Source organism: Phoenix dactylifera, chromosome 12 (genome assembly GCF_051530095.1).
Source record: "Phoenix dactylifera cultivar Ajwa chromosome 12, Ajwa_hap1_PhDact_Kaust_v1.1, whole genome shotgun sequence".
Lineage (NCBI taxonomy): Eukaryota > Viridiplantae > Streptophyta > Magnoliopsida > Arecales > Arecaceae > Phoenix > Phoenix dactylifera.
Genome location: NC_143201.1, coordinates 22375889 through 22447977, shown reverse-complemented (window position 1 = coordinate 22447977; position 72089 = coordinate 22375889). Strand labels below are relative to the sequence as shown.

The 72089-nt window shown below is 38.8% G+C and overlaps 5 protein-coding genes across 7 annotated transcripts; 3 read left to right on the top strand and 2 right to left on the bottom strand.

Moving 5' to 3' along the window:
• Positions 1-4127: 4127 nt before the first annotated feature.
• Positions 4128-5610, top strand: LOC103719576 (LOB domain-containing protein 41-like). Its single transcript, XM_008808894.5, has 2 exons — positions 4128-4604; positions 4707-5610. The coding sequence occupies exons 1-2, from the start codon at positions 4256-4258 to the stop codon at positions 5321-5323; spliced, it is 966 nt and encodes a 321-aa protein (XP_008807116.2). The 5' UTR covers positions 4128-4255; the 3' UTR covers positions 5324-5610.
• A 25372-nt stretch (positions 5611-30982) lies between these two features.
• On the bottom strand, positions 30983-35196 carry LOC103719575 (uncharacterized). The gene is made up of 3 exons (XM_008808893.4): positions 34957-35196; positions 31524-31726; positions 30983-31407 (listed from the first exon to the last, which is right to left on the bottom strand). The coding sequence occupies exons 1-3, from the start codon at positions 35056-35058 to the stop codon at positions 31143-31145; spliced, it is 570 nt and encodes a 189-aa protein (XP_008807115.3). The 5' UTR covers positions 35059-35196; the 3' UTR covers positions 30983-31142.
• A 1850-nt stretch (positions 35197-37046) lies between these two features.
• Positions 37047-42386, bottom strand: LOC103719574 (metal tolerance protein 7-like). 2 transcript variants are annotated; one of them, XM_088709124.1, is made up of 7 exons: positions 41869-42386; positions 39690-39802; positions 39146-39391; positions 38635-38715; positions 38230-38323; positions 38093-38148; positions 37047-37763 (listed from the first exon to the last, which is right to left on the bottom strand). In XM_088709124.1, exons 1-7 carry the CDS (start codon positions 42053-42055, stop codon positions 37419-37421), a joined length of 1122 nt encoding a protein of 373 aa, XP_088565250.1. In that variant the 5' UTR covers positions 42056-42386; the 3' UTR covers positions 37047-37418. The 2 variants fall into 2 exon arrangements, with proteins under 2 accessions (XP_088565250.1, XP_008807114.1); XM_008808892.3 differs by having other exon boundaries at positions 38093-38323.
• A 4937-nt stretch (positions 42387-47323) lies between these two features.
• On the top strand, positions 47324-48568 carry LOC103719573 (ribulose bisphosphate carboxylase small subunit, chloroplastic-like). Its single transcript, XM_008808891.6, has 3 exons — positions 47324-47598; positions 47722-47853; positions 48063-48568. Exons 1-3 carry the CDS (start codon positions 47419-47421, stop codon positions 48291-48293), a joined length of 543 nt encoding a protein of 180 aa, XP_008807113.1. The 5' UTR covers positions 47324-47418; the 3' UTR covers positions 48294-48568.
• An 8214-nt stretch (positions 48569-56782) lies between these two features.
• LOC103719572 (uncharacterized) lies at positions 56783-59381 on the top strand. 2 transcript variants are annotated; one of them, XM_008808890.4, is made up of 4 exons: positions 56783-56854; positions 57744-57946; positions 58055-58118; positions 58551-59381. In XM_008808890.4, the coding sequence occupies exons 2-4, from the start codon at positions 57777-57779 to the stop codon at positions 58818-58820; spliced, it is 504 nt and encodes a 167-aa protein (XP_008807112.3). In that variant the 5' UTR covers positions 56783-56854; positions 57744-57776; the 3' UTR covers positions 58821-59381. The 2 variants fall into 2 exon arrangements, with proteins under 2 accessions (XP_008807112.3, XP_008807111.3); XM_008808889.4 differs by having other exon boundaries at positions 56849-57244.
• The last annotated feature ends 12708 nt before the right edge of the window (positions 59382-72089 follow it).

Here is a 72089-nt window from a genome sequence, read left to right as displayed (position 1 = left end):
TTTTTCTATTCCAGCATATTCGGTATATCTCAGCGGCTATATATGCGTGTGGACAGACTCCATATAAGAAAAATAATATAAGATGATATAGGATCATATTAACGGAAAAAAATATTACTCGCTGATATAAGTTGTTATGTGATTTTTAAAATTATTCTGACAAAATTATACTAATAAAAAAGAATAATACCGACAAAGATAGAATCACAATATAAAAAAAAAAAATATTATAGATTAATATAAGTTGTTCCGTGATTCTCAAATTATGCTAAAAAAATTTATTTTGGGCCGGGATTGTCCACAATGCCTTGTCTAATTTAAGCTATAGTATAGCAATTGCACTTTTCTCCAAGGAAAAGAAGTCTCACCCCAAAAGCTCCGTACGTTATTTCCAAGCATTCGACCGAGAAATTTTGAAGGTCACATGTCATCGCATGATTTAACAAATGAAACCTGCAGGTGGATGGTAAAAGTTGGCTTTTTTTTTTTTTTTGGTGGAAGATGGTAAAAGTTTATTATGTTAACATGCCTTCATGCAGCATCAAAGGCTAACAGGCTTGCTCTAATGATCGTATCTCTGCCTGGATGAGAATCTAAATAATGCATTTTAAATATCAAAATCTAGATAATTATGATGAAGGTTGAACTCCATATTAAACCAGGGTTTGGAGTCCCAGGTCCATTAAATAACACTTCGATTGGGCAATTTCAACCATAGAGTCAACAAGGCCTTTTCCCGGAGCCAACCGCTGCAGTCATTTCAACACGCCAAAGCTTTCGCCATCCCCTACGTTCACTGCCGCCCTGGTAAAAATTAGATAACGCGGTCTTTGAGGTCGTACGCCGGGCATCTTGCCCTCGTTTTCGCCAGGTCCGGGGAACCCATTCAGTAGGAAGTCCCAAAGTCCGAAACCATGGGCTATCCGGCTCATGGCTTATCGTAGTACAAGCGAGCGACGCGCGCAGTACAAAATAAAATAATGTACATTATTCTATTTGAAAATGGTTAGCCGGAGAAGTACAATTTTTTGCTAAATGATTAATACACGCACAAGCAGGTCCAATGCGAACAATAAAAAAAAATCGCAATAACCTAGGTACCGTATGGATCCCTATAAACGTGTATTCAGTTATAGATTGATTATTTACCGAATAATTTTGAAGTACTTATATAGAATTAAGCAATCTAAATATATTTTCTAATTAGTATTTTTGAATAAGATTCTGAGTTGCTACAAATAATATTGGAGCGGATCTGATCTGTGATCTACGTGGATAGATTAGAACACTGCAGCACATGTATATTTGAGCTGATCGTGATATTCGTGATTGGATTTGAATCTTAGCATGGCCAGAAAGAACTCGTGTGGGCGTGTGTTTAGTCCTATGACGGTTGTTTCGTTGGGCAGATCTTGAGTACTCATACATAATCCAAATAATATTTTCCGACTAACCTTTTTGGATGAAATTTTGGGTTGTTATTGGTATAATAAATTTTTTTTGTTTGTACAAAACATGCTTAAAAGGAAAACCAAAAGTCATTATAAGCTTAATATTCACCAAGCACGCTTTTGATGCTAGAAAAAATTTAAGTTAAACTTTTACATAATTTAAATTAATAGGACATCCATTAGCTGACGAAGTAGAATGACTAGATTCCTCCCCAACAAATAAACGGGCCAAAATCTCCCAATGACTATGATTATTATCAGACAAGAAGAGGCTCTAACCCAATATGCTACTCATATATAGGTGCCTTGCCTTAGTTCGAAGCTTAAGCTCTGAGGTAGGCCAAGCTTGAGCTCGCAAAATTAGGACTTTGTTTTATTAGGGATCGAAGCGGGAGTCGACGCCACTTGAAATCGAATTTCCATCCTTTTGCCCAAGGGGCAAGGGATAATACCACCGATTAAGCACTTGGTGGTTTAGAAGGTTAGCATGAGTTCGTAGCAATCCTGTAAGCCTACAAAGATTTTTGACCGATGAGCCATCAAAACTTGCAAATGCTTGAGACATATCGTCACTTGCACCTTTGTAGAGTTTGCTCATAATTAAGGGGAACCACATGCCCATCTACTTAGGCAATCAACACTAGCTTTTTGAGATTGTGTGGGGTCTCCTTGTCATGATTGGAGTCCATTCTCAACACTAAGATGATAGCTTCCTTTAATTTGTAATAGGATTCATGTACAATTATCCTAACTATTAGTGGAACTAAGCCATGGGTTGCACCCTTCTCATAATTAAGGGGAACCACATGCCCATCTACTTAGGCAATCAACACTAGCTTTTTGAGATTGTGTGGGGTCTCCTTGTCATGATTGGAGTCCATTCTCAACACTAAGATGATAGCTTCCTTTAATTTGTAATAGGATTCATGTACAATTATCCTAACTATTAGTGGAACTAAGCCATGGGTTGCACCCTTCTGCCACATCTGAAAAGTCATCTTTCAAGAACCAACATCTCCCATCATATTCAAGTGCATATTATGGATCTTAGAATAATGATGTAGGTGATGATAGAAGCACCTATCCAGCATTCATGTCCAATTAAAATTGTTGTATTATATTAATTGCATGTGATAATTTGCATTTTTACTCTCAATCAAGGCGAAAACTAAAAATTCAATATTGGCCTTTTTGTTATCATCAATCTAACATTACAAGGCAGACATCAGAAATTGTATACTTTTTGAATTTTATTATTTTTTATTAATTTCATCAATGTCAATAGCGAGCTATGATGCAACATGGGATGAGATTTGTCTCTACGAAACATAATATACAACAAAACTAATGAGTCTTCTGAGGTGCAATCCTCCCCCGAACGCTTCTACTTCCAAGATATAAATCAAATGTGTAATTAATCAGATAAGAAAGCACAAGCGAAACAAAGGTGAAGCTTAATATCAAAAATCTTTTCAATGACATAAAAAAACCAGAGTGAAATCGTTTTTTGAAAAAATTAAACAACTCAGTTTAATACAAGAATGAGCAAATGTATCTAAAAAATGTAACCATGAGATTGATTCTACATGGTGATGTAGAAGGAAGGAAGACTTCAACGAGGAGACGAGAAGAAAATTGGGATCCTGAATTAGAATAAACAGGTGCAGTGTATATCTATGATGTTAGCGAATTTGCAGTAGTTGTCAACAGGATGGTTGTATTATGATACGAAAATTGTGCTGAAAAAGTATTACATTGGGGAACAAGAGGTATTGCTATAAAATATTTATGCATATGTTTGTTTGTCACAAGATGAGGTTACTAATGATGTAGAAAAGTATTGAGTTACGGGCCATTGCATTTTTTGTTTATTTCTGTTGCTGTTTCTGATGGTTGTTGCAGAAAACTAATCCTTAGGATTACGTGCTAATAATAAATAAATGCTTTGTAGCAAATAAACCTTCACATGCCTTTAGAGACAACACCATTGTTATCCTTTAAATATATAACTATTTTAGACATGCATATTAAAATTATCTTACCAAAGCGAAAACTCAATAAACAAGATAGGAAAAGGCAAGGGCAAAGTTGAGAGACGAGACATGGGGGATGAATATACCCATCCAGATGCGCTAGAAATATACCCCCTCATAGATATCTCGATGCATCAGCTACCGTCCGAGTGGGAGAATGGGACCACTATCTCACGGAATCTCAGGCCTCCGCATGGAAAAATCTATGCAGGAATCTTACATCCCACCGTCCATGATGTTCCCAAAGAAATCTACCCATATCCCGCATAAATGGGCGGTAGCAACCATCCGCACGCAAGTTTGGGCCGTGACGGTAGCGTGTAAGAAACCATTGGCCCATCCCGTCGGGCGCCCACGGACCGGGGCCGAAACCACGTATCCGGAAACCGGCCTACAGGGGGCGGCAGTTCCCTGTACGAGTCCGAGAAAACGGGGAGTTTTGGGGGGGCCTTTTCTTGAGGGCGCCCGCAGCGCTGGGTTCCCCCACCCCGCTCCTGGAGATGTGGCGATTCGGCGGTCCCCTGCCACTTGAGCGTGTGCGCCACGCGCCACCTCTCCATTACTCCGCGCCCCCGGACGCCCCACATTCCTCGCACGACCTCCTCTTTTAAACCATCGCACTGTGATAGATTTCACGATTTTATTAACACTGCTAAGGGTAAATTTGGACTGAAGGGTATCTGGTCCCCAGCTTTCTTTTTGGAAGTATACCGCTTTCCAACCCTTTCTAAACCGCCGGTCACTGAGGAAAACCCACGGCTCCGCCTCCCGATGCCATATAAACTCCCACCTTTGCACCCCACCTCTCGCCCCAGGTCCCATCCCTCCTACCGTTCCATTCTATTCTCGTCTCTTTCGATTCCTCCTGTTCCCATCTCCCCTTCCTACATTAGCTATCCAGAGGGTAGCGCCGCCGTCCGTCCGTCAGCCATGAGGATGAGCTGCAACGGCTGCCGGGTCCTCCGGAAGGGGTGCAGCGACGACTGCACCATCCGGCCCTGCCTCCAGTGGATCAAGACCTCCGAGGCCCAGGCCAATGCCACCGTCTTCCTTGCCAAGTTCTACGGCCGCGCCGGCCTCATGAACCTCATCAACGCCGGCACCGACCAACTCCGCCCTGGTCCGCAGAAAACATCCCCCCCTCTCTTGTTTATTTTGTTGTTTCATAAAATTTTGGATCAGATCTGGACCCAATTTTGCGGTTGTGTTTGGTTTATTTCAGCTATATTCCGCTCGCTGCTGTACGAAGCCTGCGGTCGGATCGTGAACCCGATCTACGGCTCGGTCGGGCTGCTGTGGTCTGGAAACTGGTCGCTTTGCCAGGCCGCCGTGGAGAACGTTCTCTGTGGCGCGCCCATCACCCAGATCTCCTCCGACTCGGCCGCGGCCGCCGTCCCACCCACCAAGGCCTACGACATCCGCCACGTGGCGAAGAACTCGGACTCCGCTGCGGATCTACACAAGGTCGCCAAGCCCCGCCAACGCTTCAAGCGCTCGGGCCATGTCATCAAGCCCAAGGCCATGCCCGGCTTCATCGCCGCCGAGCCGGGCGGGGACGATCCGGCCGTGGTCTGGCCCGGCGGGAGCTGCCCGGTCGAGCCGGCGAATAGAGGGGAGAGCCGGGAGAACGGGAGCGTGTTCTCGGCGGAGTCGGTGGAGGGGTCGCACGTGAGCCAGGCGGAGCCGAACGACAGCGCGCCGGAGGCGGAGGTGGTGGAGCTGGATCTGACCCTGGGACTCCGGATGGCGGTCCGTCCGGTTGAGGGGGCACGGCTCCAGGTGGGCGCCTGTGAAGCTGACGCGTGTCCGGTGGAGCTTGGGCTCGGCCTGATCGCGTGAGCTGGTGCCTGCTCCTGGATGCCGATAGAAACATCCAGTAGCCGATAGTGGCTACAGTAGCGGGGGCGCGGCGATTTTGTCTGTCTCTTTTTTTTCTCCTAATCTTTTATTTTCTATAGAAATCCGTTGTAATAGTCTTTTGTTCTCTTTTATTCTCTCTCCTCTGTCAGCATCTTGGTACTTACTTTATAGCTAGGCTTTCAACTTTAGGTTCCTCCGCCCTTGTATAGAGTGGTATCTCGTTATTTTCATTAAATAGAAGAGTCCAAATATTTCCACCATCGTTATCTCCTGTTCTCTCTGGAAATAATTATTTTTCTTATCATTTACTGTGTTATTGTTATCATTGTTAGCGGTGCGGTGCACCTCGTCCACTTATTCATCGTCATATAAGTATAACGTGCGTTGCCATACTATGCATGAACGGGATGAACGCAATAGGTGAATTCTTCCTTGGCAATTGGTTCATGCCATTTCATCGTCCGTGGGATCTTATATGCGCCTTGGCTTCTGCATGCAAGGTGAAATAGTGGAGATAAAGGAAATATTATTTTAGGATTTGTTTTTATTTGGAGAGGGGTGGCATGCGACGGACGTGGAACTCGGCAGGGGAAGACCAGGATATGAACTTGTATGGAGAGTTTTAACCATTGGCTCTGTTCCTTAATTTTCAGCACAACAGGTGCTTTGGATGGGTTAAGGGGACTCGATTCAAGGGCTTCTTGCGATCCCTAGAATGATGTGCGTGCTTGGTGAGTGGGATGATGAGGTCGAGCGTTCCGGAATCTGAGCAGCCGTCGGTGCCGAGGATGAGGAAAGATTCCCAGCTCCGGAGTAGGGAGCATCTCAACATTTTTCCGTTTCTTTTTCTTTTTTGCTTTTATATCTATATTATTGTGATGGATTGAATTTAATAACCTTAAAAAAAATCCAGTAAAAGTAATGGACAGAGCAAAACCTTGCAGTAAAAAAGGGTGCAAGAAGCTTCCTGACCATAAGGAAATCCAGTAAAAATGAAGATTAATTACTTTAAGTATTAAGAAACTAATTAAAAGGAGGAGGTCCGATGAAATTGGTTTCTTGAGAAACGACTTTTGGCGCTACTAGCCGGTTCCGAGATTAGATAACTAGCTCGTTGCCACAAAACTGTTCCAGTCCAAGTTTTGTCTGTCTTGGTGCTTGTATGATTAAGAAAATTTTATGCACTAACACTATAAAGCAGATATGGAGCATCCCCATCACTCTTTCGCACTCTAACATCGTTTAGGATGTTATTATATGCACAAGCAACATGAAGGTCCTGCGCCAATCGAACTTTTAGCAAGAGAATGTTTCTTTTAGTCGCTAATCCATTTCCAGTTTTAAGTTATCAATGATGGTTGATCTCCATACTTTAATAGTGTAAATTTTTGGAGCGGAAACTCCATCCCTATGTTTAACTCTCCTTTTTCTTCTCCCAACCTTTTCTTGGAAGGCACATGCGTTCTACTTTTGTTATTGTCAAGATTGTCTTATAGAAATTGCAACTAAAATCATGCTTAGCTACTTTTCTTTCCATGCAGACGGCAATACTAGAAAAAATTCTTGTGCTAACAATGGGATCAAATAGAATGAAAGCATACTCATATAACGCAAATATTGCTTCTTAAAAATGTCCTTTTAAAATGGAAAGCAGATTTTCAAAAATAAAATGATCCTAAGATTAAGAATTAGAGTTTGTATTTCATATATGTTTCTTCTTAGCATTTATATTTTTCTATCTTAAAAATCTAAGAATGATAAAAATAACGTCAGATTAACAGATTTTACATTGTAATATAATTGGAGGTAGCATGGCATTTAATTATTTCAAGTTTACAATCTGCTGATGATTATTATTTTGTCAACATTTCTTTTTTAGTTACAAAATTTGTTGGCTTATGTCAGAACATGAACTATTTATTGGTTCAAAAAAGCTGTTTTTCTGTAATAAAATAGATGGTTCTATTTTTTTGAGATGAAAAACAGATGGTTCTATTGATCGCCGACCACAATTAGAAGGCACTAGAACTAGCACATGGCAGGTGAAACCCAATTTGACACGACCTATATGCTATACTTGAAAAAGAAATCAAACATCTACTATAATAAAATTGACAGATAATATTCAATTAGTTTTACGTTTTGATAAAGTTAAACTTTGTTTAAGGAACATATAAGTAACTCTTGCATGTAAACATGTTTTGTTAATTATAAAAAAGAGCACGTACTCAAAAGGGTTTGATTGCCTAATATGTATTAACATAATCCTTTGATTAGATTTATAAACTCTCTTAATTAAACTCTAAGATGTGTAGTTCTCAATAAATTTGATGTATTGAAGACAAAAAAAAATGGATATTTTAATCCGTCAAACTAGAAATCTATCATTGTGACCATGTTTCGTTATGAATTAATTTGTAGCCGATCTTTCTTTTTTTTTCGTACAAATATTTGTAAACCAAACATTAATTTCCAACCATTTCATCTAACCTTGGGATCTTTTGATTATATAAATAGCTTGTTTTAAATTATACACTTTCTCAAGTAAAACTGAAGTACTGTAGTTCTTAATAAATTTGATGTGTTGGATATTAAAAAAAATATGAATCATTATTAGTTCAATATTGATCTATCAAACTAGATAGTCTATCACTGCATCCATATTGCATCAAAAGTAATTTCGTAACCAATCCACTTTTCATTTATATTCATTTGTCTACTTAAATTCAATTTCCAACCTTTCCATCTATTTTGGGACCTAGAGCAATGAGAATACTTATGGTCATCACATTGGGCTGTAATTATTGTTTTTTCTTTTTTTAAAGTTTGCTCACTATATATATGGATTCATCTTGTACATGTCACTGGTGCAAGATTTAACTATTCTACTTTAGCTAGAGATTGTGGACATATCATTGCTTTCTAGACAATGGGCATGAAGAAATCTTAGATTTGTCCTCAAAATATGAGTAATTTCTTATTCAATTATAAGTTCAAGTTGTTATTATTAAATGCCAATTGTCTAGTGTGCGCCATTGTCAATTGTCTACTATGTACTCCCCATGCAAATTGTATTAAATTAATTGGAAAACTTTTCCTTTAGCCTAGTGCATGACACATCAAACTTTTTGTGTAAAAATGGGAGAGATTCCAATCAAGGTGTAAGCATTAAGTATATATATCAATCTAGTATATATTTTACCGTATGGAGTAGTTTGGATGTAACTCATAACCCAACTTGCTTATTAATATCCTTTATTACTAAGTTAATTGGACATATAAATATTAAAAAATGCAGTTTAAGAACGAAGTTTAAAAGATTGTATTTGCATCAAAGGACCATAAATTTTAAGCAAAACTGCATCCAATTCCTCACTCAGTACCAAAGAATTTTTCTTTCCCTTTCTTCTCAATTATTGAAATGATCTTAAATATTTTACATGTCCCCTTATGAACTATGGACTATACATCTCCTACGCTCCTTAAAAAAATTAAGCACTTATATTTCTTAATAATAGTTGATGTACTTTTACTATTATTTATGCATTTTATCATATCGAGAGGCGACATAGGATTTAGGAAGTGGCTAGCATTTTGACTTTGGAATCTCTTGCTCTGAGATAAAAAAAATGTTCTACCTAAGATTTCAAGAGGGCCAACAGTGTATATGTTGATAATTTTGCTAGAGGAATTGTATAAGACCGACTTCTGTCTCTGGCCCTCCCACCACCATCACACATACAAACACATCAACATGATTTAGAAGACATCCGGTCAGTTTTACAATTTTAAATATCCGAGTGTACATCCGTCCGCCTAAGCAATGGCATCAGCAAGTGTTATATTATTCCCTTAGTCCATGGAATCTCCATGAACTGTACGGAGCAACTCTTTCGATGCTCATAATCCACAGCCCCTTGTAGGGTTTCTTTGGAATGGTCATGAAGTCCGCGAGCAACATTGACGCTCGCTCGAAGATATTTCCCTTATTAAAAAGTTAGGCGCGTGGTCGCCACAAGGCACATCCCATGTGGCAAGAGTAGCTAAAGCCTCTTTATTCAAAAGCATTAATTTAAAAGTATGAGTCTCCCATCAATTCTGACCGATGAAGCCATTCCTTGAACATATCAAATCACGCAAACGTGTACTAGATTAGTCGTTCCCGATTAAGAAAATAAATCTACGTACGCACAGTGCATGAAAGCACAGTGCATGCAACCTAAGCATGGCACCAGAGCGCATATGATAAGATTCTCCTGCAACGATATATTTTGAGTATGAGTGCTTAATTGGAACTTGCGCTATGTTAGTCCTGGCTTTCATTGGAGTAGCGGCCACGTCACCTTCATTTGATGTGTCAGTTGCTTTTGTTTTGTATGCTCTTCCCAATGTTCGATTTTATATTATATAAGATATGTGCATATGTTTGCATTTTCTTTTATTCCTTGGCCTGCACTCCTCCTTCTTTGTTCCAGGTGCAATGTTGTAACATTATTATACTTCTCAAATTGTTCTAGAATATTCTAGAGTGGGGCCCGGCAAAGGTAGACGCATCTTTTGGGTATCTGGGTTCGTACTGCAGAAGTGGGGACAACCAGCTGTGAAGCAAGCTGGGGCACGTCAGGGGTGACAATTTAGGAAGGGACACTCCTAGCTTAGCGTCAAGCTAGGCTAGCGGTATTTAGGTCAAATGACTCCAAGGAATAAACAAATCGCTGCCACGTCGTATGAACAACCCAAGATTCCTCCACCGTTTTCTTTTTTTTTTGCTGGAAGATTCCTGCATTCATTGAATGATGAAGCATTTGCAGCTCGCGACGTAAGACTTCGGACACAAGTGCAGTCTTAGTAATTCTCGAATGCGATTCACATCACGGAATTTGATGTCCGTAGATAAATCACATGGCTTCAAAAAGGGAGAAGCTTGTATATCTGTTCAAACATAATATGGTTCATAGGAATCGATGAGGCAAACTAATTTGCTTATATTCTACCCTTGTGGGCCATTTTTCATGGATGCGAGTTAGCAACACCAGCTAGCTGTGTGTGTGTGTATATATAGGGGATTGATAACCTACTCTCTGTTATGGTAGGTTATCAATCTATCCATTTTTCATAAGACAAAAAATATCCTTACTTTTTATAACTTTTAAGGGTACTTTATGTCTTTTTACAATCTCACATTTGCTCACCCTCTTAACCCCTCCAATTAATGCTCTCTCCCTCTCTCTCTCATACATATACATATACATACATACATACACACACATACATACATACACATACATACATACACATACATACATACATACATACACATACAGACACACATACATACATACATACATACACACATATACATACATACACAGACATACATACATACATATACATACATGCATATACATACATGCATACACACACACACACCGGAGAGAGAGAGAGGGAGAGAGCATTAATTGGGGGTTAAGAGGGTGAGTTAATGTGAGATTGTAAAAAGACATAAAGCACCCTTAAAAGTTACAAAAAATAAGGATTTTTTTTGTCTAATAAAAAATGGGTAGATTGATAACCTACCATAACAAAGAGTAGGTTATCAATCCCCATATATATATATATATATATATATATATATATATATATATATATATATATATATATATATATATATATATATATATATGCCTCACACCCATATCATGATGCTTCAAAAATTGTTTTGAGTCACATTTTCCAATTTCATCGGTTTATTCAATGCAATTAGCATTTCCAAGATAAAGCAGGTGGGAGAGCGATGCTGGCAAAACTTTAAAAAAGGACAGATATAGAGAATGACTAATCTAACCTATTTTGTTCCACAAGCATTATATTACTTAGGATTTGTTTAGCTTAAGGAGTAATATGATGTTTTCTAAAAATCATTTATTTTACCATATTTAATTGATAAAAAATTTATTTTGAAAAATGACATCGAAAAAGATTACTATATTTGGTTAGATGAAATCTGATATAGAAATATTGCCTAGTTTTCCATAATATTCTTAAATAAATTGAGATAATAAATTTTTTTCTCTATCTATTTGTTGGTTAATTATGGTCAGCTAATATAAACATTATCAATATTAGCTATTTCAAATATTAAAATATATTTATATGAGTTAATAAATATTTTAAATTAATTATACATATATTATAAAATATATTTCTTATTATAAATAAATTTTAATACATTAAATATATTAATACATTTATAATATATTAATTTAGTATATATTAAAAATATTAATGTAATTAATATAATATAAGTGAGGGTATTTATAATAAATTTTCAGATCACTGTCACTCGGCAAACCTGTATGGAAAAACAAATACTATTCTCTAGCGGTATTTATTTTATCTTCTCTCTTGGAAAAATGGATATGAACTCCATCATTTATTTTACCATCTTCCATCATTTATTTTTCATGCGAGATTATCCGCAACCAAGTGACCCCTTAGAACCATGGATGTCATATTGATAAGAAAAAATAATGCATTGGTTGTTAGTTGTATTCTAAATCCTTTCACCTTTTATTAGTACGATATATCAGATGAGACCCCAAATTGATGTTCCTTCCATTGAAAAGTGGAAGCGACATTGATCGTCCTCTAAATTTATATCTTCTTTTTGGTCTTTCTAGTATTTCTCTAGAAGGCAAAGGTCCTATAATATTTGGCTTTGGGATACCACAATACTTGCTGAGGAAGATATCCCACCTCAGATTACCGATCCACGTTTTGTTCAAAGGAGACAATTGACCACTTCTCTTCAATAGATAAAATACTTCATAAACGGGGAAGTGATAATGCTATGGGATCAACTTGCACTTAATTAGGGGCGGCAAACTTTGTCCAATACATTCATCTGATTGAAGGAATTAGTTATTTCGTCCAGAATAACTTAAAACTGATCAGAAATTTAGGAAATCTATATCATGATAAGGTTATGATTGAGCATGCAACAGGTATTTGGAACCTTTTCCTCCCTTGCAGAAGTAGATAACTGGGCAATGACCATGCTATAATAGTCCACGCTAACATTAACTTGGTCAAAGTGGGTTAGGCCAAAGAGTCATTGATCCGAGGTCCAAGTCTTGTTTGATCTGAAGTTCTAATTGCTGGTCGTTGTCTGATGTAGAACCTGGCTTGGAATTGGCTGGAACCACGTATTCTGCCATACCTACCCTTAAGTAAGAAAAGTTTTGGTCCTCAAGACACCAAATCAGGACTCTCTTTGTGCCTTCCAAGGTTAATTGGCAGACGCAGTCAGAAATATGTGACTCCTTTTTCAGATATCACATGATCCGGTGCTTCCTTCGTTGAGAAAGCCAAATTTTCTCGCTAGTCCTCGGCCTTTGGTATCGAGGATTGTCCGCTTACGTCGATCGAAGACTTTAGGCTGCACTTAGCATGCAGACTCTTAGGAGGTTGCGTTGCAAAGTTGGTGTCTTTGAGATTTCCAGCTGGTTTCCATCACAACAACCACGGCAGACATGAGACCAAAGGGAAAACTATTTTAGAAGAAAAAAGGGGAGTATCGGCCACACTCCATTTGCACATGATATCAGCACAACATTGAGCTCGTTGACTAGGCGAGAAGTCAGTCTTACAGAGGGAAATAGAAGTTTGTCAGAAACTCTCAAAAATAAAATAATTCGACGCAAGCCTCTTAGAATCTAAGAGGAGCTCTTAGAGCTGGTTTAGTCCAAATTATCGAATCAAGAATACTTTATGAACCCACTGCTTGCCACAGAATGCAGATTAGTATAAAACCTCCATCTGATGGTGGACCATACATGCATTATGGGCTTGTTTGGTTCACGGAAAGCATTTTTTCTTCTAGCAATATGATTTCTGGGAAGAAGATTTCTAGGAAGAGAATGCCTGGGAATATACTTTGGCATGTTTCGTTAAACATGAAAAAGTGACAGATTTCCAGAGTGCTTATGTTTGGTTGACCATTCACTGTCCTGAAAAAGTTATGTGTAATTCCTATTATACCCTTAATAAAAATTAGGTCTTTAATGCCTCTTTAATGCTGAAAGCTTGCATTCTATGGTTTGGAAACCATCTCTTTTGATGTAAGTTCGGAAACCGCACCCAATTTTAAATATTATTGGAGCAAAAAGCTGGAAACTGAACGGATATTGATATCTCAGTGCAACATATAATTTTGTTAGACGAGATAGTCTTCTAACAGCCGGTGACTGACCATAGCTCGAAATAACAGCATCAAAAGTGGAAAGCCAACTTCCAGAGTGCTTAGAAACTAATGGTTCTAGTTTAATTCTTAGGTGATGTGCTTTCAAAAATTAGAATTAAAAATATTCATAATAAGGTACCAATTTAAAAAAAGAAAATTCAAGTTGGACTTTTTCGACAAATTTTTATTTTCTCTCGTTGTGTTTGACACTCAGCCTCAAGTTTACGTGAGGCTCCCGATTGCACGGGCCTTCCGTTTGCCCATCGGCACGAGGCTGAACAGACCATCCAGTCCCAGCTTCTGACGAACGGGCCTCCAGGCCCATGCTCGGTGAAATAGGCCCACCACAGAAATAGGCCGAGAGCCCAGAATTTGAGGACCAAGGCCGGCCTACTGTTGGAGAGGTGGCTCGATTCAGCCTCGAATAGCGATCAAAGATAGGTCTCCATGGCCCCTAGGTGTGGGCATATGGGGTCAGCCCATCAATTGTCCGTGGGGACATGCAATAAAGCGAGACTAGATCTTCAACTAATTCGAGTACAGCACATTGATTCAAAAGCCAGGTCTAAGAGAAAACTCCAATTCATCGAACCTGAATTGATACCAAACAGATTGACTGATGTCTAACATTTAAAATATGATATGTCAAGCTGATTTGGGTGGCATCTTGGCAAGTAGTTCGAATCAAACCAATCGGCCTAACCAAAATTACTAACTGAACTTGAGTCATAACCTAGCCAAACTACTCTCAAGTGGGCAGGATGGCGGTCACTCTAGACCTACAACAATCTCTGTTGGGGAGGGCTGTATGAGCGGTCTTTTATATATATATATATATAATGTTGATCATTGAATCGCACCTCTCGAAGCACCGGAAACTCCTTTATTCAGTTCTCGAAATGATGATTGCATGATGATTCAATGGTAGATTTGGATACGGCCCTTGTCCATCTCAGTCACTTGGAACTTTAATAATTGAAGGATAAAAAGACAGCGACAGCTTTTTAGGGCGCATAATATAGCTGGGTATTATATGGGGGTTGGAGAGGTCTCGCAAGCAAGGGAAAAGAGGAAGTGGACGAGCACAAGGTGCCAGAATGTTCCGAGGAGAAGGCCGCAAGGTTCCAACTATCTGACGCCCAGGCTTTGAGATGGCATAAAAGCTGGGGTATGGGCTTTGGAAGGACACGTAGCCTAGGCTTTAAAATCTGGACTCGGGCTCTCTTTCAAGACCTCTTCTCCATGTCCGCCAAATGAGCAGGCTAAAGCGGCCAGAAGACCTCAGCTGGACGGATTCGGTTTGGACGCTGATTTGGTAATATGATTAGGCTTCTTTCCTAGATGAGCTCCTAGAGGCACTCTTAACTCGCTTGAGACCATGCGGCCTTTGCTTACCTTCAAAAAAGTTAAAAGTTTGGCCGCATCCACGTCACCGAGGAGAGGATAATCGAATGTTATTTCTTTGATCCAGTAAACCCAGCAGCAGCCTTTCACGCCATCGGCACATCCACCGCTCCAGACAGAGGCTAAGCACGCCTTCACACAACTGAAAACACACGCTACACAAGAACCCAACTCCACTCGCCACCTAAGACAAGTGAAGGGATGCACAGACAAAGTACCGCTTGGTGGAGTTCGGGAGAGGACAGAGACGATCTACAGCTGCATAGCAGCACATTCATATCTGCCGCCGTTGTACCCAAAAAAAAAAAATGCTAACAAAATTGCGGCATTGGGCAACCGCAAAAAGCCCACAATCTTTCACTATTTTTACCTTGATGGATGTGACTTTGAACCTGACCTCACCCATCTTGTACTTTGAGAAGGTTGGTGACTATGCCCCGAACATGGCTTGAGTTATGTCTGGCACATCTCAATACTTGACGTCAAGGTCTCTCTCTCTCTCACACACACATTCTGGCCAACTGCAAATTGAGTTTCTATAAGCCAGAGAATGAGTTACCATACTCAGGGCTACCCATTTTTAACCTAATTATATGATGTAATGGCGATGGAGGGAGATCAACGATTAAATTGGAAAGAAGATCCATACCTAATGCAACTTGTCTAGAACTGATCCAACTAGAATTCTACTTGAAGGCTACTAACTAACTAAGTAAAATTATCCTGCCCTCACCTCATTTCATCCAGAATTCCACTCGTCCTATTTCTCAAAAAAAAAAAAGGTACTTAGAATCCCAGGATCGCTAAATTGTACTAGAAAGAGCCCTTTCTGACCTATCCTACCTCCAGGAACAAGTTCGCAGGGCTTTCCAGGTTGCCACCGTGTTATATGATGTCCAAACATTGGGATTAAACCAGACTACATGCTGAAGTCTTATGATCACCCCCCAACCATTGGCCATTGAGATGTCTCCTTGCTGGTTTGCAAGACTGCTGGCTCTAGAAAAGGGTAAACCCAGCCAAACCCAGCCTAGGGATCTCTGCGGGGATGACTACAAAAGAGAGAAAAGATTTCTAATTAAAAATCCTATATTAGCATCGTAATGTTATAATTACATGCACAGGAAAAGCAAATTCATCATGATCAAATGCATGCTCGAGGAATGGTGGGCCAAGAAAAGAGTGTGAATCACTCACTTCTCTCCCTGATAGAAAACCTCGAAGAAAAATAGTAGTTAGAGAACTATGAGATGCTAAATGCATGCATGAGAGGATTGCATGAAAGGATGAGCACGGCAAAAAAGGATAAGAGTGAGAGAAAGAGATGAAGTGTCTCCTCCACAGCTTGGGGACATCATTGATCAAGAACAGCTCCTCTAGTCTCCTCACTCCGTGCGCATCAACAAAACTCTACTATATTCTCACTCCACTCAAGTAATCGAATGCTTTGCCAGATGAGTTCTCACTGCGTGTGGCTATACACTACAACAAAAATGATTATTAGCAGGATTTTTAAGTACCATTATAAGCAAAAAAAAATGCCGCAAATATTTTCAAAATAAATATTGATAAAAATCTCTATTTTAGTGCCCTTAAAATTTCATTCCCAGCATTTTATTCAAATATTTAGCGACAATTACATATACAGATTAAAAGTTTTTAAAAATAAACAGTATAACCCAAAATTTGAATTAAAGGAGAATTAGAACCAGTGATTCCTTATATGAATAGCAAGCAGTTAACCACAAAGATACGACTTGTATTATTACTGCATCAAAATTATTTATTTAACTTATTAACATATATTCATATCATTAGTTAATTATTTGATATATATCTTAATATTATATATTTTAATCATTATTTTTAAAAAATCCTTATCTTTTTCATAAAAATAAAAAATGAACTTACTTTATTTTATCCTCTTTGATATTTTCAAATTTTTATTGCTAAAAGTATTTAAAAATTAACTTTTGTGTGCCACTACATTCATAAATATTTTTTAAAACTCACCAAAAATATTTAATTCATGATTATTTTTATTTATGCTATAATAAAAGGTAATAATAAATTTTGATGCAAAAAATATCAATATTCTTGCATTATATTTTATCTTAAGTAGTTTTTGATTCTTAATATTTTAATACAAGTCCGATCAAAGCAGAAACCTAGATATAATAATGCTAAGAAGATATGTTAACTTGTTATAGATATTTTTACCATAAAGGGTTCCAATCATCAGTGATCCAACGACTGCCATACTGTATATGATAATATATTTGTTGGCCTCAGTGTAACGTGACCCAAATTCTGTATAAAAATTAATAATTTAAGGTTTATTGGAAGAGAGCGGTATTTATACTAAGATGTAGCAAAAAATAATTAACGACATATAATAAGGAATGTCATAAGCAATGGAGTGTCCAAAAAAAAGGATCAGGCCGTGAGAGGTCAAATATGAAAAGTTGGTTCAAACTGGACGTGATTCGTTGAAATTAAGGGCGTTCCGATGGCAATTGACTGTCATCCAAGAACTTGGATGATGGAATCTTGCTGTTAAAACACTTTGATAGCCAAAGGCTACGTTTGGGGCAATCGAGATTTGTGGCACAGTTTTGGTGCTGATGAGAAGGATCTCAAATCAGACGACAACAGCTCATCGTGGGGATTATGACTCAACCAAAGACTAGAAGAGCTGCCGATGAGCTAAGCCGGGTCGAGTACGAGGTTGCTAAGGCTCGGCTAAAAACCAAATGAGTTGCTCAAGCTCACTTCAAATGCGAGCCTAATTCTGCATAACTTGTTTGAACTTGGATTGGCCAAGCCCTAAGCCGAGCTTTAGCCGGGCTAAGCTTAACTTTTCCACTAACTTTTTCTCCTACACTGCTCAACACACCGATGGAATTCTCTGGACTCGGAAGTCGGATGTTCCTTAGGCATTGAGTAGTCTACTTTCTCTTGATAGTGCTGGCTATGTTCACGTGAGATTAGTATGAGCAAATGATGTGCCAAAAAAAAAAAAAAAGTTCAATCCCGGCTCATTTATATGCTAAGCTTTGAAATGTATTTGAGTTTGATTTGTTTATTTCCTAGCCGACCTTAGCTCAAATTAGTTCCTAGCGAACTGAGCACGGGCTGCCCATGATTAGCTCGATTCATTTGTAAGAGATTGCTAATTGAATTAAATAATTGTTAAATAGCATGAGGTTTTGAATTTGGGGTTTTGATGGCAAAACTCTGCTGTCAGATGGCTTGGACGGCGAAATCCTGTCGTCAGAATGCCCAAGTAGAGGGAATGCAAATGTGGTGCTGAAATGCATAAGCTTGCTATACTTTTATACTTCAAGAGTGCAGTAGATTCCGAGTTTGGGACATCATATAGGAGGACATCCCTTTGTGTGTGCAGGTTGCCAAAAATAAGGTGTCCACACCACCCAAATTGCATGCCTAGCTGCAAAATACATCAGACTTTATTAGGGTAGGAGAATCTCATCAATTAATAAAATTAAATTACCAGGAGGGTCGGAAAAACTTTCATGGCCCTTTGGATTCATAATATCATGCGTGTTAGGTATTCCCCTAGTTCCACTGTAATAATACCTAACAATATGTAGTGAGATACAAAAAAATTATCTACATTTCAGGACAATACAGATGGGGTTTAAAATCAGGGAACTCGACGCATGCAGATTTTTCAACGATTTGAATAATCCAGTTGGATTAGTGACTACATGCATAAATTAACTCCCTAGTCAATAGAAAATTAATTTATTATAAGTAACATAAAAAGTCTAGAAATTAAAGTATTAAGCTAATAACAAAAGAAAAGTTATAAAAAGTGCATGCACAAAAAAATTATAACGATGATAAAAAAAATTAATATACATGATATGATTGTGACAAGAGTAGGCATGGAAACTTAGCCAAGTTGGATTATTGAATCATACAATAGCTTAAAAAAAGTTTCTTTCGTTGGACCATGGAGCTTCCAAGCTAGATGGCTAACTTGAAGTGACCATAGCCTTTAAACTTGAGTCGGCAAAACACACGTGGAGTCACATGTTAAACAGTGCTCTCTCTGTAGATACAATTATACGCATTCTATGCCTACCCTAATCTACCTTCGCTCGCAAAGAAGCGCATCGTCACCTTGAAATGATGTCAAGATGGACGGACGAGATGTTTCTCATGAGCGAAAGCAACGGCAGAGTCACCGCCCCCATATAAATTTCCGTGCGCTCATTCCTACGTTATTTTTGCAAGCGAACAGCGACGCTCTTGGCTTCTCTCAAATATAACATTACAGACACCGCCCGCCTTCTACGCGTCCGTACCGGCCCGACCCAAAGCGATGGCACGAGCGTTGATTTAATCAAGAGCCAGGGGCAATTGCTTCACCGCCCCCCCTCTCTTAACCAGCCTCCCCCTGAGAGCTGCAGCACTCACCCACCTTTCTTCTTTGCCGCTACGTGGCCGCACCCGAGAAGAAATCCTCTCCTCTCCCTCCGGCGATGCAGCTGGACCCCGGCGAGACGACGAGTTTTCCGGCGATGTCGGCGTCCAGGGGGAGGAGGAGATGGCCCCTCCTTTGTCTGGCGATCCTGTACGGTGTCTGGGTGCTGTGCTTCCACTGCCGGGCGGTGGCAATTCCGATATTTCCTTCCAAATCCAGGGCAAAGTCGCGGGACGAAAAGACCTTCCTCGGCCGCAGGCCCGCCCCCTCCGACTGGGGCTCGCCGGCCGGCGCCGGCGATCGGTTTCACGACAGCAAGCGACATATCCCCAGCTGTCCCGATCCCCTCCACAATCGGTAATAATTATAATGATATATTTTACTATCACTCCTGTTGCTATTTTTTGTCCAGTGCTTTCCCAACGTAGCCCGGATTACCGCTGGGTGAAATGGGTTTGAGACAAAAATATATAGCGGTATTTTGGGCGCAGCAATGTGTACTTTTTTTCCCTCTATTTTCTTTGTGTACAGCTGGAAGAGAGGAAGAGAGGCTCTGTATTGAGGGAATCTCCTGCCTTCATTTTGTTGTTAATAATTTCCAGTAAAACGTGGAGCTATAATTAAGCTGAGATTCTTGGTTAAATGATTAATGATACAGATCTCGATTGCTAGATTTTGTACAAGGAAAAGTTGCACTCTAGTGTGATTTTTCTTTACAATCATAGGTTATAATATTTATGGTGGACATGTTAATAGTTGCATTCTACGCAGAAATTAGACATGTTAATTTCTGCTTGTTTCCAGTTTTTTTTTTTTTTGAAAAAAAAATTATGATATCTAATCTACTGTTGCGGCGTGGGGACGTGGAAGAAGATTCCAAAGTTGGCAACTGCTAAAACGGGTAAAAGAAAGGTAAGAAACTTTGCGCGCTTATCTAACTTTCCATCGATGCCGCTTACATTTCTTTTAAATTGTGGTGTCTCGTCGGAAAATCGAATCAGTCTGTGTCTGAAACATGCATGGGAGGAGGCGCCTGCCAGCTACTGTATTTAAAAGTATATATAAATACAGGAGTAACAAATATAATATACTTTTGTACTCCTCTATAATTTTTATTAAATTTAATATGACTTGGAATATCGACATATCGTTGCTTAATATAGACATGATCAATATGGTATCGGCATTAGTATATCTCTGGAGAGGACCTTTGGATCTTATGGCCTAGAACTGAACTTGACTTGATGGATAAAAATTTGGATTAAATATCAGATCGGATCCCTTTTTACGGGCCTAAGCTGAGTTGGAAGGTATGGCCTTCAACCAACCAGACAACGTTTCGGATATCTTATAAAAACAACAAAGAATACCCATCCATCATGGAACCACATTTGCCTTGAACCCATAAGGAGATCTTAAGGCTGAATTTGGAGTAGAATGGGGTTTTTCTAAATTGCCTAATGTTCTAGCATTGCTCGCATTTACAATGATATATTGTGGTTTATCACTTAGATATATACAATCTTACACTAGGAAATTTCGCCTACATAAGTAATTTTTGCCTTTTATCTATGTGGTTTCACGAAGGTATTTTCAATCTCATCCTAGATATCAGGCAACCGATGATTATCATTTCTTATACCCATGATTTTTCACTCACACCATTGATGTCAAAATGCAAGCTTATGACTCCAATTACTTAGCACTATTTTTACTAAATTTATTGTTTCTTCTTTTATGTGCTCGTCTCAGGTCTTTAGTATTGTGGTTACTTTAAATATACACAAGATAAAGTGCTCAAGCAAAACTATGTATGCTGTTTATGGTTACTTTAAATATACACAAGATAAAGTGCTCAAGCAAAACTATGTATGCTGTTTATATTTTATATCGCTTTGTACGTCAGTGGTTCCAGCCATCAATGTTATGCTGGATGCTATTCAATAATGCACCTACCCCCTTCAAATTAGTACTATCAGTGTAATAGCGCGTAAATGAGTATTTTAATTGCTATTAGTGTAGCACATGTTACGTGATCAAAGTGCACCTCGACTGTTACTTCCTTTTGGCATAAATTTTTGTTTTTGTTGCTACTAAATAAAGAAGAAAAATAGAAGAAACGCATTAATTTGCTATGTAACTTTTTCATTTAAGTATTTTATTTTATTTTTTTATTTTTTAAGATCATTCATTCCCATGGTCCTCCCTAAATTCTCCTAAGGTGGCATTCAAACTCAAAAAAATCTTGGACAATTAACCTTTACAAAGACTTTAATTAGACCCGAGCTTTTTTCTTGGTTCAAGAAAAAGAAATTACCGAGTTACCGGGTCCCATATTTTCGTTCGACATGGGATTTATCGTGCTTTGTTTTCTGTGAAATTTAGTCTGTGCATGGAGTGGTCAGAGACGTGGCTCGAAGCTGCGGCGTAGGAGGGGCCTGAGGGCCGGGGTTGCAGTGTCGCCTAGCGATTCGGACTTGGAATCCCACTAAACTCTCAACCACTCCACTCGCCACCCTCCCACTCGCACTAAATGCTATCATTAATTATCATATCTATAAAAGACTCCTCACGCTGCTCAACGATCATCTCTTTCTTCATCATTCCTTCCTTCCTTCCTTAGGTGGCAGGAGGGTGGTGAAGAGAGTTCGAGTCTCGGCTTTTCTTATCGGGACCTCCAGCTATATGCATTTGAATTTCTAGCACAAAACTTTTCCTTTTCTTTCTGCTATGCTCGAAGAACTTTTCTTTTTCTGCTTTCGCAATAGAATATTGTTTAAGGAGTTTATCCTACGGCCCTGTTTGCGGGAGCTGTTGGCAGTAGAGCTGTTGGAAGTAGAGCTTTTATAAAAAGCTGTTTGCTGTTTGGTAACTACATTTCTAAAGTGCCGTGGCACTTTAACATTTGTTTGGTAAACAAACTGAGAAAGTACTTTTGTATGACAAAATGACCATAAAGGACATCATTAGTATTATACAATAGTACATAATAAAATATAATATATATTAATACATAAATATATGATATAGTATAATATTAATGTAATGTAACATAATATTATTATAATATAGTACTATAACATTGTATACTATAGGATAATAATTTAAAATAATATTAAATTATTTAACATAACATAATATTATATTATATTATATTTATAGTATAATACAATAATAAATGTATAAAATATTATAATTATTAGTATAAATTAATTTTTTACTCTTTTGATGACCATTTATTTCTCTAACAAATTTTCTAACTAGGTGAAAAAATTGGTTAAATAATTACTAATATTTTTATTTATTTATTTATTTATTATTTTATTTCATTGAAATATATTTATTTATTATTTTATTTATTTATTTATTCATTCATTTATATACATATTTATTTATTTATTTATTTTTCTTTATTTTTCTTTATTTTCCTTTTCTTTTTTTTCTTCTCTTTTTTTCTTTCCTTTTCTTCTTTTTTTTTTCTTTTTTTTTTCTTCTCTTCTTCTCCTTCCTTCCTCTCTTTCCTTCTTCTCCTTTCTTCTTCTCCCGCGAAGCCGGCGGCGCCGGAAGGGGGACCGGGCCGCGGGAGGGGGGCCGGGATGGCGGGCCGCGGCGGCCGCGGGAGGAGGGGGGCTCGGGACGGGGCCGGGACAGCGGGCCCCGACGGCCACGGGGGGAGGGGGGCTCGGGAGGCGGCCGGGACGGCGTGCCGCGGCGACCGCGGGGGAGGGGGGCTCGGGAGGGGCCCGGGACGGCGGGCCCCGACGACCGCGGGGGGAGGGGGGCTCGGGAGAGGGCCGGGACGGCGTGCCGCGGCGACCGCGGGGGAGGAGGGGCTCGGAGGGGGCCGGGACGGCGTGCCGCGGCGACCGCGGGGGAGGGAGGGCCTCGGGAGGGGGCCGAGACGGCGGGCCGGCCGGGGAGGCAGCGGCCATGGCGGCCCCTTCCTCCCCTTCCTTTTTTTTTTTTTGGCTGTGTGGTGGGTCGCAGCGGCGGGGGGCTCGGGTGGGGGCTGGGGGGCGCGGCCACGGGTGGCCGGCGTGGTGGCTGCCTCCCAAAAAAAAAAAAAAAAAAGGAGGGCCGACGGCATTGAGGAGAAGGAGATAGAGAGGAAGAGAGAGAGAGGGGGGGGGATGGTGAGAGAGAAAGAGGCGGTGGGATTGAGATTTTTGGAAGGAAAAAGAAACTTTTAAATGGGGGTATTTTGGTCAAAAATACAGCTTCCCGACAAAGCTGAAAACAGCGTTTTCGGAAAGCTCTAAAATTGAGCTTCTGCCAAAAAGCTGTTTTCAGCTTCCCGCAAAAGCTGAAACAGTTTCTTGGAAATTTTACCAAACATACTTTTTTCCCTAAAAGTACTTTTGGAGGGCCAGAAAGTGCTTTTTGGCCCTCCAAAAGCTCCCCCAAATAGGGCCTATGTCACGGCCCATTGTTTATTAGCGTATCTAAAATAGAGTTCTTTAGTAGGATTATCAAATTTAATATAAATTATTTTAGCCATTATGGATAGAGGGCCAAATCAAAAAGCCAAATCTCACGATAAATTTTGGGACATCATAACTTGATTATGCAATACTCAATTGAGATATTTTTTTAAAAAAGATGAATAATTTTTCAAAATCTACAATATGACTTCGTTTCCGAAGAGGAGTCACTTTTCTAGCGATTGAGTTTAAATTTCATCTTTTAGAGTCTGATACGGGTTGATCAAGCCAAAAATAATTTTTTAGCAAATTTTTTGATCGGATGTATCTTCTAATTCAAAAGCAATTCGGAGAAATGATAGAAAATAAAATTGATGTAGAAGTCGAGATCTATCTCTTGTACGATGTTAGCTTTTTCGAGCTTATTTCTACTGGTCATATTTATTTTAGAATATGAGTTCTATTAAAACTAAGGGAAGAATCTGACTCAAATTGTAGAAGGATGAATCTCATCATTATAAATAGACTCTATATATTTCGATTTTATGATCATCAAGTAAAAAAAAAGAAGATATGAATTTTACTTTCGCAATTTTTTTATTTTTTTAAAGATTGGAGCTGTGAAAGATTTTTGTTTTCTCATGATCGGATCATTTTAAGTTATTTCATGAATTCAGTTTTGATGCAATCGTTGACTCAGAAGTCTAAGACATAAAAAGCCTCTTTCACTCTCTTTCTTTCATTTAAAAAAGGGGGAAGGGGAAGTTATCATAACCACTAAATAGCACTTTCTGGCAGCCCAACGAGCCAAAAATAGTTGTTAAATAAAAAAAAAACATATTGACATCACTGGACAATAAAATCCACTTTATTGTCGTAGCATCCACTTGGATTTCTCCATCTAGTTCAACACCATCTCCACTGCAGAATGCACCGCATGGAAGTGTGCCAAAAAGGCCCTTAGCTTTATTCTCTCTCTCATCTCTTAGCATGGATGCGTGGGGCTTAATAGCATGCCAAAATTAGTTGAGGGGTTGGGTTGGGCCTACCGAGGCCATGGGGAACAGTGAGAGTGACTTGGATGTAATACTTACACTTCAGAGAGACGAGAGTGAAATAATCGCTATATACAAATTTGAATTAGTTCCAACAGCGTGAGGGGACTATTTCAAGCATTGGGAAAAAAAGCTTTTTACAAATTGCAAAAAACTTCTATTGTGTTTAGTATGAACTAATCCGGCCACTTCGCGTGCCGTTCAAATTTGACTTGGACATTGTTAACCCGATTAGGTTCTCGTATATTCATGGCCAAAAGGAAGTTGCTCTTTTATTGCATGAGAGGTAGAGAGTATAAACCAGAATAGAAGTATTAGAGATTAGTCCCTCGAAACTTGTGAATTGATGAGTTAGAAAGGATAAATATTATTTATTAGCATATATAAAAAAAAAAGCATCCAATGCACAATCTTACACTTATATGCAGAACGATTATTTCTATATTTGAACATATGATATCTAAGTCATAATGGGGCGATCTAATTATTGTTTGTCCTTATTTATTATTAAAATATAAATAAAAAATAACATAACGATATTATGTAATTGCATAACTCAATCCTTCTTCCTTTTCAATAAACACGTCCTATATCCTCAAATCAATTACGAAAGAAACCATCAAAAAGGCTTTTTTGCTTTTTCTCATTATAGGGTAAAGTTAGGTGCAGCAGCATTATCTAACCTGGTTTCATTAAGAAACTTAAAAGCTGGTTATCAAGAGCACGCACCCACCTCAATTCAAAAGGACTAAAAGCCCGCAGTCTTATTATGCGCTGCTCCTCACAATTGCTATCGAATTCATAGCTCCATCTGCTTGTCTCCAGCTTTGACAGGTCCTATTATTATCCTTGCAATAGATTTGAGGATCATGGGAGTCCTTGATGATAGGTCTAATCGTTCAAGGATTGGATCTCCACCCTTGGATGAGGGTTGTCAGATCACTCTCAGATGACTACATTTAAGATGGCCTGCAGAGTCACAGCTGTCCGTGCTGTTGCCCTTGCTCGCCATGAATCTACCATTGGATGCTCCGCTAGTCTCCAAAGCTGGTACACGAGATCCTTGTCGGCTCCCCTCAATAAAAAGCGAGCACGTGCTGGCGCTTAGTCCAGATAAAAGGACCCATTTGAATTTGTCTCGATCTAACTGAGGTCGGGTGAGGCCCCATCCATCAACCTCCTGCATTGCCCCCTACCTCCGTTGAAACCAATCATCCACAGGAGTCATAGATTATCCAAACACTCGCTAAAGTATCGTTTTTTTGGTTTTTCATGCAAATATTTTGGAAAATATATGGTGGAAATGCCACCATTTAGGTTTTATTTGCTTACCTCCCCTAAATGAAAACAATATCCGCGTCAATTAGTCGGCTCAAGTCATTGTATAAAAATATAAATTACATAAGTAAATCTACTTCATTCTATCAGCTTGAGTTTTTGGGACAAATGGTGATTTTAACATGGTATCAACGCAGAGGCCATGAGTTTTGAATCATATGGAGCCTTTTTTGTAATGCGGGAGTGAGAAGAGAGGTCGTGAAGCTATTATTATTATTTTTATTTTACTTTTAGAGGGAATTTGAGGAAAAGCCGCTTGCGCAATAATTGGCTAGGCTCAGATTTTTATTAATGCACCATTCAAGAATCAAAACTAAAATTTTTACTTACTAAGCAAAGGATGGTGACCGCAGGACAAGCCTCAATTTGCATCTCTTTTTTATTTTGAGAAAATAATGAGACCCAAAATATTGGGCCTGTTAGAAATTTGTTAAGATCATGAAGGAAAGAAGCATTTGAAGTTTCGAAAGACTGAAACTTACCGTCGCAAAACAATATTTATGCATCCCATAAGCAGTAGATTTCCCTGATCAGCAAAATCCCGAGCCTGGACAAATCCATCCATGCATTTTTCCACCAAATGCATGATGTCCGAAGCCATGTTATGTTTCTTCTGGATTATCTTTCTTTCTGCAAACACCCCGAAAAGAAATTTAAAGAAGGTGATCTTCTTCTTATTTAATTTTATCCTTGAAGAATCTCCAGATTTGCAAAGAACATGGGCCTCATAGGAACAAATGTGGAGCAGCTTCCTCCCTGTTATGACAAAGAACATAAGCTGGTGACATGGCCAAGATGTCTTTATATCATCAGCAGTCAAGATTCTTCTCTCAGAAGCCAACCAGACAAAATATTTAGTCTTTTCGAGGACGAGGACATGGCTTTCCATGCATGATTGAAGCCCTTATCCAACTGCCCACCAAAATTTATGAATTGATAATAAGAGTTTACAGTGAAAATATTATGAGATCTCCAGCTCCATTAAAATATTACGAGTTCATTAAGAGAATCACCGGCAAGAGTCCTTCGGAAAGAAATGATCCTAGAGTGAATATTATTGTCGACAGCGAACCAATACGAGACTACAATGGCAATGCGACATAAATTTGGCAAGAGATCAGAGAGAGAAAAATCATCAATTCGCCTATCAAGCCGAAACCCGATTCTTTGACCATCACCCAACAAGAAAGATGCAGCACACAGAGAACCATCTTTAGACCTAATGAACTACAATATTTCTGAAAAACCAGAAATCCAAAGGATTTTCTTCTATAATAATTATCACTTCACATTTCTTTTTTTTTTAAAAAAAAAATTAATGACTGGTTATGCCCGTGCCATTGTTTCGGTAAATGACATGTTTAAAATCCTAACGTCAGTTCTACGTACCACGGCATGGATTAATTCCAATGGGAACAGGGGGAATCACCGCCCACGTCAATCCTCGTGCCATTGTCACAGTCTACGAGTCCCACGTGGCAGTGCAGGATTGGTGCAGTACACGAATAGATGGGTGACCACTGCGTAGGCATCTGTGGTATATATGAGCAGTGATAGAATGGGCGATCTTTTAGAAGACAAAGGATTGCTTGAGAAAAAGGATAAAGGTAAAACCCTGGTCATTAATTTATCTTGAGTTCCATATATAGTGTTTTGAGTTCAACATAAGATTCCCATATTGCGTCCCCCCCAAGATCATTCCCACCTAGGTCCGCGTTCAATCAAAACTCCATAAGTAGCCATGTCCTAGTAAATTCATATGCCACTTTTTTTGCCTTCAACTTACGCTAGGTTGTTTCCTTGACTCCATGAGACATTGGCCCGTGACAAGCCCGCAGACATCGGCGCTCAGAGTGCAGAGCAACTCCGACTAATGGTCATTGGCATCAGAGACAATGAGCTGTGAGAACACTGGTAGCTAGCCAGGTGGCGCAGGGGGAACAACATCTGCTCTCAAGTTCCAATGAGTAGACCAAGACTTTGAATAAGAGCCGAGGCTACCATACCATCTGAGCCGGAACAAGCGGGTCCTTCTGGCTGAAGCGGTTCAGTGTTCAAGAACCTTTGAGCGAATGAAAGGTTAGAGATTTACCTCAGAGAAAAAAGAAAAAGAAGAAGAAGAAGTTATCCTCCACTTGATAGCTAGCTCGTCTGGTAAATGGTAAATCCAATCATAAACAGTAACGTTGCCAGGTCGGTTGCGGCCGAGTAGGGTTTTCAAAGTTCTTTATTGGCCTTGCATGATAAAAAGGAAGTCGTTCTTTATTTGGCCCAACCCATTGGTGAGAACCGCAGCCCCTGCATTCCAGCAAAGAAGCGATAATGGCAGCTATGCTGAGGAAAATGTTGTTGATGGAGAGAAGGGAAAGGAGGAGGAGACATGCAGTAAGATTGGACAAGATTTTGGGGTAGCCTTTGGAATCTTTGGGATGCGTGGCCATGATTGTATTTGTGGGTGAGATGGCTCGCCTATGATTCGGGTTGGAATACTGCAAACAAGCCCCATCCCCAATGATTGTGGGTGAGAAGTCTCACTGAGGCTGTAATTTTGCAACCTCCTTCCAAATCTAGTCACATGTGTCAGGTATGTAAGTCACACGAGTCAGGCACATAACACGATGATATACTGCAGAACTTGCCATGCCATGCCATGCAAGGGCTCAAAACCTGACAATTGATTTATATCAATAGCGAGAGCAGTGTAATTAGATAGTTTTCCAATTAGATAATAGGTTGTGACCAATATAAGAGCAGCCAAAATCATAAAATACATAATTAAATACTTGACCAAGAAAAGTCCAAATACCCATAAGTGCCGTAGACAACATCTGCGTTACGACAATTCCATGTCTTAGAAGAAATAACTATTACTACTCACATGATTATACTAGATAGAATGTCTATGTCAAAACCGAACTAAAAATATAAAATCTAGTCCACACTACAGAACAACCATCTTGACCCTTTGTTACATGCTCAAATCATAATTTCGCCAGCCTTTCCATCTCATTATATCTGGAATGGGGAAAAAAACAAAATATGAGTTAACAAGTTTTCCGCGCACATGTACCCAAAGATATATTTAGAGTCAATTGATATGCATAAGAAAATAATTTTTTCATGAAATACTATGTGAAATATGATTAGATAAAAGAATTTATGCACTTCTAAAGTTCTAAAACCAATACTAAATTCCATCATTTAATAGTACAGATATCAAGTCATATTATAAAAACCATGATGTTGGACTGATAGAGTGTACTGGAGACATGGGTTTTGTCATTAGGGACCATAATGCCAGACTGATAGTGGCTGGGGATCGGTGGATCTTCGATATGTCTATAGTCGGTGCTGAGCTCAAAATTGTATGTGCGAGGTGGGTGCTGGGTGCGGATCACATTCTGCTCGAGGAAGACTCGACCATGGTGATTGAATGGATTCGGGGTCGGAGACTCGAAGTGGACTCTAGCCCGTTGCTACACGATGTTCGTAGACTTTTAGATGAAGATGATCTCTCATGAGCTACACATGTCTATAGGAAGGCGAACAATGCGGCTGATTGAGTGGCCTCATTCGTGGCTCACCATTCTGAAGGCCTCATTTGGGATGACCACATATCGGTGCCTCATCCTCTGTGTTATTTTAATTTTTATAATTTTGTTGCCTGCACTCATGCCCAACGTGTGTGACCAGTCCACGTTTACGCCCTATGACTGTATCCACAGTTCACGCTTTTATGCCAATGCCTTGGTATCCATACTTACACCCCATCACATAGTATCAGCAGTGTCACACTTGCAACTCGTTCATCTTTACGGGTCACTTCCATGCCCTGTGCCTAGGTACCCGTAGATCATACTTACACCTTGTGACTATGTATTACTAGATCATAACTAGATAACAAGATTCAAACCCCAGCCATATACACAATCAAATATTCTCATTCACACTCAAAGACGATCACAACTAGATATCCAATTTACATAAATTGAGTTATAGTTCAGTAAAAATATTAATTTCTTTCAGAATATTCCAAAGTAAATAGTAATTCAAACTGAGAGCTTACTGAATAGTGCAAGCACGGAATAAGTCATTATGGTTTCATCGAGCTGTCGTGCTCTCAATTTAGTAAGTAGTAAATAAAGTTTACTATTATTTTTAATCATTTCTGCTGCTATGATACTATTTATCAATTAGATTTGAAGATGCATTTATTTGCTATATTTACTAGTCATCATCAAGATCTCATTGAGAGTTTATTATACTCTGCACACGAATGAGTCATCCGAAGAAACCTGCACTAACGGGAAAATAATCTAATAGGTTCTTAAGTTGATGAACGTAGCATGCAAGATAAAACATTAATTGGACATTTCAACATATGACTTACCCTCAACAACATAAATATGCAGCCGGATTATGGGCAATTCTTCCTCTCTCTTTCAAAATCTCCTCCATCGTTGCAGCCTCAACAAGAGCATACAGGCTGCAACCTAGTAACCCAAAGGACACTAACTCTGGTGCCAACCGATCGAGGAGATGAACACCAAGAATGCGCATCCAACCCATTTGATCGCATCTGCACCGCAGAATTGCTGATGATGGACGAACTCTCAGTCCCAAATCCATCTGGAGTATGCATCTTGTAGCAAATCATAACAAGCTAGCAACACTTGTGGAATGGAAAACAAACGGAAGCAGGAACAGGAGGATTAGGAGCCAGAGTAGCAACCCAAAGACACTCAAAGCATCTGCAATTACTGGAATCAAACACAGCCTTTTCAAACTCAGTTGCAGGTAACGAGTCAAATATAACACGATATAAGAGATAAAGATGTAGCATTTGTATAAACAGCTATCGCTGTGCAGTTTGATTTGGCTGCGATCAAGTATAACCAGCCATTCCAACGGTCGAGCTAGCCTTGTTGGTTTTCCGAGCAGCCTGACTTGTAGCTTTCGAAAAGTACATGTAGTAATACACATTAAGTATCATGGTGAAGACCGCAAAGACTGCTCCGGCAATGAATACTCCTTTCCTCAGAGACTCACACGTCCAGTTTGAAGCATAGATCACATGCCTGTACTTTGTGTGGTATGCATTCTTCGTCGCACCAGCTAACAGGCATGCCTCAGCAATTAAGAAAGTCAGCCTGCCAAAGATAACATGCTCATTTCCGTAATGCATCCCAAGGTAAAAGAAAGTTGTAATTTTATAACTAGAATAACGAATTTGTGAGAATATGATCCCATAAGAAAGGAAAATCACCATGAAGAGGAAAAATATATGATCGACCAGGCTCGACTTCCACCGGGAGCTAAAGGTTTGCCAAAGCACATACACTTTGTGACACCCATAAGCAGAGTTTGACTTGAGAAAAGAAACAAGAAAGCACCAACTCCATAGCCAGTCGCGACATCCGAATCATAAACACAGTAAGTGGCATTTAAGTTATCAGTAACAATGGTGCCCTGGCATGCAAAACAGATAATTTAGTAATGCCGACAAACAAATCCTGGGTTAAATAGCTAGTAGATATGGATGTCAAATTTCTCTTCAATCATATGGTTTATATGTCGATTGGCATTTGTATCCAACCACAGCTTGCAACTTTTGCAGGAAATGTTAATAAATAAGTCTGGCAAACCTCTGAAAAGACTTGCAATGGCTGCACCCAAGCCCAAGGATGAAAAAAAAAACATGAACTGTATTAAGCAAGGTTTGTTGTATCCGTCGGTACTGTACCATACAGAACGTACCGTACTATACCAGTATCAAACCAATACGCAGTCTCATACCGTACCAACACTCGATACGCTTCACCGTGTTGTACTATATCGCATAACAATACTCTAATAGGATGGTACCGGTATGAGGTTTGGTATCGAGACGGCAAACTTTACTATTAAGAACTATGGAAATGGGCTACTATTGACTATTTGAGTTTCACTCCTTACAGAGAAAAATTGGTTACCAGGGGTGAGAAGGAACCCCAAAACAATGTCCATCCCCAAAGCCAAGGCCCAACAAACAAAACAAGAAAGATAATGAGCATAGAATAGCCAAAAGGCAGTATCAATAATCCAGCAAGTTGTGGAAACATACTTGCTTCCTCATTTTTAATTATTGTTTTGGTGACCACAAACCAAGCCAGTTGTCATCCTCACATGCCTGTAGTGGGATGAACAGAAGCTGGGGCCCAGAATTACATCTACTTTGTGACATCCGCTTTAAGCCCCTCCCTTGTTTTTATACCTAATTTCTAACTTCTGCTGATGTCATATTCTATTTCAATTAAGCTTGCAGCAGACTAAGAAAGTAAGTTCATCAATTTAAAGATTTTTATTCTACATAATTCCTTAAAAGAATCCACTTTGCGAATGATCTCATGTAATTAAATAATATATAACATTGTTATATGATACTTCAATATTCTAAAAGAAGAAGAAATCTATCTCAAGCCATTTACTCTTGAATATTACTAGCATCCATTTAACTTTTAAAGAAGGTTATATTGGTTAAATCAAAGAAAATGTGAAAGCACAACAGTTTGAGTACCCATTTCCATTTGTGCAAGTAAACTATATATATTGGATAAGAAATAACTTGATAATAATCTAAATGTAGAAGTACGGTCAAAAAACATAAACAAAATTTTTTCAACAACAAGACTTACCCACAAAAGCTGAGGTCAGGTAAAACATTATCCTTTTCCAAATCCAGATTCTCTGTGGCTTTCCACAATTTCAAAAATATCAAGCTATTCAAAATAGCCCGTTTTGCCTCACACTGAAGTCAAGCTCCATCACATATTAAGCATGCCCAGCTAGACCCAACAAATAAGCTTGATTACACCACTAGACATCAGTAATTCAGAGGGCAGACTTTAAGCTATAATCGTGATCATTTGCCAAACTGTTTACACTGCTAAACACTAGAAGAGTGCAAAAGGATTGAATTGTCCTATGTATATCTTCATAAGAAAGTGTGAAAACTTCATTCAAACACATATGTAAATTTTGGCATTGCACAAGAGCTCTTGAATGTCTCTTTACATAGATTTATACATGCAATTTAACATAAAAAAATTGTCAGGTGCCCAACCCAAGAAGAGCAAGGCCAGAGAATGATTAAAAAAGTCCTAAACCTACAACTGCCATATGATATGTATGCAGGATGGCCTAAAGTACAAATATGGAAGATGAATTCACACTTTCAGAATCCTAATGTGCCAGCATGCACTAGAAATATCACAAACATCCAAATGACAAAGTCATTGCCAGATTCCAGTTACATCCCAGATTGAAAATGGGTACTTATCAATATGCCACAATGTGCATGCATGCAGTAGGGGGGAGAGGTGTTTGGCGGAATCAAGCAAAAGCCACAAATACGATGCAATCTGATGGCGACAAATCCAGAATGACTATTTGGTTCAAACCATAAATCTATCATCATTAGTTTAATTAGGCACAAAAGAACACAAATTACACGATAAATTTGCACCGGCAAAGCCTTCTCTTGGATGTGGTCAACCACCAACATAAAGGTATATGCAAGAGCAACGTATAGCTGAAAGAAAGCACTGTAGTCATAAGTGCAGGCCAATGCACCAGCCGTCAGTACAAAATTCATCTGCTAGTAGGAATACTAACTCAGAAGTACAAAATAGACCTATAGATAACAACTTGTTGCTTGTATTTTATCAAAAATACATGCACACAATTTGCTGTTTGTAAAGGAGTAACCCTATGGGGAAATAAAATAGAACAAAATAAAAATCAGAGAAGATTCAACAATACCAAAAAGTAACTGGAATTCCCTAGTATTTCTGTCAGGTTGCATGGGATGAATCGGACAACTCATACACCAAGCTTGTCCATTTGCTGACAATTAATTACGTTTTAAAATGTCATATCTAAACCTTAATCAGATAGTCTTCTCCCATTTCCCTGGCGTAGGTTTCTAAAAATCCTTGCATAACATGTGTCATCCATTCAATCAAGAGCTAAGTTTCTTGTCCGCTCTCCCCCTTTCAAATGATCATTTAAAATTACAGCCAAGGCCAAAATTTCCATCTTCCATTCAGCAATATTGGAATTTTAATGCAAATTTAAACCTTCTATGCCGATAGTCGTGTTCTGTTACTACATTGCAAATGACCGTAAAAGATCCATATTCTTTTCTAGCCAAGCGTCTATAAATTAGGAAAAAAAAACCAATCAACTATCAACTAATAGATCAAATAAGTACTAAATTCACTGATTCACCTTGTCCCATACTTCCATCTACGGAGACCTTTCTATCCCACTTTAAGAGCAGGGATGGCAAAATTTAAGCTCCTGGTCTAAACCGACATCATAAAACCCAATGGTTATCACCCATCCCATAACAAGTGCATACTCTCCATATCACAGCAAATACATACTTAATATCGACTAGAGTTGCTCCAACTTACAGCGTGACGACCAAAATGCAAGGTTACACACATCTCGGTCTACAATTCTAGAAAATTAGACCTTTACACCCACAACTGGAAACCCGCACGTAATGGCCAAAGAAAGAGACGCAGCAAAATCACACAGATCTTGCTGGAGAAACCCCTCCATCCAACCTCAAGCGAATGAATCCCTACTTTACCATGACAAAGAAGAAGGTAAAACGGATAACAAGAACGGAAATGAGGGATTGGAGGGCTTACGGTGCTCCTGCGGCGTTCGGCGGCGATGGCGAAGCCGAAGGCGGTGAGACTGAGGGCGACCACGAGGATGTGGACCAGCGTAGAACTCTTCCCCTCTCCCATCGCCCCCCGTCTCTCTCTCTCTCTCTCTCTCTCTCTCTCAAGAAGTAGGAAGGAAGGGAACCAGAGAGAGAAGAACAGTGTGGAGTGGTGCGCGGTGGGAAGTGTGAGGGCGAGGGACAGCCCGGACAAAGTTCTTTTGGGAATAAAGAGACCGGCAGCAGTGCGTCCTACTTTTTGAACTCCGTGTTCTTTAATTGCCCGTAAAGATAGCAGGAATCTTGGGGCATGCCACTGACCTCTTGCTTCCTGGGCATTCATGCGGTATTACTATATTAATTAATATTTTTAATGGAAGTTAACATTATTTAAACATATTTATTAATTACCTGTATGTTAATGATGTTATAGCTCGTTCTTATTCTTAATTTTGGATTGGTTTTATGACTCAAAAACTTGGAACCAGCATATTTGGTGATATGTTTATGATTATTTTTTATAATATTAAATAAGTTTCTTATCTATTGAAAAATTGAAAGTTTATATCTATTATAATATATGTTGTATTTAGAGGATACATTGCAAGGGTCGGAGACGCTTGAAATGGGCTGGAAGCTTCCGTGGGCTGCAAGTCTGAGAAGCAAAGCTCCCGACCCAAATTTTTTATGATAATTGTATTATTTATAATTTTGTCCTTTCTAGAGTTTGGCAGCTACCTCTCTGGGAATGCGGGTGAATTAAAAGCCTTAATATCAGAGATTTTCTCTCCTCTGCTCTCTTTCAATATTAGTGAGCTTTGTTTGATTCTCTGTCAAGGCTAAACTATATAAATCTTAATATCTTTATATATATATATATATATATATATATATATATATATATATATATATATTCTTTATTTGCTTGAATAATCCTAGATCTACTTTCTTTGTGTAATAAAATCAACCAAACTTAGCCCAACTACTACCTATAGGCATCTCTCTGATCTTGGAAGTGTTTTAGATTCAAACTATAATAATAGTGATGAGGAGAATGTTGCTCATTCCGATCTCATGTTGATTCGACCTTTTTGACATTCACCTTAATTGAGGTAAATGACCTCGGTAATGGCCGATGTACCATTCTGATCGGCTTTGCTCAATAGTAACATTAGAGGTCATCGAATAAGTTGCGATCATAGTTATGGCAACAGTTACACCAGTACCACGGTAAAGACACGATCAATACAATTCTTATTACATATTAAATGTGGAAAGCCGTTACCATACAATTAATGCACGATTAGCTGTTATTGTATGGTTATGGCACTTTGCGATAAATCAAGTGGCAGGTACTACTCTTATCCTATATAAAAAAATAATTGGAGGATCCTTAGGTAAGCATTCTTAAGCTCTCACTTTTCTAGAGCACTCCTTCATACTCATTCTCTTGATTCTAGATCTCCACTGACCTAAGCATTAGAGGATTCCTCGCCGAAAACCTTCAGGCAAGTAGACTTCTTTGCCGGTCGTGCTCGCCTTCAAGCTTCATGATGCAAAATCTTCTTCATTCTCTCGACTAACTTTTTTTCTTTTACCTTGGATCCGCTGATCTTAGCATATCTCAGGCGAAAACCAACCTCAACCTGAATTCTAGCAGCAACAAATAGTATCCTCATCATATTTATCATTTACTGCTATTTGTATCTTGATACTCCATGAATTTTTGTTACTCTTTCAACTGAGATCAACTAATATATTTGTCCACATTATTATTATCTAAGTATCTAACCCACGCGATCCCCCGAAAAATACAAAATTAGGTGGGGCCAAAGTGTCCTTTAGGATTGTCCTCGGAGAGCCTGGTGACTCTTTTGGAAGACGGCTGAATTGGCGACCTAAGGTCCAACAATTCCATGCAACTTCATCAGATCAGATCATCTCTGGATCTCACCGGCAAAATACAGCGTCGAACCTACTTGAGAGTCATTTCAGGAAGAGAGCTAATGCTGTGAAAGCAACATGGAGAAAAAAAAAGGTAGTACACAGACCACAATTTATAGTTCCAGTAATCAAACTTTAACGACGGACATATCAACTTCATCTACGATTTCTCAAGAAGCTCGAGAGACATGCATATTTCAACTTCATCTACGATTTCTCAAGAAGTTCGCCGATCGCCATGAGAACCAAGACCAGACATCTAAACACTTAGACGAGTAATATGAGATGCACAATATCTTCAACCAAGCATCACACCTGCAAAAATAAATATTCTATTTAAATTTAAAAAAAACCCGAAAAAAGTTTCTGCAAATTGCTGGATATAAAGAAGAAGTATTCATTCAAACAGGACACGTATATATTCCATCAGTGCGTAGTGCAAGCTCTTGCATTCTGCAACTAGCAAAACATTGGCGGTATCCCCCTCCAAATTTAGTGATATCACACCTTAGTCTTGTGTTCAGGCCTATGAGTATGTTCAAAATCTACATGTACAAAAGCACGCTCAACTTCCGGCAGCTGTTCAAGTTTTTCTTGGAGCGTTTCACCAATGTCGTGTGCTTGGCTCAAAAGCATATTCCCAGGCAAGACAATGTCCACCTCGACGAAGTATTCAGAACCGAAGGTATATGCTCTAACCGTAGCAATATGCTTGATTTCTGCATGGTGATTCCAGATGAGGTACGTCAGCTTCGTTAAGAACTCGGGTGGCGCCGTTTTCCCAATTAATGACCATACGTTCTCCATAACAGTCTTTGCCCATGTACACATCGTGTACAAAGCTATCTGCAACAAAATTCAATACTCCATGCGGATGGATCATTACTGGCTTCATTGCTAGAAAAATTGTGGGATAGGATTTAGAGACACTATAATAATTGATTCAATTCTACAAATTCACTTCTATAGAAGAGGTCGAGCCTTGAGCAGTTATATAAAAAATTTCTTTGGAAATAGTACTTTAGCTTATGGATTTTCGAAGATTAGAGTGCTAGTGTACTTTTTGCTTGTTAATTCGGGTATGCATGTCTGCGCAATCTTGCATGTATTTGTATTTGTCGACGGACTAGTTCTGTTATGATATATGAATGGATGTGCTTTGTCATTTAGCTTACCAGTATTGCTCCAGCAGGATCCATCCACCAATAGAATCTGATGGCAAGCAAGGCTGCTGCTAGGCCAATGGAGTTAGTCATGACATCAAATGAGTGATCTTGTGCATAAGCTCTAACAATTTCATTCTGGAACTTACGGCAATAAAGCACGAGCACAAATTTCGCAATGGTCGCCGAAGTCATGATGCCAATCATCCATTTCTCTTCATTCTGATCGATAGCAGTGTGGGCCTGCAAAATGAATAAATGATGATTGATCATAAAAGAAAGATTAAGTAAATTGGATATATCATAGTTTCATATACTCATGTAGTGTAAAAATGATGACTATATTAAAGATAAGCACAGGTTATTTTATTTTGATATATTGTTGTTTACAGGAAAACAATCCATGTCCTATTTGGTCCTGTATATGAATCAAATGATTGTCATCTTTTCTTGAGAAAACCTTAATGTACAACTTAAAGGTTAATAAAAACAGAATAAAGATGGAAAGGGCATGTTAAATATATCATGACATGGATCAGTTAAGAAATATATACCTGCATAAGGAGCTGTCTGCCAGACTCTAATAGTACTTGCAGACCAAGAGTAGCCATCACAGAAGCAAAAACTATAATACCCTGCAAAGAAATAGCAAATGGATGGGCTTAACTTTCACAAAAAAACAAAGGTTTTATTAGCCCCATGTCACTGTTCTATACCCTGATTGAGTCTTCGTCCTATTCATCTAATGTTACCTAGGCTAGACAGAGAATGCAAGCAAGATGTAAGTCATTGAAATCACTGTTTTGAGGGTGATTTTCTGTATTTCAAAAATATTGAAGTAGTCAGAGCATCTCTGTCAAAATTCCTTCTTCATATGAGGAGATGCCACATAGAAGTGGTACTCATCATCTATAGAAGCCCTTAAATATGTAGCCATCTAGCAGTAATAAAAGTTTTTCTAAAAATGCAAAATCCAACAGTCCCCCTGCGGAATAATTAGAACGTTTTGTTCTTTATAATTTGATAAAATTAGGATAGATGACCTATCAAAAACTGGAAACTTACCACTGGTTGCATTCGTTTTTTTCCAATTGGATAACTGTATCGGCTAGGCTTCTTCATGGCATACGACGTAAACCAAAGAATAAGTCCGGATAGAAGATCCAAAAGAGAATCTAAGGTGGAAGCAATCACTGCCATGGATTTGCTTTCGATCGATGCATACACTTTCGCCACAAAAAGGACAAGATTAGCTATGTTTGAAATGTTAATTGCCGTCCTTTCACTGATCGCTAGCTGTTTTAGCTCATCCTGAAAATTCGAAGAAAGATCAATTAATATGTCACATACATAGAGGATTCATTTATAAACATGAAAAGTGAGTATCATGTCTGTATTTAACATTGTACAAAAGCAATTATTTATACATCCCCCCTCGAGCTTTTTTAATCATACATGTATCACTATCATTACATGCTCTGTTATCACTCAAAGTTAGCAACAAAGCATAAGCTTCTTTGATGATCTTGAGATGATTTTTTGAAGAACATTAGACTTAAGGTGTACACACAAAACATAAATCTTTATACAAAAGGTTAATAATATGTACCTCTGTAGGAGCTCCCTCTAAAGAACCTAATTCGGTGAAGCTTTCCATTTCACCCAATCCCTCCAGAAGCTTCTGTTGCTTCTTATAGTACTTCGCTATTTTATTTTTCTTACCTATTTAAAGAAAACAGAGCAGGTTCATCATAGCAATTAACAAAACATGCTAGTCCCTAATCGATGATCATGGTTTTATATGTATCAACAAATTGAATACATTAGTACTCCATAATGTAATAGTCAATGCTCATCAAATGTTCAGTCAGAGCATGCCTTTTCTGAAAGCAGTCAGAGCATTAGAATTTGAATTATGACAAGTGGCTGTTTAAGTATTTAAAATTTCAATTTAATACAAACTCAGGAAGCATGAATGTTTGTGGGACCTTGTGGTCTCCCTCTTCCTAAAAATTAAAAATAAAAAAAATCAGGAAAGTTAAAAATAGACATACAATGAAATTTGAGTCTTGATCTTTTGGAACCTCATAGACCAATTAATTGGAGAAAATGGCAAAAATACTGTTATATTTGTTCACAGGATTTCAGAATCTAGTGTTGGAAAACAAATGCTATATAAAGTGTAAATCAAGTAACTACGAAAAACCATCACTATTATTTTTCTAGATAAATGACCATATTGATTTGCTGTAGCATTACCTACTGGAGCATGATAAGCCACACAATATTGAATCAGACGATACAAAATGTACCGTTCTTTGCTGGTTCGATACTGAAATATAGCATAGGAGGCGTACCAATACTTGATATATCAAATTGGCCTCCGTATTGAATGTACTGACACGGTAACAGAGTAGTACCAGTGCGGAGCCTAGTATCGAGACGGCGTATGTTGTACTGGAGATGCTTATGCCTAAATAGGAATGTCCAATGTTTAGTAACTAAATGAGGAAGGCAACTAAAGAAAATTGGAGCTAATGTGTGATAAACAATTGGATGTGAGAAGTAATGAAGGTTGGAAAAGTTGCTTGGTTAATCTGTGGTTCAGCTGATTTAACCTGGACTTCCCACTCACTATGTTAACCTAATATTCAATTCAGTTTTAATTAGAATTATTCATATTTCATTAGGCCTTGCCGCCCCACTTTCCCGAATAAGTTTTTCACAAAACGTAGTGATGATTGAAAAATCATTCAAAACTGACAAATTGGATAATATATACCTTAAGAATAACACGGAGATTTCTATTTCCATTGGGCCCAAAGGGCAGGAACAAGTAACTGTCACGGCCCACTTCATACTGCTACCGTATCTACTTATATGGATGGGTCGGTCCTGGTCCGATTATCTATAGACACCTTGACCCACTGACTTAATTACATTAATTTGCAGCCTATAGAAACCCAGTTAGTTATATTTGCTTTCATGTGTAATGTATGGATCGCATCGTTATATCGCTTTAGTTATTGTTCTCTTTATTCGTATTCTTTTCTCTTTGCTGAAAAACTGAGATGCGATTTGCATCACCTTCGCCTCTTTTATTTTCAAAATTAAAAAATTATAACATATTTGGCATAATTAATTAATAATAACGGTGGAGCAATGATACATTAGTGCGACCATAACAAGAAAGATGATATTAATGGCGGGGCATGGCAGTAAACTAGGGAATACTGCAGTATGAGTTTATGGAATCGGACCACCGATTGATCATGGTGCTTATGGTTATATTTGAATGGATTTGAATTCTTAACCTGATGAGGACGTCAGTGCTTGAACATGGGAAGTATGTGAGGACCCGTGCGGGTGTATATTTAGTCTCATATCAGTTATTCGCCGAAAAAATTTTGGATATTTATACAAGACTAAAAAATCCAAAATAGATCTTCCGACTAGCTTTTTAGATGAGGTCAACAATAATAATACTAATAATTTGGTGGAAACAGTAACGATGGGACAGCAATTGCAGTATATTGGAGCGTAAGCTTTATATATATATATATATATATATATATATATATATATATATATATATATTTTATAAAATAAAAATTTTAATTTTAATTTTTTATTTTTTTAACAGGAAAAAAAGGGGAAAAAAAAACCCGATGCCAAATGGGCCTAAGAAAAGCCGAAACATGCAGTCGATTCTCTTTCCATTGAAAAATGGTGAAAAATAAAAATAGAGTTGGACGAAGAAGCTAGAAGATATAATTAAGAATACCTACCGAGAGTCATAGGGAAGACGAAGGAACCGAAGGTGGGATCTTTGGGAACTTGTGGCACCTCGAAATCACTTACGCTGATCCTCCATGATGGTTGAGTGGACTGCATCATGATGGCTGCTTCCACCCTCATGGGGGAAAGGAGCTCCATCCGATAGTCCGTGGACTCGCTGCGGAGATCCATTGCCATTCCTTCCTCTCTCTATGGACTTATAATTCTTAGTAGATGAAGAAGAGAGAAGCACAAGCTAAACATGCTGCTCTATCTTCGCTATATAAAGCTTTTATACATGGGGGGAGGAAGTGGGTTAGGTGGAGGCAGCATGAGAGGCAGCATGGTTTCAACAGTATGAGATGATGGACAGCATGCTGAGAAAACGGAACAGATGTGGGGGAGGCGAGCTTTTAAACAAAACTTTATGCGAAGGTGGGGAATGTCGTGTGGACAGGGAAAAGATTCGATCAAATTGGCCTTATGTAGAAGGTCTGGACAGCAAGATTCAACCTGAAGTTGTCAACCAAATGATGGAACGATGCAACCTAACCCATCACAGGCTATTCTAACATTAAACAATAACGGTGATGATAGCCGTGACAGAGACACAACCTGGCCTAGTTTAAGTTGATGACTTTATATCTTCACAGGTTGAACGTTCGTTAGTGCAGTCCAAACATTTGGGACAGTTTGCATTGAGAACAATGGGAAATGATTTCAAGGATATGATCGATGCAAGAATCATTGTCTTCTCTTTGTATTGTCTTTGGCGAATATTTATGACCAATTCTTGGAAGGTGGTATGCTATTTATGGTCTTTCACACATGATACAAACCAAAAAAATGCTGTATGAGATCAACTAACGTTTCAAGACTGCAATGATAAACATAGCCCGAGCCAGTCTCGTGCAAAATTGATAAAAAAACTACGTCTCTGACCCAATAAAACTTGTTACTCTCTCCTTTATTTTTGTGTGTCTGCAGCTTGTGGGGCATAGGGGGATCTAATAATTCATGCAATATGTAACAATTCGGGATCTCATCCAAAATGGCTAATAGAATTTTTTTTTTTTTGGTTTACTTAATTATATATAAGTACCCAAAATCTATCCAACAAACAACCGATACGGAACTAAACACACGCCCGCACGGATCCTCACATACTTCCGCCGTTTAAGCTCTGGTTCAAATCTAATCACAAGCAGCACAATCGACTTGCGGATAGCCCTAATGAATCCGTATTGCAGTATTTCCTAGTCTACAGAGGTTATGAGGCAGGTCCGCTCTGATATTATTTTTAACAACCTATAACTTTATCCAAAATGGCTAGCCGAAAGATATTTTTTTGGATTCCTTGATCCTGTATAAGTACCCAAAATTTACTCAACGAATAATTGATATGGGACTAAACACACGCCCATATGGATCCTCACACAGTGAAAAGGAGAACCGATCCTTTATCCATGCCTCCTGTGAGGACTCGTGCGAGCGTGTGTTTAGTCCCACATCGGTTATTCACTGGGTAGATCTTGGGTACTTATACAGGATCAAGAAACCCAAATAATAACTTCTGGCTAGCTATTTTGGGTGAGGTCCTAGGTTGTTACAAATGGTATCAGAGCGGACCCAACCCATAACCTATGTGGACTAGGGAACACTGCAGCACAGATCTATTGGGGCTGACCACGGGCCAATCATGGTATTGTGATTAGATTTGAATAGATTTGAACCCTTAGCCTGATGAGGACATCAGAGCTTGAACGGGGGGAGTATGTGAGGACTCGTGCGGGCATGTGTTTAGTCCCACATCGGTTATTCGCTGGGTAGATCTTGGGTACTTATAAAGGATCAAGAAACCCAAATAATAACTTTCGACTAGCCATTTTGGGTGAGATTATGGGTTGTTACACCTCCACTCTTCGCATCTTTATTTTGTTAATTTTAAGTAGCAAATAGTGAGATTGGGTTGCAAGTCTAGGGTGGATACTAATCGAACCTCACTAAGTAAATAAGGCCAGATGGGAAATTGACCAATATATTGTGATTCCGGACGCAGCCTTCTTTAGCTCCCAAGGCAATGCTTATTTTGCTGGCCAATTTTCAGGTGCATTGCCCCATTTATACAAGAGTTTTTTATCTTAATTTTGCAAATCCGCACAAGCGAGCAGCCCATTTAGCCCTACTACCTTGCATTTAGATCTCAACATTCGAGCCCATAAAATCCATGCCTTCTGGAACGGCTCCTTCCCTCTTTCCTGAAAACGATGGCGTCTCACCGCTCTCTCTATGCCACTCCTCTTCTCGAGTTAGAGCAGAAGAACATTAAGGTGGAACAGAGGACCGGAATCTCCTGGTGAAGCTGGCTCTTCTCAGATCTCTCGCAAATGAGAAACGGTCGTAGCCTTACTACGGCCCAAAGTTCTCAGCTCCATCTCCAGACCCCGTTATTTCCCTTTCGCCCAATTAGTTCGATAATTCGACCAAAAAGTAGCCTTGCTGATCATCACATAGAATGGCCTGCCTTCTATTTTAAACTGCTAAAAAGCTGAAATTTTTCTAAGAACCTGATATCCACTGGATCATCTTCAATGCAACTTTCTTAAGGAATAAAAAAGGCTAAACCGAATAGACACGGAAAAACATCCATTAGACACAAAGTACAGAATTGGCGATCATTATTACCATCGCCTTTAATAATTTCAGACCTTGGTCTCTCATAATATAATACAGTATTGTACAGTACAGTACAGTACAGTACAATACAATATAATATATATTTTGTTATAGTATAATATGATCTAATAATATTAGTGAAGGTAGCTTTACTGTAGTTACTCCTTTATATTAGATAGGAACCACAATTGTAATTTTCAGATCTAAGAAACCTAGGCTTGCACTTGCAACGAGAAAAGCAGATACCCAAAGAGCCTTTTGAATGAGAAAAGTAGGCAACTAGCGAGCCATTTTATATAAAACTAAATATAAAAAGAAATCAATCGAATAAAGAATTGGATGTTTAGATCCCTCCCCCCAAAAGAAAAAAAAAAAAAAAAAAGCTACCACGGCTCCAGAGAAGTTTCCTCGACATAATACTCTTCATTATCATTTTTAAAAGTACAGTTATCATTGAGCTCTCTCACCAGGAGAGGCGGGTGCCAACTAGTTGGGCTATTAGTTAATGGCCAGGTATTTTTCATTGTCTACAGCTATTTCTTGTGCTTTCAAATAAAATTGTCAGATCTGTCAATCCTTCGATTATGACCTATCCAAATTGGAGGACACCCATAATGTTGCTCTCTATACATAGAACATGAATCATGTTGGGCCACATGATATTTCGTTTATTTGAGTTACAAGAAGGTTCATCGGGAGGGAGAGAAACTATTGTTGCTAGTGTACTTGCTACTTCAATTGCCTCAACCTCGTTGACACCTCCTTCTCTGTCGATTGTTGTCTTCTATGAAGGAGATATTTGTTTTGGAGTGGTCCATTTCGCAGCTCTTAAAGGTGTTGTTTTTAGTTTGCTATTATTAATTTATACTTATAGATTGGCACTTTTTGTGGACCTACTTATTTTCATTTCATATTTGATGTCGTCATGTGGCTCCTTTTTGCCTCTTCTTTACTTCAAAAATATTTGAGGTCATCATATGTTGTTAAGGTCTTTGAGTTTCCAAATTCTAGAAAAGCAAAAAGATGTCCTTTTCTTCAAAGTGGAGAGAGAAAAGTGAGCAAAGCAAAGAGAAAAAGATTTTCTCTTGCAGCTATACATATCTTATTTGGGTCGCACGATTAATTAGCTCGGAAGCCCCGTAGGCCAGACTAATCTGATTATTGTAAGACATCAGTTTGAGTCTAAATTGACTTATTCTACCATATATCTCTTGTAATCTTAAAATAAGAAAGTGATGGAGTATTCTAGAGATCAAATGTATTAGAGACCAGGGTTTGCGAAAAAATCTTCTACTCTATAATCTCTAGTTTCTATAAAGAAACTTCTGCATCGTCTCTGCATGTGAATCTAGGTTAATAGACATAATCATATAAATATTCCATGCTCTTGTTCTTTTTTCTATTTTGTTTTGTTATTCTTTCCGTCTGTCGCAACATAGCGCTCTATGCCCGACAGTCCATTATTTATCAAATTCTTCTAATTTTATGCACATTTTCTAGCTAGAGGATAACATGAACAAGAGTGATCTGCTGCGGACCTTTAAACAGAGCCAGTAGTTAACAACCATTCAAGCATCTCCAAACCTAGTCTAAAAGGAGTGGGGGAAGCCAAGATGTAATATAGCAAATTCTGAAATTAAGATTTGGCTTCAATGATTCTTCAATAGCTGAGCTGCTCCACCTCTCTCATTGGCTTCCTCAAGCCTAGCTTGCTTAGAACAGGAAGGTATCCTCCATCTAACCTTTCCAATCCCTAGGTTCATACCATGTAGGGAAACCAGAGTGAATAAAACGCTTTGGGGGATGGCCCTGAGCATTGAGACAAGACGGTGCGATCCGTGCACTTCATTAGAAGCCAAAAAATAAGGATTCTGATCGCGAGAAATTTTATACACCACAGGTTAAATAGCCAAAAGGATCAGGTAAGACAATCACATGCAGATGCTGAAGAACCAAGCAATACGGTTCTCACAACTAACTCCTTCCAACAGCTTAAACCGGTTTTCTCTTCAAAGTAGCTGAAGGAATTTACCATGTCTAAGTGGACCGTTCGTCACAGTTCAGAAGCCAAGCTTCAAGTAACGTTAATCTAATGCGTTCTTTTTTTTTTGAAAGAAAAAACTAAATTAAGAAAGTCCCTCGCACTAGGAGATCATATTCAATATTTGTGATATAAATAACAAAACCAATTAGGAGAGTGCGTTATGCTATGATCATCCAATCCCATCTAGCAATAGCTGGAATTCACCATCCAATACAAGCTATAAATTAATTGTTCCTGATTGTCCATCATGTGGTAGCAATGAAGTTGAGAGATCACAATTTAATATCTAATTGCAGTTCAGCCTGACAATTAAGTACCCGATTGGATAATAGAGATGAGCTAGTATTGGTGGAAAGTGGCAACATCATTTTTTTTCTCCTAGAAAATGAAAATTAGCACCAATTTGACCATGAAGATCTTACTTCCAAATCGGTTTGTAGCTTTTGGACCATCCTTACTGTACTCTGGCAGTAAGTTGTCAAATAAGTCGCCAAGAGACAGCAGAGCTCAGGACCATCACTCATTTACGTTCATGGGGATAAGAACGCCAGCCCTTGACACGTGGCATACCCAGAGAAGCACCAAGTGATAAGGATGACATCCACTCCCACCCTTCATGTGCGGTGGTGGAAGTGAAATGTCACCCCCTCTAGATCCAATGGCCGAGACAAGCCACACCATCCACCTCATACGGAGTCCACCATTGGATGAAAAAAAAGCATCGGAGAGGAGTTCTCAGGTTATATATAGGAATGGTGTTGGAGCGATAAGGCCTCAAGCCTGCTGCAAAGTCCTTTCTTAATTTTTTTGAGGTAGGAGAGAAGTAGGGAGAAAGAGAGGAATGGCTTCCTCCATGACGGTCTCTTCTGCAGCCATTGCTTCCCGGGCCACCCCAGCACAATCCAGCATGGTCGCACCCTTCACCGGCCTCAAGTCAACTTCGGCCTTCCCGGCCACAAGGAGGGCAAGCAACGATTTCTCCAAGCTTCCGAGCAACGGAGGCAGAGTTCAGTGCATGAAGGTAATTAATGAAGAGAACAGGAAAGGAGGAAGCTAATTAGCGGAGGATAGAATCTTTAGCTATGTTTCTTCTATCGTTCTTCTGCAAATAACCATGCTTGCATGTGTTTTACTTCATATATAGGTGTGGCCGATAGAGGGTGTGAAGAAGTTCGAGACCCTCTCTTACCTTCCGCCGCTCCCCATCGAGGCTTTGCTCAAACAAATTGAGTACCTTCTCCGCAGTAGATGGATTCCTTGCTTGGAGTTCTGCAAAGTAAGTTTGTAGCTTCTTCTTAGAGAGAACCAAAGGTCCTTGCTCTAGGCCAAGTAAGAACCAGAGCTGGTCTCCTGGACTCAACTCAGGGTCCCCCTTGATGACATATCCCGACTCGACCAAATCGAGCATAGATTTGCGCAGTTCGCCGACTTAATTCAACCTGAATGGACCAACTTAGATTCAGCATCTAACATGCAAACATGCAGATTGGCTTTGTGTACCGTGAGAACCACCGATCCCCTGGGTACTACGATGGTCGCTACTGGACCATGTGGAAATTGCCCATGTTCGGCTGCAACGATGCCGCCCAGGTCGCGAAGGAGCTGGAGGAGTGCAAGAAGGAGTACCCGGATGCATTCATTCGGATCATCGGGTTCGACAACGTTCGCCAAGTGCAGTGCATCAGTTTCATCGCCTACAAGCCCCCAGGCTTCTAAAACCACGAACCGATCGAAAGTTTGGAGTGTCCCCAGTGTCCGTCCAGTTCGACTCGGTTTTGGGATCTTTCAATTGCTTCGGTCCATTGTTCTCTTCTCTTCCTCGTCGCCTCTCTCCAACATATGAGAATGGACTAAGGTCATTGTTCTTTTGGTTGGTGAGGAGCATCACAGCTCCGGCTATGTATTGTTGTGTCCTAATTATAAACCTACATATGGATGGGGTCTGTCCGTCTTTTCCTTCTGCAACATGAGGAAACCTGTTCTCCATTTCATTCCTTACTCTCCTGAACATTATTTTGAGACTTTAAACATCAGAGCTGAGATGCAATTTTGCTGCAAATTGGTATTTTGGTACTGGAGATGCTATTGCTAGGTAATTGGATTTGCTCGATACTACTGCTGCAGGAACACAAGTTGTACGAAATTAATTACCCGAGTTGCAGCAGAGTAGCTATAATAGTCCTGTCCGGCTGCCCTCAGCAATTGGGGCTTTTGAAGTAAGGATTATTTATAGATTTCACAATTAAAATAAAGGAAGCTTCGGGATTACAGTCTGGAGTACTTATCATAATCTGGACTTAGGGATGGCAAAGATGAAAGTGGAGATGGTGAAATTTCTGTTTATAATTCTTCATGGGCAAGGCGCTATTTGTGCAAGAAAGCATATGAATATATATATATATATATATATATATATATATATATATATATATATATATATATATATATATATATATATATATATATATATATCAGCAAGAAAACATTATAATCTGTACATGACCCATTATGGTAAATGTGGTAACAAAGAAATGGAATACACACATTTATCATTTATTATATATATAATATATATGTATATGATGTATGTATGTCATATATATGTATATGTGCCAAACAGTATAATCATATTATATTCTTGATGGATCTCGATTGATATTCCCATATATTTCCTCTATTGCTTTTCATATTTGTGCAAGATTGATATCTTTGATTAGAGATTCTGTCGGAGATTCCAGCATATTTGACATGTGTGTCCATTCTCCAAGAAAAGTAGTAAAGCATCAACCGTGGGACATTTTAGTAACAGAGGTTTGAAGCAATAGTTATCTATGCTTATAAAGGTTGATAAAGAACCATTATAAAAGCACCGACCTGGAAAGAGTCAGGTTGCATGCAACTTAACAGCCGAACCTACCAGTAACCAGTTACTTGGAAAGAGCATGGTTACGCAACCTTGAAAGACCAATCACAGTAAACGTGTCATGACTCATGATCATAGCTTTTCTGGTTGAGAAGATGGACCTAATAATGTTGGTTTTGTGTTCCACCATGAGAAGAAGCATTAAGTTGTGTTTGCACCGTTGTTAGTAGTTTCCTTAATCCAGTTTTAGTTGAGATACTGCAAATGAAGTGCTTCAATTTCCAAATACTTCCTCAGAAGCTGTATACAACTTTGGATACCACCACACAGAGGGGCATTGGGTCGAGCCCATAGTTCGAACATGTTGGGCGACAATGCTGATGGGCTGGACCTAACTTGATCTCAGAGTTACCAACGTAAGGAATTCTAGAGCACACTCCCCGCTCACAAGGCCGAGCTTGAGCCACAAATATTGGGCCGAGTATGGACCCAGCGTGGGTTAGATGCGTTGTAACGAGAGTGGAGCTTAAAGCCATCTTCGGCTTGGCTCAACCAAAGATTGGAGTGTGGCCTCCCTTGCATTAGACCAGTACTCATATCAACATATCATCTAATGGGTTTTTTATCAACGTATTTGGCTTTTGATGCATTTGTTCAGCGGAAGCCCACTCCTGTGTTGATAGCTCATACATCTGCTAGGTCTCTCTTCCAAAGTCTTATATCGTTGGAGAAGAATGTCTGTTTCACATTGAATATATTTCTGAGAAGCCTAATTTAAGCTCGCTAGGAACATCCTTTAATTCATTAACATGTCACACGGATGAGACATGAGCTAGACTTAATAAGAAAATATGATCAAGTAGGCATTTTGCCTTCTAGATTGAACACAACTTTGTGGAGTTAAAAAGGTTAGGTCGATCATGAATGTTGTGTGTTGATCATGGATGTCTAGCTTGGATCTAAATATAGGTCTCCATTACCTTCGTTTTACAAAGATCTTCAGCAATCTTTCATTAGCTCTTTGGTGAGATCTAAGATTGCGTGGCACGATGTCATCGATATCTAGCTAACACCAGGCCGAGAATTGCTCCTGAAAATTACTAGGAAAACTTTGATCTCATGTAGATGAGCTCGTGCCAGCCATAGTATTAAAGGATGCAGCAAGAACATTCGGCATTCGTTGCACTTGACACGATCATTCTGTTCATTTTGCTAAGTAGGACCAAGGCTGTCTTCAGCTCATCAGCACCCGTCGATGCAACAGTGATCGATCAACTTTAGGTAACATGGCACATGCATTAGCAATCATGTCACATGGCCTCTCTTTTGGTAGCTCAAGGCCAAATATGGTTCTCTCACCAAAAAATATTCAAAGGGAAAATTGTCCCGTTAATCGATCCTTTGGATTCAGCTCAGCTCCTCCATCGTCGCAGCTCGGCAGAATGTACAAAGTTGATTCTAAATTTCGGTGAGAACTCTTATCTTGATTCTGCTTTACTCTATATGGTTTTAAAAATTTGTGACTACAAGAACATTTTTTTCTTTTTTTAATATATTTGATGAGGGAGGGAGGGAGATCTACCTGTAGTAATATGACCATCTAAGTGTAAATTTATTGAGGGTTCACCACTGAAGAATCAAACTTGGAACCTTTAGTTGCTAAGCAAGGCGCGTGATTAGTAGGGCAAACAAGAATAAATGCGACCGCAAGAAATTTAAGATGGTGGTTCGATTGATTTAAGAGTAGCTGTAGAACCTGCAAATTTTCCATTTGATGCTAAATAAGCAATCCAAAGATTGAATGTTGAGGCAACTTTTTTCAGCAAAAGCTGGTCTTGAAATAATTATTATGTTGCAGATATGCCTAATTTCAATGCCGATAGTTCAGTATAGTGCCCTAACGATGTAATTTTATATTCTTTTGTGGTCACTAACTTGGTACACTTGAAAACTCTGGTTATGCTTCTTTTAATCCCGACAATTAGTATTTACGACCTCATTGATGCTGCAGCACCAACAAGAAAACTTCTCTCATTATTTAAGGGGAGAGAGAGGATCAGACAACCAATCACGCTAGATGTTTAATTTATGATTTTGCTTCATATTGTAGCATGGGTTAAAAATGAAGCCTAAATTATATGAAAAATAACATAGGATTGTGTTGAAAAATCAAAGTTGATTTTGCAAAAAAGAAAAAAGAAAAAAAAACTGAGTTCAAATCAAGATCAAACTTTGATACAAGGTTGAGGTCAAGATCTCTTTGGTTATAAAATTGGATTGGTCCTATTTGAAGCACGAGATTTGGTTCATATGGCTAATTATAAAATTGGAAATCCTGCCCCTTTCTTTTCTTTAGTTCCAACCACTTTCAAGCATGACACATTGATAGTTCTCTCTAACCAACAAGAGGCCACTTGGTCAAAGCCAGGCTGGGACAAGCTATGAATTCCCAACAACCGGATCCAATCACAATTCCCAAGCTTGAAATCCATCACCCTTGCCGTGCATCCTTTTGAATGGAATATTTAAGGCCGGTTCTTTATGGAATATTTAAGGCCGGTTCTTTAAGGTAAAATATTATAGAAAGGTCTGTCAGTTTTTTTTTTTTTTTGAACCAACTTATATGTAAATTATAATCTCATGCTCCTCTTAAAAAAAAAAAATTCATTCTCCTACTTGGTCGACATTAATTTTGATGGTAGCGTATTCAAGATTGATGATTTGCATAGAGTAACTTTTGCCATCCGCAGTGTTCATGGTACTTTTATAACGGCATGCGGTGTTAGGATATTTGATACTATGATTCTGATAGCTAAGTTGTGAACGACATGGAAGGGCCTGAATTATACTGTTTAACACATTATGGACTTTACAATTTTATTTAGAGGATAATTCCATGACAATCAGATGGCTCTCTGATCCGTCTCTTGTTGAGAGTAAGATTCATCCACTTCTACAAATTGCTAGACTAATGCGATCATTATTGTTTATTGAGATTTACATATTTATAGTGAATCTAATTGTGCTGCTGATTAGATGGCAATGTACGTGGCAAACCATATCAGATCTACTCTATAGGATTCCTCGGAGGATCTTCTTATCCAATTTTTTAATATTTTATTTTTAGACTTCCATAGATGTATCTATTCTCCTTTAATTTAAATCATCAGATTTACCAAAAAAAAAAAATAGCGTTGCTAAGTAAGTTTTCAATAATCATATTTATTCATGAAATAGGAAAAATACATACCCATTTGAGAGATGGGTAAAATAGTTTTCCATTAGACCGATAAAGTGGTCTTATTTTTGGTTCCTAAAATTCCCTCTATATATTGAAACACTAAGAGACGCTGCACGATAAGTGTTCAAATTGTCCGGAAGCATAAATAGCATTACGGAAAAGATAGATAAATTTTAGCAACTTATTTAGAAAGTGGTAATGCAAAAAAATATGGATAATAAATTTAGAAAGCATTTTTCAATGCATAAAAAAAATATAAACAAAATATTTTTTATCAAAATATTGCCAGAGAAATTCATATCTCGGTGGGGGCAAGATTTCTCGGTAAGTTTGGTGTCCTACGAAGCAGAACGAGTCCTCAAGGACAACAGTTGGCGGGCAAAGCTAGATAAGTAATGCATCCAGACTTCATGTGATGATTTAAAATTCAAAAATATTATTCCGCGTGGGTTCTTACATGATCCGTTGCTTTCATGGACCCGACAAGAACAGACATCTCCTCTTCCTCCCTGAATCCAAATACTAAAAACACGCATTAAATAATTCTATGCTCCCACATGAATAATAATTGCCTATTTTTTAATTCAACAAGAAAGGTCATGCTGGACCACTGATGGTGGATACCAGCAAATGTTGTGGATTTTTCCAAGGGTTTAACATAATACCCCTAGATCCGGTCTTAATGTGCTCAGCTGCCCCACTTGGTATTCTAATGGCCTATCATTAGCAGGTTGCTAATCAACACCCTCAAATTATTAGGCCCTATTTGGCAGAGCTTTTGGAGGGCGAGAAAGCACTTTTTAAGCACTTTTAGATGAAATAAAGATATTTAGTAAAAAAAATTAAAAAGTTGTTTTATATATCTTCATTATTGTATTATACTATAAATATTATATTATATCATATTATATTATAATATATCAAAATATTATGTTATATAATATTAAATTATGTTATATTATTATGCTATGGTATATAATATTATATTACATTATAGTAATATTATATTATATTATAATATTTATATATTAATATATATTACATTTGATTATGCTCTGTTGTATAATACTATACAATATTTTTTATGGTTATTTTGTCAAACCAAAAGTATTTTCTCAGTTTATTTACCAAACACATATTAAACTCTCATAATACTTTAGAAATGTAGTTACCATGCAAATAGCAAAAAAATTTTATAAAAGCGCTACTTCAAGAAGCTTTACTTCTGAAAGCTTTATTGCCAACATCTCTACCAAATGGAACTTTAGTCTATTTTAATCTGAAATATAGAGGTGAGCTTAAACACTTATTGTATGGATTCATCTACTGCATAAATTCATTTGAGGACCGATAAACTACGTATAAAACCATTTCTCCAGCTATGCTTATCCAAAAAAAAAAAAAATGGAAAAAGAAAGGAGTATCGGAACCGAGTCGTTTTCTCTTTTATGCAGGTGGCTAAAGTTCTTCAGGCAAAGGCTACACACGGGATGCTTGCATTGGAAAGCACCAAGTAGGCAGAAGCATGTGAATCGCAGTGCTTTAAAGGGGTACGATGATACAAGCTCCGTTGTGACTATGGTTCTAAGGGTTGTGACTTAAAGGCTGGAGTTGCTACTGCAAATGTGTGATACATAATGACCTTGGATGTGCAAAGATGCATCATAAAAATTTAGCTAGCAATCATTTTTCCTTACATTCGCTGCTGCCCATACAAGCAAGTCAAGTCATCTCTTAATTACAACTGTTTTTTTGGGATCAAAGTAGGAGTCATAGACTAAAAAGACATCACTTGATTACAACTTACTAATGCTTGACGTGTATTGTGCATGTGAGAACGTAGCTATGGGTGAAGAATTGGAGCTTTAAAGAGAAAACAGGCAAGCATGCATTTAAAAAGAACTTTTTGATAATATTTGAAAGGTGGAGATGAACTTCGATGTAGAGTTATTGTCCCTGGAATTCACGTTATATATAGAAAATAGATTCTAACATGATATGATTGTGCCAAAATTTTGCCTATATGCTATCTTTACAGATTATGGTAATTATTTGCATGAATTTTGCATTGTTTTACCCTTAAGATGTATATATATCGACCAACATCAGTGAAATTTTACATTTTATATATTAGAGAAGAAAATCATCTATAGTTTTTAGGAACCAGGTTTTGTTAAAATCTTGTTTGGCTTTCATGTCAATGACATGTTGATGACACGCAATTAGGAATGGAGGTGCAATTTGCATGATTTATAAGTGGTTATCGCCTACAAGAACTTCCAAATTGAGCTCATCCACAAAGGTTGTAATTGATAGATAGCACGTATACACAAATACACTGCTCAATATGATGGATGTTATTAAGAATTTTTCTTATAGAAAATTTGTCAAAATTTTTTCGACAGGCTATATCATGTAACAATAAGAAAAATGTAAAATGTGCCATTCATTCTACATACTTTACACCTAACTGTTAATATTTTTCTTGTACTCTTGGGCTTTGTCTACTTAACCAACACATGTATGAAATCTTATATGATTAGTTATATCTGGAAGTAGTATTTCCAATTTCATTTATACATGGTATTCTACAACTAATTTGAAAACTAACTTGCAATTTTCAAAATATTTGAGAGGGCATAATATAATAAACCTTTTAGTGTCATTCTTTCCATCCTTTCATAAACGCACTTAAAAATATATTTCTTATGATACAGACATGATGCTATTATGAGTCCAAACATCTTCGACAACACTCTAAAGACAATATAAATTTAGGTATTAATAATTTTTTATCTCAAAGAAAATAAATATAAAATATCCACTTAAGACAATGTTAGTGAATAAGTTGACGTGTAGATTCGATTTTTTTTTCCCCCAGATACCCACGGTTGAAATAAGATGAATTTCCACAAAGAAACCCATGATGATATATAACTCTCATATTTCCAGGGAAAAATGCTGAAGTAATAAGAATTCTTGCAGACAACCTTGAAAAAAATTCTCAGAATTAGCACCTATTTAGGCGGGTTGCTGTGCAATGGGTTTGATGTATATAAGTAAACTCTTTCGACATCAGTTCTTGTTAATTTAGCATTGCTTATAAAAGCATATATCTGGCCTAAGAAGACCATCAAGGATTTGATGTTTGTCTAGGAAGGTGACTTATACTACAAATGATTTGGTCACATCATTTAATGAATACTTTTGGGTGGTGCTTTTCAGTCTGAGTTGGGATCATCTCCTATTCTAGTTTGAATTCAAGAGATCTTGTTCAGCATCATTGGTCATCCATGGATCGCCCAATAGCTCGTGAGATTGATGAGTCATGCTTATTCACCTATAGTGGTTTATAGCTAAACGTTGCATTTTCTAGTCCAAAATGGAGACGATCCAAATTGAAACAATAACACCAAAAACTTTTTGTGCCAGGATAAAGTTGGATGGTTCAGTTAGCCAAAAATCATAACACACCATGATTAGACCAAATACACCTTTTACATAATTTAATTAGCAGCATATCATAATATTTTTTGCATGATTTTTTTTCGGGGGAGGGGGTGAGGGAACACCTATCTCCACATCTCATGCAAGAACTTAATTGTTATTTTCTAGCTCGCATGGGAAAGGATCCAAATTTAACCAATAACACCATTTTTTTTTTTTTGTTCCTGGAAAAAAAAAGTTAGTGCAATCCAGTAGCACTTGATCAAGACCATAGCATACGATGCTTATAAAAGAAATTATATAATTTAGCAGTATTTTTTTGTTTTTTTTCTTTTGAAAAAAGAGGGAGGTAGGTGGGTGGCAGCATCTGTCTCCATTCTCATGCGAGGAGTGATAATTCGTTGGAAAGCCTACTGCTCAGCCGCTGGACCAGTGCAAGCAAGTGGACCAAATCCAACGTAAGTGGAGGTGATCCAACTAAATAATGTACCCATGCAAAAAATCTAGCACTCGACACACTGAGTCAGAGCAATGGTCACCAAACAAGTCCAATAATAGCAAGTCCACACAAGATACAACATGTCTAAATGAAAAGCTGACGTAGGGCGGCCAGGCACGTGGCCTATATTTTCTTTTGCAGGCTTTGAAATGGCCGTGCGCTGGAAAAAATAAGAACGGGTGGGCACGCATAAGCAACAAGACCAAGCTTCGCTGGCCCGCAAAAGAGTAAGAGCCTCCTCTCTCCACCGTAATATACCAGCCTTTAATTATTATTATTTATTCTAAATATTTCTTTATAGTTTTTAGATTTTGTAGTTCTCTTTCCGCGGGAGATTCTATCCATAAACAGATGTAAAATAGTAAACTACTAAATTACTAATAATTATTTATTTTTTTATATTACAATATTTATCAAGAGAAAATTGGAATTATTATTTGCCCGGCATCCGCTTTTCTTTTCTTTCTCATGTTTTAAATTATTTTAATTATTTTTACGTTTCCTCCCTCTATTATATATCTCTTCCCAACCCTTTTCTTCCTCTCCTTGCCGTCTCTACCCTTTCTTCTCTCTGGTTTTCGCCGTCTTCCTTCTCTTGGGAGACAGAGGCAGCTAAGGTACGACCCTTTTTTTCCTGTCTCCGATGCTTTCCTCGCTCCCCGTTTAGTTTTCCCTTCCACTTTTTTTTTCTGTGTTTTTTTTTTTTTATATGGAGCTTCTTCTCTTACAGATCGGAGCCTTTTAATTTCTCGTCTTGTGCTGTATGTTGTTTTTTGAAGCCAAGACTGGATTTTTTAGAGGTTCTCTTCCTTCTTTACTGCCCTTCTGGAGCCTTTTCCAAGAGATCTACAGATTTCGAGTTATTTTATTGGAATCGGTTTTGCTGTCCCTCGAATTAAATCAGTTTTTGTCCGAAAACCAGCTAAAAGTTTGATCTTTTCGTTTTTTTGAGATGCCCCGCTTGTAAGATCTTTCGATTCTTCTGATTTTGCACTCTCTCTTCCGATCCGAGCTCAACTCCTCCACATCCATCAAAATCCCCCTTCTTTTTTCCATTTGATCTGGCGTTTTGTTTGAAGAAAATAGCAAAGATTGATAGGCTTTATTGCTCGGCAGGCGTTCTAACTGCGGATCTCGGGGCCTGCAAGGATGAACCACTGCGCGATGCAGCAGAACGCTTTGGCTGCCTGCGAGGAGATGCGGGGGGCCTTCTCCTTCGCCGTCGCCGACCGAAGGCCCCCTGTCTTCTGCCCCAAGCCCCGCCGCCTCGGCCCCCTCTTCTCCGCCGACTCCGTCCGCCCCCGCCGGTGGCACGCCAGGTAATTCCCTTCGCCCCCTTTTCCCCTCCTCTTTAGAACTAAAATTTCTAATTTTTCTGTATCCTTCTCTCTGATTGCATCTCCTTTCTTCTCTTTCTTTCTCAACAGTCATCAAGCGGATCTCTCGGACACGAAGGCCGGAGCGGAGCTTCTCGATTTGTTTCTAACAAAGGTGAGATTTTTTATCCTTTTCCCCAGTTTTATATCCATCAGTTAATAAATATTAAAATTATTTCTTGAAATAGAATTTTTTTTATCTATTTATAGTTGGTTAATTTTAGTTTTTTATGCCAAAAAATCTGTCTAAAAAGTATATTGAAATCTGTCCATTTAAATCTCGGGCACACCGTCAGATCCATGATTGCAGATCTTAGCCGTTTGATTAATGATCGGACGGCTTTGATTACTGGATCTGTGATTTATATAATATATGCTGATTTATTGCTATATAGAATCGAGTTTAATTTTGCCAAAGCATGTGTGCTGGCATCTGGATTTCTTAAATATATGTGGATTAATGCTTGTTGAAAGATCGATGTATGTATCTCGTAACTTTATGGATCCATGATCTGATCTCCTCCGTCCATTTGGTGGTCTTCTACAGGGTGGGGAACAGGTGGCCTCGTCGCCTCCGTTCTTCTGTGGCTCCCCGCCGAGTCGGGCGGCGAACCCGGTGGTCCAAGATGCCCGTTTCGGCGAGGACCGGCCGCCGGCCCCGATGGCCGCCCTTCCGGTCCAATCCGGCTCGCCGATGTCGCCACGGAAAGGCTGTGTGCGTGCCAAATTCGGCCTCAAGCCGGCGGCCGTGAGAATCGAGGGTTTTGATTGCCTCAATCGCGATAGCCGGAGCTGCAGCATCACTGCTGTGGCCTAAAAACCTTGCACGTGTTTATAACCCAAACCCAAGTGCTCCCTTTCATTCGGAGCACTTTGGGAGATAAGAAGGAAAAGGGCGAGGAATATTAACATCAGCAATCCGCCACTACATTTAGATGCTAAACCAAGCATAGAAGAAGAGTTGAGCATAAGTTAAGAGAGCTTTGGAAGGGAATCTGGAAAGGTGATTTCTTCTCGTATTGTACATTATTCGGCCCCAACAACCAATCTTTTCTTTTTGTTTCCTTATTGTCTGTAATCAAAAGCTGTTGTGTAGATACGGTTTTTTTTTTTAATTTTAAGGGGGGAGGGGAGGGGGGTCTCTAAGCTTGTTTGTAATCTTTGCATTGGATTTTAGTCATTGCTAGGTGGGGGTTGTGAGGGGTCGTTTTTCTGGGTTTTCACTATGGCTTTGGTTTTTTATGCCCAAGTTTCGGCCTGGAATCTGTATAAAGAATGTTAGGAAATGGGTCGGTCAGTTTTCAGTCATGGCATATGTGTACGTGTCTATTTTATGTATAAATGTATGGATCTTGGCGTCCATGATGGGTTTATTTAATTACTCTCCTGTGTCCGTTGATTTTGTGGGATGATGGCGCGTGGTGCGTCTATAATGAGGAACGATTCTCTCCCGGGCTTGTTAGGCTTGGTGCGGAGTAGGTGCTTTAAGAATCTTGTAAAGTTGTGCGAAGTTTTGACAGAGTTCAGAGGAGGAGTATTCTGCTAAGGCTGCTATATATGTTTTAGATGTGAAAATGTAATGAAACCAGGCACAAAGTGGAGGGATTGTATCTTTGATTCTTTTTAGCATACAGTTATGAGGCGGACATTGTTGCACCTCTCCAGGGGAATGCTTAAGACGGTTCTGTAAGACATCTGCTATGATTATCATGGGAACACACCATTAATGCCATTGGGATAATAGATCAATGAAAAGTATGTCACAAGTCGTGGCTGATGGAGGTTTCACGACTGTTATGATATGAGACTCATAGAAAGTTGCATGGTTCGGGTTGTATTCTTTCAATCATTGAAAGAAAGATTGATGTTCGTTCTTTTGCGATATTGACTATTGGATCGTGCTCCATAAACATCTCAAAGCATTCCGAGTACTTTCATTTATTTATCTCTACAGTTTCATTTATTTATCTCTACAGATCACTTAGTGGATATACGGTAGATTTGCACGAAGAAAGGGAAAACGAAACGTACAACCCTTGTCGCTCTGTGATACCTTGAATCCAGCCACTGATTATTGTATGGCACCAACTCGCAGCTGCGGTACTCCGAATGCACCGATTAGCGAATGTTAGCGATGATTATTAGCTATACTTATGAAAACCTTGCCCTTTGACTACTCAGAAAGAGCAACAGGCCACACTGCCTGTTTCTCCATCCGACAGGTCAGGAGAGCAGGGTTATTCATAAGAATTTACCTATTGGAAGATACTTGAATTAAAAATTTAGTTGATGTTCCCCGTTTTTTTTTTTTTTTTTTAATTGATGTCTGTTGATGGAAAAGTGTGAACCATGGTAGCTCTTCATTCTGTTTGCTTTGAATCTCATTAAATTGCAGATGTTTTTTTCAATCCAAAATGAAAAATATTATAGGACCCAAGCCGCGTATCAAAAAAAAAAAAAAGCACTCCCTGTAAGAATTGATATTTTACTTAAACACAAAGTACGACTCGTGGTACTTGAGTTATAGCAAGTAAAAATTGTTCTACAATTTAGTAGGATAACAAATTCAGTGTCTTGTAAGTTAATTATTATAATGATGAAATATTAATAACCTCAAATCACTTATTGTATGTCTTAGTGTAATTTTGAATTTTGAGCAATTCTCATAATATATTATCATGCGTCATTGGGCTCTTCATTTCCTTCTCTCTAGTGATTGAGACTTCTTTTCAAGAAGGTTGTTATTTCAAGCCATCTCAATTATCTGAAACATCGCACTGTGATTGTTAACGAACTCATAAAGTACAATTCTCAATGAGTTAATCCTGAGCTCTCAATCACTTGTTCAATAGCTATGGTAGAAACTATGCGAAGAGCCAAATGGGGCAGCGAAGAGATAGCCGATGCAAAAAAAAAAAAAAAGAAAAAAAAAAAGAAGGAAGGAAAGAGAGAAAACAAGAACAAGTCATTGCACAGTCATCTCCCCTAGTCAGAAGCTCGCAAATTATTCTCTTTTATCTCTTTAATGATGTAATGTTTTATATATTAACATCAGTAACTCTACATATAATAAGATGGAGCTATTACTATCCTCGTAGTAGTATTTTTCATGGGAAGCAATAGATAGTACAAACATTTCAAGTCTTAGATAGTAAATATTATTTTTTTGAAAAAGAAATGTCTTGGTGTATCAAATATGTGTACTTGCGCCGTCCTATGAAAGAAAAAACTTGTTAACACTCTTCTTTACCAAGCTACTTGCATACTAATAATGGAGATAATTGCGAATCAGTTCCTCTCTCCATAAGTTTTGTTTCACTCTGACCTTCCTCCCTCTTAAAATGCTTCTCCAAGTATTCTTTCCTTGTAAACTAAGACTTGTCTTAATTCTCATATTCTTTGCTTAGCAAGTAAAGATTTTGGATAGTTATAGAATGGATTGATCCCCCTTTCTTTCTCTTAAAATTGAGTATTTTTTTCTTGCTTCATACATGGCATTTCACTTACAAATCGGTTATTCACTTGTAGATTTTGAATATTTATATAGGAATAAGAGTTTCAAATAATTTTTTTGGTCAGATTTTTTAGGTAAGATCTAAAGTTGGCCCAGATCGCTGAGCCACGATAAATGCTTGGATCCTAGTTACATCTGGCCTTGGCGTTTAATGTCCCAAAGTCCAAAGTCCAAGTCCAATTGCTCTCTCTCTCTGTTTCTGCCTATATCCATCCAATGGACTCTCAAGGTTGCACGACAAGCTATACGGTCTGACAACGCTATGCACAGTAGCTCAAGCCTGCAGTACCGTTTGTGCTGCAAGCCGTGCCTGCTCCGTCCACATCCCTGCCCACTTAGGCGTCATCATCTCCGCATCTCCACTGTTCTGAATCATGGCTTGCGCTCCCATCCGTCATTACCATGCCTGACCCAAACCAGTAGCTGCGAAATTGATAGCCCTGAAGGCAGGTTGCGGGCTGGTCCGGCTGTCGAGCAGTTGCTGGCCTCTATTGTTGCTGTCGAGTTTGTCATTTCCCGTGCCGTTTGCTGGCACCAAACTACTAAGAGCCTAATGTTGAAAAAAAAAAAAAACTTAAATGCGCACGCGGCCAAAATCTCGGGCCGCGTGCGCGTTTGAGAAAAGGTAACGCCCAGCGGGCGTTACGCATTTGAAAACGGACGCGTTTGAAAACGCGTCCGCAAATGACCAAACGGCCCCTGTAAAAACTCCTATTTAAACCCCTTGATTTCATCTCTTTGAAAGCACGAAAAATTTCAGAAAAATAGTGAAAAAATTCTGAAAAAATTCTTCTCCCTCTTAGCCACTTCCAAATTTTATTTTTATATTTTTATTCAGTTTATTTAGTTCTTTTCATTCCGTTCTTTGCTGGATCTGCAAGTTCGATCGGGTTCGCTTTGACTTCTTCCGAGACGTGCCGAAGAAGAAGTTGTAGGGTCGTCGTATCTCCGAGAAGGATTGCCGGGTGACCCGTACGTGGGGGCAAATACTTCTTTGGGACAGCGTCTACGCGCTTCGACCTGCTTTCAATCAGGCTACTTTCTTCTACCTTTATTTTTAATTTAATATTAGTAGATTGGTAGGATTTGAAATTCTATGATATAAACTTATTAAATGCATAGATTTACTTTGTGCTAGAATAGATTTATTTTGTATTAAAATAGAATTATTTGGATGCCGAATGATATGCATGTATATTATTTCCTTTAAGATTTTTTTTTATTAATTGAATTTATAGATTTATTTATTTAGTTAGGAGATATATTGCTAACAATCCAAAGAAGTAATTATTTTTGTTAGTAATATATAATTAATTAAATTCTTTATTACAATTGTGGCATATTAGATTTTAATTGCAATAATTGTTTTTGCTAGCACATCATCAATAATAAATTATTCTAAAGAGTTAATAATTTGGTTAACCTCCAAGAGGTTTATTATACCTCCATTTGGACTTCTCAAGGAGTAATTTCCAGATCCCATTCAAACGGAAAATTCGGAAATTGGTTGATACATAATAGTTAATCTATTGAATTGACTTATTAGATCTCAATAAATTATTCTAATAAAGGAATAAATATTTTAATTCGCTGAATTGACATTTTAGATCTTAATTACAATAATTGATTTGCCATAAAATTAGTAATCAATTATTTCAATAAGGCAATAATTCAAATCTAACATATAATTCATTAAATTGATATTTTAGATCTCAATTAAAATAATTGATTTGCTACTACTAAATTAGTAATCAATCATTGCTAATTCGGAAAATTCAAACGAAAAATTTTGAAATTAGTTAATCCACAATATCTAATTTAAATTTGCATTTAGGTTATTTTAAATATTGAATTTGTGTGATTTCTAGTGATTATATCCACTAACTAATAGTGTCTAAGAAAAGCTTGTCAAAAAGGCATACGTGCCTAAGAAAGGCTGGTACTTAAGTGAGCCTAGTGCTCCACCACCGATCTGGAGCTGATCTGGCTATTAGTTTTTTGGATATATCAATTAGACATCCAAAGTTCAATATAAATATTACTGCAATCTTTTGACATAGATTTTTTTGATTTCAATCAGGTTTCTGTCACTATTCTGTAACCCTGATCCTATGGCCTCAAACACTAGTGACCATCTTAGTGCCAAACCTGAAAAATTTGATGGCCATAACTTTAGGAGGTGGCAGAACCAAATGCGGTTCTGGCTCACCACATTAGGGTTAATCTCAGCCATAGGTGAAAGTACGATCGAAGTTGATAACGGGTCCAACCCAACTACCTCTTCCAACACTGAACATTCTGCCTCCACTAGCACACCCTCTAGGACACCTGATGAGATAGATTATCATTATATCCATAGAATTCTAGGTGCTCTTTCTGAGAGGCTGTATGATATCTATTACACAGCCAAGAGTGCCAAAGAACTCTGGGACACCCTAGATAGCAAATATGGTCTTGATGATGCTGGGGTAAAGAGGTTCAAGGCCTCCGATTTCAATAAGTTTAGGATGGTGGACTCAAAGCCTATGAATGACCAAATTCATGAATTTGAAACCCTGATCCACCAGCTTAGGGCTAATGGAACCAATTTGGATGAATCATTCCAGGTAGCCTGTTTGATAGATAAACTACCTACTTCCTGGTCTGATTTTGCTAAGACCCTGAGCCATACCCAAGGAATTCTCACCCTAACCCAAGTCTTAAACTCCATTAGGATTGAAGAGCAGCATAGGCTCAGAAATAATACCTCTACTGGATCTAAAAATAATGCATATAATGTAGAAGCTCCTCCTAAGAAAAATCAGAACCGACCCTTCCGTAAGAATTTCAAGAAGAAACCCTACAACCCTAGAAACCCTAACCACCACTACAATGGGAAGCCTATTCAATCCCAGGAGCAGAAGAAGAAGAAAGAGGAAGGTGGTGCTCGTTTCTGTTATGTGTGTGGTCGGACCAACCATTTGTCTCCACAGTGCTTCTATAAGAAGACTGCACCTCTTCAATCTAAGAAGAAGGGTCCACACACATCCAGTGCTCAAGTCAACATGGTGACTTCCGGCGCTGGCTCCTCTGAGACAGCTTTCAGGTCTGTTTCCTTCACTCCTGAAGTTAACATGACTTTACAAGCACTAGATTGGTGGATTGATACCGGAGCTGGTATTCATATTTGTTCGGATCGTTCCTGGTTTTCTTCTTACCAGATCTCAAGTGGAGGAGCTGTGATCATGGCAAACAGCTCGGAGGCACGTGTGTTAGGAGTAGGACGTGTGGACTTAAAGCGTACCTCTGGAAAAGTCCTGTCACTGCACGGCGTCCAACATGTTCCAATTGTTAGGAGAAACCTCATTAGTGGTTCTTTGCTTGTCCAGCAAGGCTTTCGTCTTGTCTTTGAGTCCAATAAGGTTGTAATTTCTCATGGTGTTATGTTTATTGGAAAAGGATTCCTTAGTGAAGAATTGTTCAAATTGAATGTAATAGCTCCTTCAATAAATGAAAATCCTTTGATTATGAATATAGAGCCTCCTTCTATTTGGCATGGTAGATTAGGTCATGTAAATTATAATTCAATTAAGCAACTTATGAACCTAAATCTAATACCAAAAAGTGATCTCAAGAACCATGAGAAATGTCAAACTTGTGTAGAAGCCAAACTCCCTAGGAAGCCTTTTAAATCTGTTAATAGGGATTCTGATCTATTAGAGTTGATTCATAGTGATGTTTGTGACTCTGGTAGAACTTCTAGGGGAGGTAACAGATACTTTGTAACATTTATAGATGATCTATCGAAGTTCTGTTACATCTACCTAATTAAAACCAAGGATGAGGTGCTCAGCAAATTTAAAATTTTTAAGATTGAAGCTGAGAACCAACAGGAAAAGAAAATTAAAATTCTTAGATCAGATCGGGGAGGTGAATATACATCAAATGACATAACTCAATTCTGTGAAGATCATGGAATCATTCATGAAGTGACTGCACCCTATTCTCCCCAATCAAATGGAGTAGCAGAAAGGAAGAATAGGACTTTAATGGATATGGTGAACTCCATGCTTATAAGCTCAGGAGTACCAGAAAATTTGTGGGGGGAAGCTCTTGTTTCAGCCTGTTATATCCTTAATAGAATTCCCTCTAAAAATAATGATCTAACCCCATATGAAGTTTGGAAACATAGAAAACCTAATCTTAGCTATTTAAAAGTGTGGGGGTGCTTGGCAAAAGTAAAAATACCTGATTTTAAGAGAAAGAAAATAGGCCCTAAAACAGTGGATGCCATATTCATAGGTTATGCAGCCAATAGTAATGCCAATAGATTTCTGGTAATAAGTTCAGAAATAAATGATATTAGTAACAACACTATCATAGAAGCCAGAGATGCAACATATTTTGAAGACACCTTTCCACTTAAGACTAGAGTAGATAGCGGTATAGCTAGTAGCTCTAGTAGAATAAGGACAAGAACAATAGAAGTAGAAGCAGAACCTAGGAGGAGTAAAAGATCCAGGATAGAGAAAACATTTGGAGATGATTTTTATACCTTCCTAATAGAAGACTCTCCAACTACCTTTGAGGACGCAATGAAATCTTTGGATTCACCTTTTTGGAGAGAAGCTGTGGACAATGAGATGCAATCAATTATCCAAAACCATACTTGGGAATTGACTGATCTTCCTCCTGGTTGTAAAACAATAGGATGCAAATGGATCTTTAAGAAGAAACTTAGGCCTGATGGCTCTGTAGATAAATTTAAGGTTAGATTAGTTGCCAAGGGCTTTACTCAGAGACCTGGGGTAGATTTCTTTGATGTTTATGCACCTGTAGCTAGGATAACTACTATTAGGGTCCTTATAGCATTAGCCTCCATTCATAGATTAGTGATTCATCAGATGGATGTTAAGACAGCTTTTCTAAATGGAGACTTAAATGAAGAAATTTATATGGACCAACCAGAGGGATTTAAAACCCCAGGCCAAGAAAATAAAGTTTGCAGACTAGTCAGATCTCTTTATGGTCTTAAACAAGCACCTAAGCAATGGCATTTGAAATTTGATGAAACCATAATGACATTTGGATTTGAAATCAATAGCACAGACGAATGTGTATATCATAAGAGAGTTGGACACAAATTTGTGATCTTGTGCCTTTATGTAGATGATATACTGATCTTTGGGACAGATCTTCAGATAATTGATGAAGTAAAACAATTTTTAAGTCATAAGTTTGATATGAAAGACTTGGGACAAGCTGACTTAATTTTAAATACTAAAATAATTAGAAGTGCAAATGGAATTGAGTTATCCCAAAGTCATTATGTTGACAAGATACTCAATAAATTTAATTATTCGGATTGTCAGCCTGTCTCTACTCCCTTTGATCCCTCTACACATCTTAAGAAGAACTTAGGAACTCCTATCCTTCAAAGCCTATATGCTCAAATCATAGGCTCACTAGGATTCCTAACAAACTACACTAGGCCAGACATAGCATATGCTGTAAATAGACTTAGTAGATATACTGTTAATCCAAATAGAGATCATTGGACAGCATTAGAGAGAATTCTTAGGTATCTTAAGGGTACCAAGTCCTATAGTTTGCACTTTAGTGGGTTTCCTGCTGTTCTAGAAGGCTATAGTGATGCCAACTGGATCAGCGATACCTTAGATGTTAAATCCACCACAGGATACGTCTTTCTCCTAGGAGGTGCTGCTGTGTCTTGGAAATCCACCAAACAAACCTTAATATCTAGGAGTACCATGGAGTCTGAACTGATAGCTTTAGACACTACTAGCACTGAGGCTGAGTGGCTCAGAGATCTACTTATAGACCTTCCTGTAGATGAGTCACCTTTACCACCTGTCTCCTTACATTGTGACTGTAAATCTGCAATAGATAAGTGCAACCAAGAAAATGCCAATGTAAAAATGAACAGGCACTTAAAAGTACGTCATAAATCATTGAGATATAAATTGAAAAATAATGTTATTGCCTTGAATTTTGTAAAATCAGAAAATAATTTGGCTGATCAGCTTACAAAAGGTTTATCTAGAACAGTGGTTCTAGAGTCGTCGAGGGGGATGGGGCTTAGCCCATAAAGATAGATCACCACGGTGGGAACCCAACCTTAAAAGGTTCAATGGGTAGAAACAAACCGAAGTGTGACTAAGAGGAGCACTATTTCATGTTTTCCTCATCCCTATGGCGCTAGTGCTCATAAAAGCAAGCGGTAGGATGAGTTCGTTTGTATAACTCTTAATGAGTCCGAGACCCAAGAGGCAGGAGCTTCCTTGCTAGCTTCCTTATTAGGACTCACCTATATGTGTAGTCGTGAGGCCGCGATTATGGGAAATGGGCGATTCCCTAAAAAGCACATGATAGATATCTGCGCATGGCCATAACAGCGCAACCCGCTTAGAACCCAGATCGGGCTATATTATGTGTGTTGTTGATTTAATCTGAGCCATGGACCGAGGTTCAAGGTTAAGACCACCTTGGCTCCACAGATGTAATCAATTGTCACTAAGTGAAGGTTCAAACCGAAAGGTACCTACACCTATTACATAATATAAGATATCCAGCATTTTATTTTGATTTTAAAATTATTTAAGTTTTTTTTTTGGGGGATTGTTGAAAAAAAAAAAAAACTTAAATGCGCACGCGGCCAAAATCTCGGGCCGCGTGCGCGTTTGAGAAAAGGTAACGCCCAGCGGGCGTTACGCATTTGAAAACGGACGCGTTTGAAAACGCGTCCGCAAATGACCAAACGGCCCCTGTAAAAACTCCTATTTAAACCCCTTCATTTCATCTCTTTGAAAGCACGAAAAATTTCAGAAAAATAGTGAAAAAATTCTGGAAAAATTCTTCTCCCTCTTAGCCACTTCCAAATTTTATTTTTATATTTTTATTCAGTTTATTTAGTTCTTTTCATTCCGTTCTTTGCTGGATCTGCAAGTTCGATCGGGTTCGCTTTGACTTCTTCCGAGACGTGCCGAAGAAGAAGTTGTAGGGTCGTCGTATCTCCGAGAAGGATTGCCGGGTGACCCGTACGTGGGGGCAAATACTTCTTTGGGACAGCGTCTACGCGCTTCGACCTGCTTTCAATCAGGCTACTTTCTTCTACCTTTATTTTTAATTTAATATTAGTAGATTGGTAGGATTTGAAATTCTATGATATAAACTTATTAAATGCATAGATTTACTTTGTGCTAGAATAGATTTATTTTGTATTAAAATAGAATTATTTGGATGCCGAATGATATGCATGTATATTATTTCCTTTAAGATTTTTTTTTATTAATTGAATTTATAGATTTATTTATTTAGTTAGGAGATATATTGCTAACACCTAATATCTCCGTCGTCAGTTGGATCGGCATCTGGAGAAGGAATTATATCGTCCAATTATGGCCTGCATTTAGCTCTATGGCTTGGCTCTCCTTTTTCTTTTTCTGTACATCAATTAGAACGGGAACGAAGAACCCGTGGTTGCTGCAGTATCTGATCATGGTGATTACCTAAGAATTTACCCACAACCAAAGGAAGGAAGGATCTGAAAACATAATTATATATCTTTTATATTTTTCCTCTCTCTCCCGGGATCGGTGGACGTCTTCCGTTCGACTGAGGCGGCCGCATGGGAAGGACGGATGGAGAGGGAAACCCCATGATGCATGGGGTCCAGTCCGCACCAACTGTCTCCATCCAGTGTCAATTTATCTGGTGGATGCGTCATACATATTCCTGGGAAGCTTAACATTTACAATGCATTAGCATGTCATGTTCTCATAGGATTGATACAACAAGTAGTAGATGGGTGGTTCTGATTCTATTAGTTGGCGAGATGGATGCTTAATTAGGAACATGGTGAGCTCTGCCTGATGTTATGTACTCGAGGACAAGTGGTAGCTCTTTCCAGTGAATGGCTATTATTCTACCATATTGAATACTTTTATTTATGTAAATTGAATAATCATTCCCCCGTTTTCTTTTTTTTCTTTTTTCATTTTTTGTGCTTAAGCTCTCATAGGATAAAATTTATATTAATTATTTAGAGATCGGTCGTAGGTCGAATTGTCTCTTAAGAGTAGTTTGCGTTATTACACGGAGATTATTGTTTAGGATAAAGTTCTAATGATCGACTGATATTTGGTCGATATATCAGAAATTTTCCCCTCAAAATATTTATCTAGTATTTCCCCCCTCATCTTTCTAACTATGTTGCGAGTCTGGTTGCGTACATCTGCATTTATGTACTTTCCCAAGTGCTAATATTTGGTCATAGGAAGAAATTTCTTTGGATGCTTTTCCTCATGTGCCCAATAGCTACTATTCGCATATCCAACTTGTGAGTTTGGTGAACATAAATATATAGTTTTTTATGTGTCTTCCGTGAAACATATCTAGATCATCAACCCTTTCACCGGCAAAACATGTAAGTCGACCCTATCTTATGGGACAAGTGGTCCGCCTCTTAATTCCATGTAAGGATCTGTAATACCCCTGAAAAAAAAAACAAAAAAAACAAAAAAAAAAAAAGAAAGGGGGACGGGCCGGCCCGAAAAGACCGGGCCCATCCCCTTATTACGATCGTGCCTTAGGCACGATCGTGGTGGATGAAGGGAGGGTGCAAAGGGGGAGGCGGCGGCGGCGTTGTTGGAGAGGCGACTCGCCGGAGGAGACCGAGCGCCGGAGAGGTCCGAGATCCGGCCGGCCGCGGGGGGGGAGGGGGGGGGGGGGGGGGGAAGTCTTCCTCTTTCCTTCGGTGAAGACCCTCCGCAAGTTGCTCACAATTTCTCCGCCGATTCCTCGCCGGAAAGGTCGCCGGAGCACGCCGTCGGACCGAGGTAAGTGGGGCTCCCTTCCTTATGCTTCATGTTCTGGATTTTGGGGGCGTTGGAGGGGTTTTTGGCCGGTGAAGCCGTCGGAGAGGGATCCGAAACAGGGTACCCCTGTTTCGGCCCCTCTCTTTCGGATTTCGCCGCCGCCGGCCGCCGGGTTGGCCGGATCTATGGTCTTGGGGGTTGAATCGGGACTGTGGGTTGGTTGAGAGGGATTTCTAGGGTTTTAGAGGGGATGGGAAGAGGTGGACCGAGATCTCCTTCCTCGTGATCCCATCTCCTTTTCTTCCCCTCGTTGGTTGGCCGCCGGCCGACCACCGTCGCCGGTGGTGCCGCAGTTGATGGCCGTCACTGGCCGGCCGTCGTCGCCGAGGATGGGCACCTTGGTGGCTGTGCCACCCTGATCCAAGAAGAGAAGGAGATGGATCGGTTCCCCCTATTTTGAGAAGGAGGAAGAGTTTTCTCTCTCCTCTCTTCTCTCTCCTAGGTTCTCTCTCTTGTTTATTAGTTCCTCTCTCTACTTGGATTATTTCTCTCTCCAGTTTCTCTCTCTAGATTGGAGTTTTCTCTCTCTAGTTTGATACGAGGAGACCATGGTTTGTAAGGATTGCTGGATAGTCGTAGGTCAATGGAGGGTTTTGGATTGTCAGATACTCTGGATAATTTTTAATATTGTCTTGATTCTGTAGGGGGACAATCTATTGGACGAGAGGACGCTGAGCGGAGTCCTGCGCATTCCGGTTCATAGATCGCCGTGAGGACGGTGATTAGTTTGTCTGAGTTTTCAACAAAGTGTAAGAATCCTTGTACGCCAATCCTACATGATATAAATATTTTGCGCATATATATATATATATATATATATATATATATATATATATATATATATATGTTTGATATGCTATGATCCAGGCAAAACAAAATGATTTTTATATTTAAATTGTATTTTGATCATCTTTGCTTGTGATTGGTATAATGATAGATGCATGCATGCGCATAACTTACACCTACATAATTGGACTGATGGATGTGGTGCTCTAAACTAACTATGTGATATTGGTTGCCCCGTCACGGGCTGGAAACGTGACCGTGGTTAGTTTAAAGCCGGAAATAAATATAAAGGAATTGATGTGTGGATGTAAACTGGATTGTATGAAAAGGGACTTTGGGTTTATCTTGTTATTATGGCAGGCCCCGTCACAGGCTGAAAATGTGGTATTTTGGTAGGCCCCCTCACAGGCTAGAAATGTGGAACTATAATGTGCAGGCCCCGCCACAGGCTGAAAATGTGATATTTTGGTAGGCCCCCTCACAGGCTAGAAATGTGGAACTATAATGTGCAGGCCCCGCCACAGGCTGAAAATGTGATATTTTGGTAGGCCCCCTCACAGGCTAGAAATGTGGAACCATAATGTGCAGGCCCCGCCACAGGCTGAAAATGTGATACTTTGGCAGGCCCCATCACAGGCTAGAAATGTGGAACTATAATGTGCAGGCCCCGCCACAGGCTGAAAATGTGATAATTTGGTTGCCCCACCACAGGCTGAGAAATGTGACTGAGATTTGACCCAAAGTCGGAAAGATAATTAAACCGGATCAAGTTAATATAGAATGAAAAGAAAAGGCATTGAAAACTTTAATGAAGATTTACGAGCTATCGTATGCTATATCATTCTTACGTGGCTGGACTTTCATTGATGTTTGACGTACATACTTATATTGATTATTTGAGCCTTTTGAT

Coding starts and splice junctions, on each gene's coding strand:
- LOC103719576 (XM_008808894.5), top strand. CDS start 4,256: ATGCCATATAAACTCCCACCTTTGCACCCCACCTCTCGCCCCAGGTCC. Junction 4,605..4,706: donor CACCGACCAACTCCGCCCTG/GTCCGCAGAAAA, acceptor GGTTTATTTCAG/CTATATTCCGCTCGCTGCTG.
- LOC103719575 (XM_008808893.4), bottom strand. CDS start 35,058: ATGGGAGAGGGGAAGAGTTCTACGCTGGTCCACATCCTCGTGGTCGCC. Junction 31,727..34,956: donor CCGAACGCCGCAGGAGCACC/GTAAGCCCTCCA, acceptor TTTGCATGCCAG/GGCACCATTGTTACTGATAA. Junction 31,408..31,523: donor ATATATTTTTCCTCTTCATG/GTGATTTTCCTT, acceptor TATCTTTGGCAG/GCTGACTTTCTTAATTGCTG.
- LOC103719574 (XM_008808892.3), bottom strand. CDS start 42,055: ATGGCAATGGATCTCCGCAGCGAGTCCACGGACTATCGGATGGAGCTC. Junction 39,803..41,868: donor CGTCTTCCCTATGACTCTCG/GTAGGTATTCTT, acceptor TTCTTTAAATAG/GTAAGAAAAATAAAATAGCG. Junction 39,392..39,689: donor TAGAGGGAGCTCCTACAGAG/GTACATATTATT, acceptor TCGAATTTTCAG/GATGAGCTAAAACAGCTAGC.
- LOC103719573 (XM_008808891.6), top strand. CDS start 47,419: ATGGCTTCCTCCATGACGGTCTCTTCTGCAGCCATTGCTTCCCGGGCC. Junction 47,599..47,721: donor GCAGAGTTCAGTGCATGAAG/GTAATTAATGAA, acceptor CTTCATATATAG/GTGTGGCCGATAGAGGGTGT. Junction 47,854..48,062: donor CTTGCTTGGAGTTCTGCAAA/GTAAGTTTGTAG, acceptor GCAAACATGCAG/ATTGGCTTTGTGTACCGTGA.
- LOC103719572 (XM_008808890.4), top strand. CDS start 57,777: ATGAACCACTGCGCGATGCAGCAGAACGCTTTGGCTGCCTGCGAGGAG. Junction 57,947..58,054: donor CCCCGCCGGTGGCACGCCAG/GTAATTCCCTTC, acceptor CTTTCTCAACAG/TCATCAAGCGGATCTCTCGG. Junction 58,119..58,550: donor TCGATTTGTTTCTAACAAAG/GTGAGATTTTTT, acceptor GGTCTTCTACAG/GGTGGGGAACAGGTGGCCTC.